Source organism: Zootoca vivipara, chromosome 11 (genome assembly GCF_965207765.1).
Source record: "Zootoca vivipara chromosome 11, rZooViv2.hap1.1, whole genome shotgun sequence".
NCBI lineage: Eukaryota > Metazoa > Chordata > Lepidosauria > Squamata > Lacertidae > Zootoca > Zootoca vivipara.
The window spans coordinates 25,613,778-25,685,866 of NC_142594.1; the positions used below are offsets into that span (position 1 = coordinate 25,613,778).

At 43.3% G+C, this 72,089-nt stretch overlaps 1 protein-coding gene across 1 annotated transcript; it reads left to right on the top strand.

Annotated features, from left to right (window-relative positions):
* The first annotated feature begins 48,109 nt into the window (after positions 1–48,109).
* Positions 48,110–48,646, top strand: FERD3L (Fer3 like bHLH transcription factor). Its single transcript, XM_035129893.3, has one exon. The coding sequence runs from the start codon at positions 48,110–48,112 to the stop codon at positions 48,644–48,646; it is 537 nt and encodes a 178-aa protein (XP_034985784.3).
* The last annotated feature ends 23,443 nt before the right edge of the window (positions 48,647–72,089 follow it).

The window sequence follows — 72,089 nt, forward strand, 5'->3', positions numbered from 1 at the left end:
AGGTAAAAAGTAACAGTATGGGATACAAAATTATTGGCATAAAGGGAATGAAGGATAGGTTTGATACAGTACGTGATGAATGGCCGGCACATGTGGCTTTTGTTAACAATTCATTAACAATGATCTTAATGATACCATAAATGTGCAGGTAATATAATCAAACTGCGGAATAGGGTAAGCGGCAGGCCACCAGGAACTGAGAGAAGCGAACAGATAACACTGGACCTCCCCAGCTCATAACTCTTAACAGTAGGGATGGAGAAACTGTGGTCCTCTATATAATACAGTCATACCTACTGAAGGAATTTTTTTATTTTACTTCGACCCAGACCAACACGGCTACCTACCTGTAACCAGTCATACCTCGGTTTAAGTACGCTTCGGTTTGAGCACTTTCAGTTTAAGTACTCCGTGGACCCATCTGGAATGGATTAATCCACTTCCCATTACTTTCAATGGGAAAGTTCGCTTCAAGTTAAGTACGCTTCAGATTAAGTACTCCGCGGACCCGTCTGAAACGGATTTATCCACTTCCCATTACTTTCAATGGGAAAGTTCGCTTCAAGTTAAGTACGCTTCAGGTTAAGTACAGACTTCCGGAACCAATTGTGTACTTAAACCGAAGTACCACTGTAATTGGACTACAGCACCCATCAGCTTTGACCATTGGGCACACTGGCTGGGACTAGTGGAATCTGGACTCCAGAGGGCAACAGTTTTAATGCCACTTCTCCCATTGCTAACCTTCTAGTTTTCAATACAGGGTCAAAGTAAAATGTCCCAAGCTGGAGACAGACCTAAGCAGAATGGGAAACTTAGCCACAATGGGAGAATGAGATTTCTTTATAGTAAAAACATTTCAGTTCCGCAAACCACAGGTGGGTTGGCTTCAATCTTGCATAGTCAGTTTCCTCCTTTTTCTTTCTTTACCAGAATCACCACAGCCCATTCAATGTGTTTCAAATGTACAAAACAGAAAAGCGCACTACTTGGGGTATCTTAAGGCATAACTAATCTGGGTTACGAGGTTACAGGAATCCCATCAACTAGATGCTCCACCAGAAATTAGCCAGGGACCTCCAGTGGTCCATGACTGAGCTTCTCTTACCACTGCCACACACAATTGTTGGCAAATGCGGCATGCACAACCAACCGTCCATGTTGGACAGGAAGGGATTGCTCTTAGTATTGGCATTCAGGTTGCTGGAACCCCTTTGCCTCTTCAGTCCCAAGGCAAATAAAAAAAAAATCTGCCCCCCCCCCTTTTATTCATAAATAGCTCAAGTTTTGACAGTGAGGAAAGTTGCTTGTGGCACATGGACTTTTTGACACACATATGAACCGTCCTTCATGCAACACTCTCTTTCTCATGCGACTCCTTTGATGTTCAACAATATATTTTATTCGGCGGGTCACATTTCAACTCTAATATATTTCAGTTTTTGTACTCGGTTCAAGTATCACTATTAGGGTTGTTGCTTTTTTCAATATTTTGGTCTTAGAAGCCTAACAAATCTGCAGCCAATAAAAACTCGTTCTTTTTTTTCTTTTTCTTTTTTTTTCCGTGCCCAAAATATATCATCATGTAACTAATAAATATCATATTTTGGTTTCGATATCAGATGGGCAGAACTCGTTACCTCCCAGAAGATTAACCTTTGAGGCTGTACCGATTCATTAACTATGCACATCAGTCACCAGACTGTGGGGAAATTTATTGCAATTAAGAGTTGCTACACTGTAGTGCCTGAATAGGATTCGCCATTATCAGTGCCGTTAATGGCTTTCTGAACAGCTGCCAGCTCATTCATTCACCCCACCCAGTCTTCAATAATACAATAATTTTGACAGAGAGCCCATGTTTCAACGTTTTTAATAAAAACAAAATAAAAAAATAATATCGGTAACAGAGCAGTAAAGTTTCCCCTCTCTCTCCTCCTTGCCAAAACTAACAGAAAGGAAAAATGTCAGCCTGGCCCTGTTCCCAAAAGGGAGGAAATTGAACAGTCTTAGTTCTTACTCTTTGACTGGTAGCATTGTGTACACAGAAGACTTGACTCGTTTTGACGAATCTGAAGCACAGATAAGAATGTCGAGGACTAGATCCTCTAATTTATAGCCAATGATTCTGTTTAAGATCTTTCAGTACCACATAACAAATCAATGTGATTTAGAAAATAACATGGTTTCTGCCATTGACATAAGCCATATGTGAACTGCTGGGCTACTAGGTAAGCCGCAGCTGTAAATTTGAAATTGTTAGGAAGGGATCCTTTTAAAAAAAAAGTGCTCCATACAATTATCATAATTCTGAAAATCAAGTAATGAACTTGAGGTACTCCCTTACACTGTGGGAAGGCACAAGGCTCTCGACAAATTTGTTCCATCCGCAGCTCACTCAAAAGTACAGAGTGCATCTCACCAACATCCGCTCTTCTAGAACAAAACCAGCAATATGGCTTGTTGTCCTGCAGTCATAAAATAGCAATACAATCATGGGATTAAGATGTACATGTTCTGTTAACTGACTTGGGCGTCTTTGTATCACTTCCAGTTTTTATTTTCTAATTAGAGGTTTAAACTCAGCCTGAACTGCTTGCTGAGAAACGCCTTAAATGCTTGTCAAAGCCTGAGAAATGTCAAATTTTGTGTTAGCTTAAAAAACAAAGCCATAACTGAAATACCAAAAAGAAAAAAGAAAAAAGAAAGCATAGGGCTTGAAGCATATGAAGTCAAGACATGACCAATCAGAGCCCGCCATTTGTCTAGTTGTCCATTTATTTGCTAACTCTGGCCACATTCACACTATACATTTAAAGCACCGTGATACCACTTTAAACAGTTATGGCTTGCTCCAAAGAATTCTGGGAGCTGTAGTGTGTTAAGTGCTGAGAGTTGTTAGGAGACCCCTCTTCCCCTCGCAGAGCTACAATTCTCAGAATTCCCTGTGGAGAGGTATTGGTTGTTAAATCACTCTGGGAATTGCACCTCTCTGAGGGGAATAGGGGTCTCCTGACAATTATCAGGACCCTTAACAAACTGCAGCTCCCAGAATTCTTTGGGAGAAGCCATGGCTATTTAAAGTGGTGTCATTGTGCTTTGCTCTCATGGGTCACATAATGTGCCTGCCTGGGCAAAGGTATGGCCATAGCTGCCAAGTTTTCCCTTTTCTCGCGAGGAAGCCTATTCAGCATAAGGGAAAATCCCTTTAAAAAAGGGATAACTTGGCAGCTATGGGTATGGCATGTATAATTTCTGCTACCAGATACTTATGTAACCTGGAATCTAATCCTGGGAGTTTCTGCATGCGGTGCTTGTAGGGATATTTGCAGAATTCGTTTAGTTCCTATTCCAAAGTGAATTTGCCATACCTGATGATTCCACATATCCCAGACAGGTTTTCTTTCGGAGTTCACACTTGAACCCATTTTGCAAAGTGGTTCAAGAGCTCCCTCTTGATGAATTTTTCAAAATCCTTTTTATTTTTGAAACAAAAAAAAATCCTTCCAGTAGCACCTTAGAGACCAACTAAGTTTGTTATTGGTATGAGCTTTTGTGTGCATGCACACTTCTTCAGATACACAGGGTCTTATACAGATTGTTGAAATTGCCCATCCTGTAGCTCAAGTCTTTTTATTTTTATTCTATAGGTAATAGCCAACCAAGTGGCCAAGCAACTGCCACTTCTGCTGCCATGCACATTCAGAATGTGACTGCAAATACCTCTGGGAGCAATGTGATGATGATGATGATGATGATTTATTTATACCCCGCCCTCCCTGGCCAAGACCAGGCTCAGGGTGTCTAACACTGAATATAAATACAGTAAAAACAGTAAAAACATTAAAAACAGAACAGTTAGAATACAGTTTAAAATGCAGCTTAAAATGCAGCCTTGTTTTATTTGCAGTCTATAGATCAAAGCCATAAGGGGGGATGTCAATGTGATGACATGCTGTCCCTTCCCAAGTACATGAGGGGTGGCCTGTGTGGGCCCATTTCCTTACAATGTCCCTTGGATGGTACCATTTACTATTCAGCTACAATGACAGGGATTTCACAACAGAACATCTTCACACTTCACCTGCATCACGTTATCTTGTACACCAGTTAGAAACATGTGCGCCCAACGCCTGTTTTCACACATGCAGAATTCCTGGATAGTTTCCCTGTGCCTATGAAGGTTACAGCGTCCAGACCACAAATACAATATTAATTCCAAGAAAGAACCATGCCTCTTTAATATGGCATGTTTTCATATCAAAGCATACACTGTGCTTTCAATGATCAAGGTAGATTTGCCCGACTGATTTGAATGAGCACCAGACTTCATGTCAATATACAAACAGAACCTGTTTATGTGGAAAACTCACAGTATTTGCACTTTCATAGGAATTTGCGGTTAACGACCCTAACTTTTCTTTCAGAATTTTGTCGATTTGATCTTGATCAACATGTAATTGCCGGTTGAGTGACCAGTGGAGGTGTGTGTTCCTTTTCTCAACCACTCCAGAGGAATAGATGTGGGTTTTTATCCATCTAAGTTCTACTCAAATTCCCCCCTTTCAAACCAATGTATCTATATTAGTCATGCCCATTAATTTCAGTGGGACTACTCTGAATATGACTAATGTTGGATGCAAGGAGAGAGGGAGTAGCAATGGAGCCCAACAGTCATTCCCAATTTAATAAACTATTGTTTGTGATCACCCAGTCAGGCCAGAGAGGAAATGAATGTTCATAGAAGGCAGAGCTGGGCATACGCCACAGTTTGGAGCAAAAGTTAGATCTGATAAGAAGCACAAAGTCAACAAACTCTATGGTTTTAATCAATGGCCATTAACAAGAGCTCTTATCCATCTGTCATCAAAGGTCTAGTGTCCAATTCAAAGCAACTAATGCATTAAAAACAGAAAGCTTTCAACCAGAAGGCAAATCATTTCACTCCAAAATTAATTTTATCCATCTTAATCTATGCCACACTATTTCTAATTCCAGTTCACTTTTGAAATAACATAATGATTTATTGTAATAAGTATTTCCTGGTATACATATGAAGTAAAACCTGTCGAGGGACATTTATTTATCTTTTTATTTATCTTTTTTACAGTATCGTGGACTTTGGTCTCAGACTTTAAAACAACTAAAAAGTGAGCCTTATTTGACTACAGCTGCACCATACAACTGTTTCAGTATTTTTCGTTTTCTCTCCTGTAGTGACATTTTACAATGGTTACTCTGTTTAAGACTTTTTAGGATTGCTGACATTAATGCAATTATTTTTGACAGGTTGAAAATCTTCCTGTAATTGAATTCCTATCCGACTTTCATGTTTACCCCATTTAGGAGTCCTCGTTTAAAGATTTTGAGCAGTGATAATAATATTTCCTTCCTATATTATCAAAAAATCTAATCTGTTTTTCTTTTTTCAATCAGTACTGCTCTGAATGGGTAAAATGCATTTATAAAGGTGAAAATGCTTTTGAAAGTGGCCTGCTGTTTTTTGACAGGTAACTGACTGATATAGGCAATGAAATAATAATAATAATAATAATAATAATAATAATAATAATAATAATAATAATAATATTTTATTTATACCCCGCCCATCTGGCTGGGTTTCCCCAGCCACTCTGGGCGGCTTCCAACAGAAAAATAAAATACAATAATGGATTAAACATTAAAAGCCTCCCTAAACAGGGCTGCCTTCAGATGTCTTCTAAAAGTCTGGTAGTTGTTTTTCTCTTTGACATTTGATGGGAAACCCAGCAGCTATACCAAGGACATCTGAAGGGCTTGGACATTTTAAGTCCTGGTAAAACACACTGTACTCTCTCGCTCAGGCTGCATACGCACCACTATCCCTCAAAGAATTCTGGGCACTGTGGTTTGTAAAGGATTGCTGGGAATTGCAACTCTGTGAGAGGAAAACTACAAGGCCCAGAATTCTGGGGTTTGTGTGTGTGTGCTTCCAATGTGATTTAAAGGTATAGTGTGTACACAGATTCTCTCTGTGCTCTACGGAAGCCTATAATGCAAGATTGGGAAACTTATGAGCCTTCTGATGTTGTTGGACTCCAGCTCGCATGAGCGCCCAGCTAGCATGGCCAACAGGAATGATGGGACTTATAGTACAGCAACATCTGGGGCCAAAGCTGGCCCTTGACATTTTGGCATCTGAGATGAACCATAAAATGGTGCCCCCCTCAGCCAGGAATGCAGTGGTGAATGAAGACCTACATCAGGAACAAGGATGGGAGGAAACCAGCAACGTCTCCTATTCACCAAGAGCCCACTATAACTTGATTTCAACACCTTCTGAAATGGTGTTGGAACATTGAGAGGTTATACTTGAAATGGAGACCTCAGAAGCACATTTCCAGTTCTTTAGATCCCACCTCACTGTGCTTCAAACAAGATCACTTCAAGGACAAATATACAGTAGAGGCATTCTCAAGCATAATTCTAGAGCCACATCAAACACTGTGAATCTTACTTTGAAGTGTGCAATTCAGCAACCCTCCATTCCGCAAAAAGGGGGTGGTATCCTTGCAGGGGTCTGTTAAAGAATGCATTGCTGGTACAGAATCTGATTGGTGCATTTGCCAGGTTCCCAGCCAGGGGCTCAACTAACTCATCCCCTCCAACATCTTGAGTCCCAAAACTGGGACGCATGTCTTCCTGCCCATGCTCCTGTGTGAGTCCCGTTACTGGCGTGAGATCACAAAGCCCCAAAGACATACTTTTTCCAGGGCAATGCTTGCACTTATTTCGGGGTGAGGTTTCAGCACAAAATCGTGGCACCCAAAATGGCTGCCATGCTCTCACACGAGAAAATGGGGTGTCCCATTTTTTCCCAGGACACTTGAGAGATGTGCTAACGTAGGTGGCCCATTAGGGCAAATGGGTCACTGTCCCACCAACCCCGTATCCTATTCTCACAGTGGGCAGTCATAGCCCATGAGGAGCCCTCAAGAAGAACTTGAGCACAACAGCACTCGCCCCACTTGTGATTCCAGCAACTAGCATTCAGGGGCATTCTGGTGATTGTATGTAGCCATCGTGACTAGAAACCATTGACCGCTTTAGGCTCCATGAATTTCTTTAATCCCATTATAAAGCCATAGAAAAGTCAGAATAGAAATATTCTCAGTAGGCATTTAAAGGTTGAATCTCTGTGGGCAGAACATTCCCCAGGGGTAGGTCAATGTCACTAAAGGCTCTGTTTCTTGTTGCTTTCAGATAAAGCTCACCAACTCAGGGGCAACCATTGATGTTCCTGCAGATGATCTCAGGCTGGGATATACTGTAAGGATCTAAGCAGTCCTTATATTTGCTATTAACCTAGTAATTCAGCTAGAGAAATTTGGGATTTAGCTTTTTTTTCCCTTAAGTAAAATACTTTTTTTTTGATCAGATTTTTTTTATTTAAAAAAAAAAACCATCCATTTTTATCTACACAGACAAGTCCAAATCTAGCTGTTGACTGGATCATTCCATAAACAGTACTTTTCCCTCACTTGGTTCACACTATTATATTTCAGTGGGAAATACGTTTAAGACTAGGTTGGCAGTGTGATTTAAATGTTATTGAGGTTACTAGTTGCGGGTTTTTTTAATGTCAATACTTGCCCAAAGTCTGTGGGACATTGTAAATTATGCATTTAACTAAATTAGTAAATAATAATAAAAAGTATTTTCTTCCAAAGGAACTGTGTATAATTTTTTTAAAAGCTTTCTAAATAAGATCAGAAAAGTCCAGAATCCCCCAATTGCTAAAAGAAGGAATACTCCCAACCTGCCATCTTGAATTAAGAGAATTTAATAGGTTTTGGAAAGAAAACAGAAATTCACACCCATTATCTAAAGCACTGGCACTGGGTGGGAAGGATTGAAATATTCTATAATAATAAATCACAGAAGTTCATTGTAGACCCATTCCACTTATATACTGTGTTTTCTGCAGCTGGCTCAGACTTAGACCACCCCCAAGTTGAGCTATGCTGCCCACCAGAGATGTTTGTTCACTATGAAAACCACAGTATTAAGATGGATCTTCTTTTCAAACCTGGTTGATTGCTTTGTAATGATTTTTCAGGGTGCACTGGTGCTGGACTTCAATCAGAAAGATTTACTAGATTATTGTAGATATGTTCTCACTGCAACTAATTTCAAGTGATGCTGCAACAAATGATCGTAGCATTGAGTTCTGCTGTTCAGGATCCCAGCCGCTTCAATCCATTTTATGATGCACCTTTCTCTTCACTATATTGCATTTTTGGAATTATAGTGTACATGATGGTTGCTTTTTAATTGCTGTTAGCCATCCTCTGAGGTGCATAAGTGGCACTAGAAAGCTAGACACTAATTCTTTGTATGATTAAATGAGAAATAAATGTCCTCCCATTTTGTTTATCCCTTTTCTTGGTCAGGACACAATAGCCATTAAGTACTCAGTTGTCATTGGGTATCACAACAGCTCCTATGAGCCCCAGGAAGCATGGCCAGGAGTGAAGGCAATTGTAGTTCAGCAACACATGGAGGGCCCAAAGTTCCTGGGCTACAGCATCCAAAATCTAAACATCAGAAGTGAAATTATTCTCGTTTATTTGAAACAATGTTCTGGGTCACATTTTTTATTCCCCGTAAGTGACCTTTTCTGGTCTTCAAGATGTGCAGATGGGGAAATGCAAGCTATCCAGGTATTTCATCACCACTGAGTGACCAATGTGTTCCTACAAAGCCCATACCCCACAAGCGTCCCAGAAAAACCGGGACATCCCCTTTTCTCGTGCAAGAGCATGGTGGCCATTTTGGGTGCCATGATCTCGTGTGATTTCGAGCCAAGTTCTGCCCTGGGAAAAGTGCTTTTTAAAGGGGTTGTGATCTTGTGCGGTGCTCCCAAACATGCATTTTTGGGCACTGTGCTCTAGTATGAGAGCACAGCCCTCAAAAAGTGTGTCTTTGGGGTGCCATGATTTTGTGCAGGTCACAAGAGCACAGCCTGGAAGATGCGCATCCTGGTTTTGGGACTCAGAATGTTGATATGCAGAGCCTAGAGGTAAACTGAGGCCTTTTCTTCCTCTACCGTCTGCCTGCGTCTTAGTCTCCTCCTCCTGTTTTGAGAACTACCATCCTTAAAGAGCCAGTCATCTGGCCTGCAGCCAGGTACTTTACCTGCACTCTCTGAACTCCCACCTGGTGGACTTTCTGAGCTGGTAGAATGACAAAAGTAAGTTGGGGTACACTTGGCTCCTCCAGCCCAAGGAGGAGACCCATGTGGGCCTCAGCAATATGGGGCCTGGCACTATGGGATCTAGCCCAAGGAGGTACAGCAGTCCAGCCTTGGGATTTAGTACCCCCTCCCCAACATCATTATCAGAGTCAGGAACCCAGTTTGTTTCCATAGCAGGTAACTCTTCAGCCTCTGACTTGGTGCCTTATTCATTGCTCAATTCTGGTGCCACAACAATTCAACGACGAGAATCCACCAACTGTGTGTGTGTGTGTGTGTGTGTGTGTGTGTGTGTGTGTGTGTGTGTGTATGAAGGGACCCAGGTGGTGCTGTGGGTTAAACCACAGAGTCTAGGGCTTGCTGATCAGAAGGTCAGCGGTTCGAATCCCTGCAACGGGGTGAGCTCCCGTTGCTCGGTCCCAGCTCCTGCCCACCTAGCAGTTCAAAAGCACACTAAAGTGCAAGTAGATAAATAGGGACCGCTCCAGCTTTTTGTAATCGGCGTTTCCGTGCACTGCTCTGGTTCGCCAGAAGCAGCTTTGTCATGCTGGCCACCAGGGCCGTCTTAAGTATATTTGGCGCCCTGGCACCGTGGTGCGACAGATCCCTCCGGCGCCCCCGCCCTGCCCCGTTTCCCAGAGCGGCGGGCGGACGGAGCTGCGTGGCCGGAGCTGTGCGGGCGGGCACAGCTCCGTGGCAGGTGGGGGATGCAGCTGTGCAGCACCCCCCCCCGGCGGGCAGGCACCCTGGCGCCCTGTGCCACCCAGCCTGGCCGTAGGGCCGGCCCTGCTGACCACATGACCTGGAAGCTGTCTGTGGACAAACGCCGGCTCCCTCGGCCTAAAGAGCGAGATGAGCGCCGCAAACCCAGAGTCGGACACGACTGGACCTGATGGTCAGGGGCCCCTTTAACACACACACACACACACACACACACATATATATATATATCATGTGCAGCAGCTCGTCTTTTGATAGCAACAAATTGGAAAGGAGAGAAAGTACCAACGATCTATGATTGGGAAGTAAAATTAGTAGAGTTTATGAATTTGGCTAAGATGACAGCAGCGATCAGGAATATCTCAAAACAAAAATGCAAGGCAGAATGGAAATATGTTGAAGATTATCTAATTAAAGAAAATGTAAATACAAATTTGGTGATATGCTTTGAATGAAATGCATACAGAAAATATCTTAGTTATTTAATAAATGGATTATGAAAATTATGGTAGGTAATGTGTGTGTGTGTGTGTGTGTGTGTGTGTGTGTGTATTAGATAATCATGATAGAAAACTATGTTAAAATAAGTAGGATAAGATAAAGCAGGATAAGATTAAAGTGGAAAAAGGAAAGCGATGTTCAAACAATAGGAAGTCAATTTTTAATTTTTTCTTTTTGTATGTAAACTTCTTTTTCTTTTTAATGTAATTTTTTTGTAATTTCTTCTTCTTTTCTTTCTTTATTGTTCGATTCTATATTCTTAATTTTGAAGTGTATTTTGCTTTTTGTATTATCCATGGATTCGCTTTTGTAATTTTTGTAACTTTTAAAATGCGCAAATAAAGTTTAAATTTAAAAAAAAAATTAAAAAGAGAGAGAGAATCCACCAACAGCATACAAATCCATATGGCTAACCTGATCCATAATACACACACACCCCACTCACACATGAAAACAAAATTCACCACAGCCAATCACAAACAAACAACCACACCCTAGGCCAACCCCAACCTTTCTCACCATCAAAGGAACACCAGCGAATAGCAAAGAGAACCTGCACACGCGACGCGCTGACACAAAACCCCACACATACATTAAGCAAAATAGAAACATCGCCACCCTACCTCCACTCGCCTTTCCCCCTCCACCTCTTTCCCCCTTTTCTTCCTAATGTAACACTAATGTCTCAACAACTGAAACTGATCTGTAGAAAATATAACTTGAAAAAATAGACATTGCACATACTTTTGTAAACCAAGAAATCTTTAATAAAAATACATTAAAGACCAAAGAAAGAAAGAAAAAAGAACAGAACAGAACATGTCGCAGTCAAGATTTTAAAAATAAATACCCATTGCTTATGTTTGCTTCAGGCAAAAGCTTATCTATGTGATTTGAAAGTATTAATCAAAGATGCATTCACAGTGCAAGCCTATGCTCTACTGAGCCCAGCGGGACTTGTGGAAGCACAGTTCACCAATTCTCCCAGCAGTCCCCTGTACTCCTTGGAAAGCTGAGGAAATTCTCTGGAACAGTGTGGAGCTGCTGCAGGTGGAAGACAGAAATCACTTCCCCTCCCACTCACCAGGCGGAGCCGCTACCAAATCTCAGTCCCTTCCACAATTTGCAGCAGCCCTTCTGGGCATGTAAATGATACTCTGTATATCCAGCCTATGGTCTTCTATTGTTATTTTAAGGTGGAAAATCATTACAAAAACAGTGGAGGAAGATGGGCACAATGAAAGATTTCAATGAGAGGTTTGCTAATTTTGCCAATATGTAAATATTGTTTACTGCTTTATGCTGGATTGGTTTAATGTTTATAGATAGAGAATAATTCATTATTTTACACCACTTTGTCACTGCATTGTGAATCATAGCCTCAAAGGCTACTTCCCACATATTGGGATATATTTTAATCTCTGTGTTTAGTCATTGCCTAACGTTATGTCTGTGTTGTAAAACCCAATGAATAAGCTGATTTATGACAACTTTGCGGTGGGGCTATATAATCTAAACTCTACCAGCCATTAAAAATGCACACATTAGGTTTGCTTTTTTTAAAAAAAAAAATGTGATCACACACAATAGTTGTTGCAGAAGCCGATTCAGGAAAGTCCTCTGGGTTTTCTGTTTGATTCAACAGGGCTTCCTCAGATGAATTTTCCAGTAGATATTGCTCTCCCAGTTTTGTTTGAAGATCACTACTGGTCAAAAGAATATGAGGTTTGGCTAGATTATGAATATTGATGAATATTTATTGAATGGATTTTTAAACACAAACAGTTGCAGACACACAGTAACAGTGTGGACAAACCCTGAAACTTAGACGCAGGTGTTGGTAAGGGTAAAAATAATCTTGACCATGTTTAAAGGTAAAAGGACCCCTGACCATTAGGTCCAGTTGTGACCGACTCTGGGGTTGCACGATCATCTCGCATTATTGGCCGAGGGAGCCGGCGTATAGCTTCCAGGTCATGTGGCCAGCATGACAAAGCCGCTTCTGGCGAACCAGAGCAGCACACTGAAACGCCGTTTACCTTCCTGCACTTTGACGTGCTTTCGAACTGAGCTCAACAGTCCCACTGAGTTCTGTTCAGTGTTGCAATATGATGAACTTTACATCAGTGCAAGAATTTTTCCTTGCACAATAGAATATTCTCTCCCTCTCCTTCCGAAATTTGTTCGGGGGATACTCCCAACATTCCAGAACAGATTTAGGGGTCGCATGGGGTTGGAAAGAGGAAAATTGTGCTGTGCTCGTACTAATCTTTGTTGAAGTGCAAGAATTCAGTTGAATACTCCCCACTAGTAGAATACTAGTCTCCAGCCTGGTCTAGAATTCAGTCTTTGACATACAAGCTGACCTGATCTACACCTCTCAAACAAACATGAAGATCAGGACACTGCTATCCATCAGACTTGGCACTTCCAAAGATATTTGAAAGCAGTTTTAGTAATGTGTAATCTTATCAATTACATTTAGAAATGCATGTTTTAAGAGAAAACGCGTTCATAAATATGCATAGTAATACATGTGAATTTTTGTCTGATCAACCCCACCCACAAAGCAGATTAATGCAGAAATGTGGCAGAGAAAACTCATGAGCAAACCAGTGCGGAAGTGACACAAACTGGAAACAGACTGATCTGTCCACCCTCATCTCTAGTGCAGGGGCAATGAATATGGTGTCATCTAGATGCTGTGAACTGCAATTCCTATCATCCCTGGCTATGATAGCTGGGGATGATGGGATCTGTAGTCCACAATTTCCCATGTAAATAAAAGTACTGGAATACAGTCATACCTCAAAAGTCGAACAGACAGTCCGTTCGACTTCCAAAACGTTCGAAACGAAGGCGCGGCTTCCAATTGGCTGCAGGAAGCTCCTGCAACCAATCGGAAACCATGGAAGCCACGTTGGATGTTCGGGTTCCAAACAATGTTTGCAAACCAGAACACTCACTTCCGGGTTTGCAGTGTTCAGGAGCCAAAACATTCGACTCGCAAGGCATTCACGAACCAAGGTATGATTGTATTGGAATACAGGTTCTTAAGAGGAGACTCTTGAGAGTCCCATGGACTGCAAGAAGATCAAACCTATCCATTCTTAAGGAAATCAGCCCTGAGTGCTCCCTGGAAGGACAGATCGTGAAGCTGAGGCTCCAATACTTTGGTCACCTCATGAGAAGAGAAGAATCCTTGGAAAAGACCCTGATGTTGGGAAAGATTGAGGGCACTAGGAGAAGGGGACGTCAGAGGACAAGATGGTTGGACAGTGTTCTCGAAGCTACGAACATGAGTTTGACCAAACTGCGGGAGGCAGTGCAAGACAGGAGTGCCTGGCGTGCTATGGTCCATGGGGTCACGAAGAGTCGGACACGACTAAACGACTAAACAACAACAACAGGTTCTTAAATTATTACACTGGGTACCCTTCTTAACTGTGGCTACAGTAGTACTGCAGCCCTAGAATAGAACGGTGTTAGAATACTTGCCACTGGCTAAGTGCTATGGTTGCATAATATAAATATTGTGGGAATTAAAAATTTTTTAAAAAATCAATAAATAAAACAAGAATGTTAAAAGTCGATTGAAATGAATTCAAGTTTGCTGGATTTCTTAATTTCAGTTTTATCATTGTTAGTCTAGGCAGGGCTAAGGAGGACATATCAGTGAGTCATCAAGCAGAGGGGAGCACTTTTTTTTGGCCATGTAGCAGAAAGGAGAACATTGTTCACATCCCTGCGTTCCCACAGACGCCTTATGCAAGTTCAGAAATGTGTACGGATGTCTCATACCCAGTTGCTGAGGTGGTTTTCCTGTAAAACAAAGCATGGCTAAAAAACACTGTGCAGATGCTTCCCAATCAAAGGCCTCTGTCTTTACAAGTTAACTTTACTGCCTGATTTTGAAGTTTTCATTTTCAGTGCCAGACAGGTTCAAAAAGAATGTCTGGTTTTATTTCATCAAGCCTAAATCCATACATAACATCCTTTCCCACTATTTACTAGACTGCAGCTATCAAATAAAGATATGATGTCTGTGTTTGGGTTAGTTGGTTTAAATTCTAATGAGCATGATGTAATCACTATAATCAAGCAAAGCTTGTCTATCTTTAGATTTAGCTCTCTTTGCCATCGGCCCAAGATCCAGTCACTTGCCTTGTCATTAAACTAACCACAGTTCTGCCTAATTTTCAATTAGCAGTAAGCCAGCTGTATAAAGCTGTGTGGCCCTAATTTAAAGCTCGTTTCATGGCATGCTTTGTTCTTTCGTAAGTTTACTAATATTTACATAAGCATCCTCAATTTTCAGTGAATGCCTTTGTGAATTGAACTTTCCCTATTGCAAGCCATTGTCATCGTCCCCAGATTAAACGTTACGCCTAAACCTCTTTCCCTATTTTGAGCAGGCATTTGGACAAGAGTTTCCTGGAAATGCCTAAATTCAGGCCGAGGCAGGTAAAAGACTCATTTGGTCTCATTTTATCCTTTATACCTCTGTGACCACATGTACACACACACGCACACACAAAATTGTGGAAGAAATGAAAGCTGAACATCAGACCTGACAGACAAAATAAACACAATTATTCCTGACTTAATAACTATGAAAACTATGGAAGCATTAAAAATTAAGGTTTGTCAGCTGAAACCCATACAATATACATATTAGATAATGTCCCTAAAAGTGAAATTAGGGCTATCTTTTTTACTCATTACCAATGATCTCCTTTGGAAAGACTTGGAAAGGTAGCCATAGTTAAATATTTATTTATTTATTTATTTATACATACCCCGCCCATCTGCCTGGGTTTCCCCAGCCACTCTGGGCAGCTTCCAACAAAAGATTTAAAATACATTGAAAAATCAGTCATAAAAAACTTAGGGAAGCAAATGGCAATTGTTAAACTGACAATAATGTGAAAAAACAAGGTAAGTGTAAAAACAAGTGTGGATGACTGGAAGCTAGTTGTGCAATATATAAAATGTGGATTAGGGATTGTATTGTATGCTAATGTAATGTTTGTAGCATAAGGAAAGATAAAATAGTTAAAGATAAAATGTGGCATTTAATTATCACATTAGCTATGAATTCTTATTATGAAATATTTGGGCAGGAGCTGTTTTTTCCCAATATTTGGAGGAGCACACAGTTTGGAATGCATATCCATGTTTGATATATGGATAGATATATATCTTTAACAAAAAAAATATTTCATTATTGTGTACATTAATTCATGTGCACATAAAGTCATTAATTAATTTCATTTATGAAATTCATTAAAGCTCTGTTAAGTGGGATACACAGACTTTTTTCCCTCTCATTTAGTTTTTCAGCTCTCTTAGTGCTGTGTCTTAGGAGTAAGATCTCCCTGTTGTGCAGGTCCCATTACTCATGTGGGAGAACATCCTGGTGAATTGTGCCACAGCCCTAGGCTTTTAGACTCCCAAGCATAAATCAACTAATCATGTCTTTAGTCAATTTCCTATTATTCTCCTCAGTGCACCGGCACAGTTCACTATTCACAGAAAGATAAATAAATAATTCCTTACCTAAATTTATTTTTCCCTCAACTAAAGTAGAAAGGGGAGAACTCTGCACACCCCACATTTACTTTCTTTTGCATTTTTAAATATTTTGTCACATTTAAGCTTAGCTGTTGCTTCTCGTTTCCCACCAACTAAGATCAATTCAAGCTAACTATATTAAAATTTCAGAATAAATTTGTTGTTGCTTTGTTGTTTAGTCATGTCCGACTCTTCGTGACCCCATGGATCAGAGCACACCAGGCACTCCTGTCTTCCACTGCCTCCCGCAACTTGGTCAGACTCATGTTGGTGGCTTCAAGAACACTGTCCAACCATCTCGTCCTCTCGTCCCTTCTCCTTGTGCCCTCAATCTTTCCCAACATCGGGGTCTTTTCCAGGGAGTCTTCTCTTCTCATGAGGTGGCCAAAGTATTGGAGCCTCAGCTTCAGGATCTGTCCTTCCAGCCCTCTCTTCTCATGAGGTGGCCAAAGTATTGGAGCCTCAGCTTACGATCTGTCCTTCCAGCCCTCAGGGCTGATTTCCTTAAGAATGGATAGGTTTGATCTTCTTGCAGTCCATGGGACTCTCAAGAGTCTCCTCCAGCACCATAATTCAAAAGCATCAATTCTTCGGCGATCAGCCTTCTTTATGGTCCAGCTCTCACCTCCATACATCACTACTGGGAAAACCATAGCTTTAACCAGGCATCCACAGACTTCGGCCCTCCAGATGTTTTGGACTACAATTCCCATCATCCCTGACCACTGGTCCTGTTAGCTAGGGATCATGGGAGTTGTAGGCCAAAACATCTGGAGGGCCGCAGTTTGGGGATGCCTGGCTTTAACTATACGGACCTTTGTCTATTTGCACTGAAGCGAATACATTTGTCACCCCACTCTATCCCACAAGAACGATATAAACAAATTAGAGGGTGGCCATTAAAAAAAAAGTAAAATGGGTGAAATCAGTGTGAAAAGTTAGTCCTGACCAGGTGGATTTAAAAGGGAACTAGGGAAAACTAGTTTACACAAAAGTCTCATTGGGTATCATTTTATCCTGTGGCTACACACACACACACACACACACACACACACACACACACACACACACACATGGAATTGTGGAAGAGATTAAAACTGAGCATCAAACCTGACAGACATTTGCAGGACAGAATCTCCAACAAATATGGCATCTTCCAAGCCCACATTCCCATCATTTTCACACTTCTGTTTCAGTGACATCTACACTGGCTTGGTCATGCCTACAGAATGGAAGATGGCAGAATCCCCAAGGATGTGCTCCAAAGGGAGGTGGATTCAGGCACCAGGCCTGTTGGCAGACCAACTTGGTGTTATAAAGATGCTTGCAAGCATGACACGAAGGCTGGCAACATTAACCCTGCCATGCGGCAATCCCTTCCAGATTAATTGGAATTAATTAATCCCTCAAAGAGTGCACGTGTTGCGCTGAGACCTGGAGACCGACACCCTGTGTTGTGGATGGGTAAGATTGGAAGGTCCCTCGATGTTGGATTCAATCTGGCCAATGGGGCACAGTCCAAATGGATCGAGGGACCTATTTATACCCCTACACATGACCCAGAGCTTCCTCTTTCGGTGCGTGCATTCGGAACACCCGCCCACCTCTCCCTACTTTTAGGGCTTTGTTGGGCTTGACCTTGCTATGCCGTCGTGGGGGACAGGGGCACAGCAGGAATTTCCCCCACTTGGCTGATTGGCTGGTGCCATTTGGGTTTCGTCTGCCACGTAGCAAATCGTCACAACTTGTAAGGTTGCGGATAGGCTCTGGTTCAGGTGATAGGGATGGGAGAACACTCTCGCCATCCCTATGTGAAGGGTATTCCGTTAAAGGAATCCAGGGACTCAAATGGTTTGGTCAACCTCTGTGAGGGGGTTGTGCCCGTGCCCGAGTCCATCTGGGTGGTGGACATAGCCTGTTCCCGGCTTTCTGCCTATCCAGGTGTTCACCCTTGGGTGACCTATGCTGGTGCTCTGGGTTAGCGCTACCTGCAAGGGTGCAGGGAGCTAGTCGAACCAGAGCCTATGCAACCAATCACTTTCTGTAATCAATAAAGTTGTGGCCTAAATTCTGCCAAAAACTATTTACTGAATTTACTTTTCCCAATTTGAATTATAAAATGGTGAATTTCTCGAGTCTAAATGAGAGCACCCCTAAACATTTTTTTTAGGGGAAAAAACCCACTGATGTTAATCAATAATAACATATTGTGTCTGTCTCGGTTGATGCTTTGTGTAAAAAGCCTTTCACAATTAACTTGCACATGGCTAGCCTGTTGTGAAAAAACAAACAGGTAAGGATCAAACATTTTTTTAAAAAATCTAGAGAACAGAGAGGGGAAAGTCCTCAATATTAATGTCAAAGGGGTTTGTTTTATTTTTAGCTGTACAAAAGCTAAAACAATAACTGTGATGTTTATGAAGAATAGTGATTGTTGAATGAATGTAAAAATAGAAAAGGGCCATGTTTTAAAACCGTTGTTGGTGCTTATTTTAGAAGATGACTACACAAAGCAAACCTAACGAACGGGATTGCATTTCGCATTTTATTGGCATTTGGGGAAACTTTATATGCTGTCTCTGGAAAAATCAGAAAGGGAAGTGGTTGAATGAAATCCACATAATGATGTATGGGAACGCCAAGTGGGATTTACAATGGAGTGGACTATGCTGGCATATCAAAGTGCGGCCAGATCACATGATTCACAATTAATAATAGTGAGGTGCTCTTACTGCAAGCCATAGCTCTGCTTTCCTCTCCTTTATTACCCATTCTGTTCTCACTTAGGCATGAAATCGCTTGTGCTCAGCTACTGATGCAAAATGCATGTTGCTTTTCTGTTGCAAAACCAGGTCTCAAATATTGCTTGTTGCAGCTTTATATGGAAAGGCAAATAAATAGTGTTGCCTGAAGAATCTGATTTGTTTTCTTTAGCTGGGAAATAATACTTCATAGCTGACTGTTATAAGACACCAAGTCATCACTAAAACTTAAGAGTTTCTGTGGCTGAGTTTGGAGGCACATTTTAAGTCTATGGAATGAGCTTACTCGATGTACTTTTGACTGCGTTCCAATTTTCCAGCTGCGACTCCCAGTAAAGGATGTTTATAGACAACCACTGACAGAAAGGATTTTGTTTGAAAGTCTTTTCTGTTGCATTCCAAAATGCCAGATATCACACGTGTCAGCATAGTGTCGGACCACGTGATGGGGCAGCCTCTGGCTGAATAATATTGCTCAGCAAAACACACATCCTTATAAAGAAAAAAAAATGCCAACTTTGTCTAGGAAGTCTGAGCCTCAAAACAAGCATTGGCCAAACCTAACCATTTGGGGTTGTTTTTTTAAAAAAAAATACTCTTCTATATTTAATTGCAGCATGGTGATTTTTTTACAAGAATGACAAAGAACATTTGTATTCATGTGTAGAAAAATAGGAAGGGGAATAAAAGTTGTGTAGAAATAGAAATAGATAGAAATACTTTATTGTCACTGTACCACTTGTTTGCAGTGAGATTAAATGAGCCCCCCCACCCCCCACAATCTCTCATTCCTTGTTACACTCTGGGTGCTGTTGTACGACCACCAACCCCGAACGTCAGCTGCAATGTTGCTGTCTTCCATTCAGCAGCCTCACAGCCCATGGGTAGAAACTGCTCTTTAACATGTTGGTGCGGCTTACCATGCTTCTATATCTCCTGGAGATTAAAAAGGTGCTGGCCAGGGTGTGAGTCATCCCTGAGAATGTTCCTCGCTCTTCTGACTGTCTCCCATGATAACATCTAACGGACTCAGGGGCCAGCCCACAATATGTCGGAACGAGAAAGAGCACTGGGCCGCCATCACAAATATGCGTCTCCCACTATCATTGAAAAGAAACAAAATTCTCTGTTATGAAACTGGAATTTCAAAACAATCCTACTTCCTTCAATAAGCTAATGTTCCTGGAAGTGATGTTCCATTTCATCCTCACAACAAATTTATGAATAGTTTAGGCTGAAATCCTAATCCCAAACCTAATTACCTGGGAGTAAGGCCCACTCAATGCAGAGGGACTTACTCCTGATTAAGCATAGGTAGGATTGCAACCTATGTCTTAATACTTGACCCAAGGTTAAGCAGTCAACTTAAGAACGAAAGAACAGCCTGCTGGATCAGGCCGATGACCCATCGAGTCAAGCATCTTGTTTCACAGTGCCCAAGCAGATGCGCGTGGAGAAGCTGCAAGCGGGACCCAAGCACAACAGCAATCTCCCTTCCTGAGGTTTCCAGCAACTGGTATTCAGAAGCGCTACTGGCTCCAACCATTATGACTAGTAGCCATCATGACTAGTAACCATCAATAGCCTTTTCCTACATGATTTTGTCTAATCCTCTTTCAAAGTCATCTAAGTTGGTGGTCACCACTTTCCCCTGTGGGAGTGAGTTCCATGGGCTATGGGCTGCATAAGCATAATGAATCCTATCCTATCCATTTTTGATAGGGCTTATTCCCAGGTGTGTCCAAGTCTTTCCAGGGCAAATCAAACATTCTATGTACCGCACTGATGCAAATTACCATCCATTTTAAAGGCATGGAAGAGGAGTTTTGGAGACTATTGGATGGTGGGGGGGAAGAGTTTAGATGTTTGAAACTAGCCTGTGCCTTTTTATGAAATTCCATTTTTGCAGGCGGAAACACATTTAGGCTTGGAGAAGGGGAGGTGGTAAATGACTATCGTTTCATAATGTTATAGGCCCTGGCTTTAGGGGACAATTCTCAATCATCAAAACTATGGAGTGTGATGTGAATCAAGAACTCTGTGACATGAAGGCTGCAATCTTATACCCCCTTAGCTGAGAATGCACTCCTTTGAACTCAGTGAGACTTGCGTCTTAGTAAACACGTATAGGATTGCCCAGTCAGTGACTTTTCTGAGAATCCTCCAAGAACAGAAACAAATGTTAAACACATGAAAATTGCAACCCCCAAAAAGGGTGGGGTGGGGTTAGAAATATTCAATTCAGAGTCACCAATATTAAAACCTCCTGCATGAGTCCAAATAGTACAATCCTAATTGTACACACTTATACATAATTATGTGTGAGAGGGAAACCCAAAGTTTGCTACTGTACTCCGAATGTCAGGCTTCTTTGTGAAGAAAATTCAATTGTTTGTGCTAGAAATTCAGAATGCAGTGTCAAAATGAATGTGGAGATCCCAAATATTTTAAAGAAGCCAGGAAGTAACAGAATGTGTCTTGTGTGTTTTTTTTCCAGAGGGCCCAAAATTTAGCACCATGGAAACCTGTGGTCCTCTAGATCAGGCATGTCCAACAGGTAGGTTGTGATCTAACAGTAGATCACTGGATGTCTGTGGTAGATCACTGGTAGATCACTGGCTCCCCTCAAAGAAGCTCAACAACTTAGGCTCCCCTAAAAAATGCTCAACATTTTAGCCCTTCACCCCCCAAAACAGGGCTTTCCCACCTCAGAAAAGCTCAACAACTCTGACCTGAACCCTTAACAAATGGGGCTTCCTCCTTCCTAAAAAATCTCAACCACTTTGACCTGAACCCCTAAAAAACGAGGCTTTCCTCCTCCCTAAAAAAAAGCTTAACAACTTTGACCTGAACACCCCAAAGGGGGGTAGATCACTGCCAGTTTTTAACTCTGTGTGTAGATCGCAGTCTCTTCGGAGTTGGCCACCCCTGCTCTAGATTATGTTGGACACCCATCATCTCTGATCATTGGCCATGGTGGAGCTGGGACTGATGGGACTTGGAGTCCAACAACATCTGCAGAGTCTCAGGTTTCCCATCCTGGGTCTAGAGCAACTTCCAACCAACAACAAAGTATGGCCGCACCATTAGGATCTAAGATGCTGTTAAGACAGGTGACACAGGCAGTTGTCATCCACACTGGCCTGGTTTGCTCACAACACCAAGCCAAATCTTAAATACATGGATGTGCAGGCTCTGGGAGAGAGGCTTGCAACATCTCTGCTCCTTCCTGGTTGCTCTTGGTAGCTCAGTCGGTAGAGCGTGAGACTCTTAATCTCTGGGTTGTGGATTTGAGCCCCATGTTCGGCGAAAGATTCCTGCATTGCAGAGGGATGGACTAGATGACCCCTGTAGTCCCCTACAACTCTGCAATTCTATGGTTCTATGATTCTGCTGCTGTGCTTGGCTCATCTTTGGGCTCCTCTGCACTTCCACTTGTTCTGTGCCTACAAAGCACAGGTCCTAGTGGTGTTCTCCTCACCCCTCTCCTTTCCCAGGGAAAACCCACACTTTAGCTCTAAATTGGAACAAACAGCAATCCGCAGAAAACCCAGAAATTCCCATTTGCACTGACTGAGCACTTAAGAATGGTTTACCCCAGGGGGAAAGCAGCAGGGCAAGAGGAAGTGTGGATAAACCCTAATACATGGTTTGGCTTAATACGTTCTCCAAACCCAGTGTCATAGTTTAGCTCTCCTGTACAAGATATGAGCCATAAACCATAGGAGAAACCTTGGTTATGGCTCCTCGCCAGTATGAATAGAGCTAAACCATGAGTCTAGGTCTGGATGACACACTAAGCTAGACCATGGTTTCGCTTCACTTACCATTGCAATCTTCTCTCGTGGAGCCTGCATGCTTACCTGTTTTATTTAAGTCGTGGTTTGACTTAGCATGGTGTGCCAACCAAACCCTTATCTCCATATGGACAAGGTCTACATCCACAGTGTGTTTCCATTAGCTGGTAACATGATGTTCGCCCTCATTCAACAATCCCATGGTTCCTTGCTGCAATGTCTAAGACACGGCATTTTAATTATTAGCACCCAGTCTTGTAACAGCAAGACACAGCAGCCACTTTGACTTAGTTCACAGAGTTTAGGAGCACAGCAAGCGCAAGCTAGCTGGCATTCTGAAGTCTTTATTTAAGGATATAGGTTTTCGTGGAATCTTATTTGGCAGTGAAAAATGCTTTCGAGCCAGATCTCCATTGCCATGCCTTAAGAGATGTACCATTTGTGGCAACCAATTTACAGCACAGAATCCTAAAATGCATTTTCAGCCTCATAAATAAAGCAAAGTACCTCTCATTTGTACGTCTGCTATTTCAGAAGCTGACCACCCGAATGATGATCCAGCCAGCAGTGGCTTCCTAAATAAGATGGCCAGTCCATTATCGTATAGTACGCATATAATTATGGGCAGCAAATTTGTTTTGACAACACTGACTGCTCTGGCCTGGGTAAGCCTTCTCCAGAATCTCTGTGTGCTATGCTTCTGACAATCTCTAGAATTTACTGTCCGATAGCCTTTCTAGTGCTACACAGTGAGACTGAACAGAAGTTGAATTCCTGGTAGGCTGAAGCAAGGTAACAGCTGAATCAGAGTCAAAGGAATCAATGGAGCACACCAAAGAAAATTATTTTGTTTCCCTTCCTTGGAAAAAGAAAAGAAAAGGCTCTTAAATGCAAATGTGGATCTTAGAGTCCAAAATCCAAAGCCTATCAAAATCTTATTGATAAAATTAAGGCTGCATTCTTATACACACTTACCAGAGATTCTGAATGAAGCTTAAGTAAACTCAGTGGGGCTTCTAAGTAGAGATTCATAGGACTGTGCTGCAAAATGATTTGTTTGTTGCTCTGGACTCTCATGTACTCCTATTAATAAGTTTCCCTGTCACCCAGCCTTCCTCCTTTCATATGTTTCAGACTACACCTTCCATCACTGCCGTCCAGCATCAGCAATGGCAGAGGACAATGGGATTTGTAGTCCAAACCATCTGAAAGGCACCAGGTTGGGGGGGTAGGGTTTGCAGCAACTTACAAAAATATCTGAATCTTCCACTAAAAGCACCTTGACATGGCTTGGCTGGGAGATGGGTGGCAGGGTTGGATCAGAAGAAAGTCCATTGATTTGGCCAGCATTGTCACCAGGCAGGCAAGCACGACTTCTTTGATGAAAATCAAAGAAGAGGCTTTAGAAAAGCAGCTAACCAAAGGGACTAGAGCCAAGGAGCTCCTCCAAATATGATGAGCTGTCGACCAGCCATCGAGAAACCTCTTCCTGCTTCCTTTTATAGAAACTGCTGAGTATCTGGAGCCAAAGAAAACAGAGCAGTTCAAGTGAGCTGAAATGTCTCAGTGCAGAATTTTCCGTGAAATTTTGGGAAATTTTCTAAGTCAAGCTCCTCCTGAAATGTTGGGAGAATTTCCATCTTCTTTTGAAGAATAGTTAGGGGAATGGCCTCTCCAGCTGAAATCAGTATGAGAGCTTAAGAACTAATTGCTGATGGAAGAAGCAAGTTTGGCCTGTTGCTAAGCATTACCTTCTTATGGGAAGATCCGGCCTTTATTGATCCTCACCTGGGAGGAGAGGAAGTCCTGAAAATGAAAGAAACGTATTTGGGGTTGGCAACCGGTTGCTGCAGCAGGGCTCCTGTGCTTTTGATAGTGGCTCGCCCAACTGTGATGTGGCAGGTGCAGTGGTCCTGGTGGCACTCAGCTGGAAAACCTCCACCAGTTCCAGAGCTAACTGCAAAGGAAGCTTGAATGGGTACAGGAAACTGCTGGGAACAGTGAGTTGGTCATACCCCATGGAAGCTCAGTTAGGAGCTGTGAGGGATTCCCCGTTTCCCACCCGTCACTGCTTTAACAACAGAGGCTCTCCCTGTGCTTCTATACAAACGGGAGTAAAACCTCCAGTGTCCAAATTGGACTTGTCTCCAGGGTACCTCAGGGCTCTGCGTTCGAAACCTATTGCCACCAGTGGGATCCCTACTGCTACAATTTGCCTCCCATGGATCCCAACTGCTACAATTTGCCTCTCCCTTAGGCAACTATGTGGCTCCCTTGGCTTCACTAACCAGCCCTTTGTATGACAAGAGAAAAAGCAAACAGTTTCCTCTTCCACAGGAAAGCTTGGTTCTCGCCTCTTAGTCACACCTCTGAAGGTACTGAGACACTGCCCGAGTCCACGAACGTTTAGGCACATTTAACTTTATTATTTAACTTGAAAGCATGGATTTCTCTGGTTCTTAAAAGTGCATATCTTCTTTTCATATAATACAGACTTGTTAATGCATCTCCTGCATCTTGATAATAACGGTTATAACCTTTCTTCCCATCCACCCGAACCTAACCTCCTGCTCCCTCTCTAACCCTCCACTCCCCAACTGCCTTTCAAGGGTTGTTCCCCCTCCATTTAGAATGCCATCTAGCTCCGCCTCCCAGGAAACACCTGCCTATCATGGGAGTGATAGGTTAACCCATGATGAACCAGAATCATCATCAGGCACTATTCCGCCACAGGAGCATCCTAGTTACTGCTCCTTATGGGGTGAGCCTCCTTTGCAGTGTATTTTGGGTCCTGTAGCAGCTGCCTATGGGGAGCAAGTGAAGATACAGAGGGTATAAAGAAACTCCAAAAGTGAAAACAAATATCACTGGACCTGGAAAATAGAAGGTTTTAAGCTTTTGGGTGTTTTTTTGTGTGTGTGTGTGTGTGTGTTTTTAAAGGAAAAATCAATCAATTGAATTAAATGGGATGGAAATTCATTGTAGCAAGTATGGGGCCTATTAATGGATGGGTGGAGGATATGGCATAGGTTTGCTCATCCCCTATGCTTCCCATAGCTGCCAAGTTTTCCCTTTTCTCGCGAGGAAGCCTATTCAGCATAAGGGAATTTCCCTTTAAAAAAAGGGAGAACTTGGCAGCTATGATGCTTCCTGCATCCCTCCCATGGTACCACCCTGTTTTAGCCATTGCGCCATTGGAGAAAGTTCCCATATACACAACTGAGGCACCTAGATTGGCAGCAGATCTTGCATTTCATCATTACAGCACCTCCCCTATCACATGATGCCACACATCAGCCATGGATCAGAAGTCATAGATCAGATTGTGTTATAAATCAACAACAACTTTGTAAAGTTAAGCAGTGAAAGCTATACAAAGAGAGAGATCGTACCAGGCTTCCTTAGCTGGGTCTGTAAAAGTTTTGAAGGTGGAAACCTAGCAGAGCTTTTTGTTGTATATAATTATAAGAACACGATGGGTTGTCTTCTCTACTGTGTATCTCCTAAGTGGCACTTTCAACCAGTCCAGTTCATTCAGGTCAGTGAAGCTCAGCTGCATTTAACTGCAAGGAATTGAAAACTCCTCCGGTCCTGTGCCAAGGGAAAAACCATTAGAAGATGACTGGCATGAGCTGGAACAACCTATGACTCAGCTAGTACAGAGGATCAAGGAAACTGTGCGTAATGCAGCATTGATTGCTTGTTTTCTAGGAGGGTTGAAGGGTATCTTGGGTGAAGTGTAACTGCCAATTTGCTGCTTCTGTGATAAGAGGTCCCTGAGCATCCTCTGCCACATTTAAAACAGGAACTGTTAGGAAGCTGTAACATACTGAGCCAGACCACTGGTCCATGTAGCTTGCTGTTGTGATCCCTGACAGACAGCAACTCTTTCACAAAGGCTTCTTTTCCAGTGGCTACATTCCTCTGCAGGACACATGGAGCTCAAGCAATTGCAGTGTTTGCAATGCATGTGGTATATTTTGCATAAAGAGGTCAGTTTTCTTTTGAGAGACAAAAACGGCCAATTGATCACAGCTAAAAACTGAGTGATGTGGTTTCAGATTGCGTCCCAAACTACAATTTCATCCCAAGCCATCTTCCAAAGAAAATCCCAGCCTTTATTGTGCACTACTAGCTTTTCTCTGGTACTTTTCTCTAATTAAAGAGGTCTTTATGAGCTGCTTTTCCAATAACAGAAAACAGCCACTTGGATATCCAGACAGTGTTCTCGAAGCTACGAGCATGAGTTTGACCAAACTGTGGGAGGCAGTGGTAGACAGGAGTACCTGGCGTGCTATGGTCCATGGGGTCACGAAGAGTCGGACACGACTAAACGACTAAACAACAACGAGAGAGAGAGAGAGAGAGAGAGAGAGAGAGAGAGAGAGAGAGAGAGAGAGAGAGAGAGAGAGAGAGAGAGAGAGAGAGAATAGGAGCATAGGTGTGGAAGGCTGCAAGTCTTAAATTTAGATTTCCTCCCAATATTTTTTTTTATGTCAGAGAACTAATATTAAAAACTGCTATTTTAAAATAAAAAGGAGAGAAGTATATCTTCATTGTCATCGTCATCATCATCACGATTGCTATTATTACTCTATTAGTAATTACCCACCCTTCACCAGGATAGCAGGTTACAACCATTTAAAATTCAGATTTAAAACTGGTTAAAACATATGCCATTCCAAGAATACAATGGGTCCTGAAAACACACATACTTCAGCTGAACTCCCGTCTCCTAGTTCATGTAAAAGTTTTGTCAGAAGAGTGGGGTGGAACCGTCACATTTGTTTCCACCAGGTGGGTCGCTATTGCTTACCAAGAGGAAGAAGGCTGAAGCTCCAACAAAGCTGGCACAGTGCAAATGCACTGGCAGGAACACTGGATTGGCTCTGCTGGTACAGTCGCACCGTGTCAACCTCCCCATCCCCTCCTGTCAGAGGGAATTTTCCTCTGAATACCAATTGCTGGGAATGGCAGAAGGGGAAAGTGCGCTTGTGCTCAAACCCTGCTTGCAGGCTGGGCAAGATGGGCTATTGGCCTGATCCAGAAAGCTCTTCTTGTGTTCTTAAGAACAATGCATGCTTAGTGGCTACAGATGCTGAGTTGATGAGACAGAAGAAGAAGTGTGGGGTGGAATGGAGTCTCTTGGAGGCGGGCATGGCTGGCTGGCTGGAGCCCTGGAAAGGAGAACTCCAGACTCCAGGGTTTTGTTGCAGGATCCACTTTTTAATTTTCTCTATCTTTTTATGACAATGCTTGGCACCTTGGGCTTCCAATATGCTGCCAGACAGAATGCAAGCAAGAGGGAAATTATAAGCAAGATGGGCTTTACAGCTGAGTCCTGAGAAAGGGATTATCATGGCTCTGCTGCTGAGAAGAAGCTTGTCGAGAGGCAAGGTGACATGCACAGCAGTCTGGGGCTTCACCAGGGTAAGAGCTTCTCAAAATGCTCAATATATCAGAGTGGCACATAGCGTGCTGCACTTTGGGGAGCCCGTTGCTAAAAAATCTCCCCCTCCCCTCTCCCTGGACAGGGGTGTTTCATTACAACAGTGTGGAAATTCATTAAGAAAAAGACCTGGTGGTCCAGAACATGCACGGGAGGCTGGCTCAGAAGGAGTTACTTTTATGAGGAGCAAAAAATTTCTGTGTAATACAGTATTTCCCAGCCTTGTTATGAAAGGAGAAGATTGGGGCTGAGTGGAAAATCTAACTGCATGCTGTGTATGTGGTTGAAGTGGGGAGTGTGCCCTTGTGCGTGTGTCTGCACACACACACACACACACACGCACACACGAAGGTGAAAGAAGGGTTACTGTGCGACGGCAGCAGAATTGTAAAATTCTATAACGAGGGCCACACCAATCCTGTGGGGAATTTGAGCATTTTTAAAATAGAGCTTTCTTTTACTATACACAGCCCGTTTCAAACTAACCATTGCAAGTACAACACTCTCTCTGGGTGTGCACTGACATTCAATCTCACTTACATTGAAATAAATGGAGTGGGGAAATGTAATGACAACATAACATATGTAATTTACGTAATTAATTGCATTGATTGTGAATGTTGCTGAATTTCGCCGCAGCAGACAATGAGTTGAGTTATGTAGCTTTTGGTGGAAGGTGAACTGCAGTGGAATGGCAACAGCGCTGCCTGTGATGAATACAGAGCAAAACGGAAAACAGTGGCTTCTTACATCCCTAGGGATACCAGCAGAAACTCACCCCCATACCCAACGATTCCTCTTTAAGGTCCTCAAAAGTTTCTGAGTCAACACCTTCAGTGATAGCAAAGCTTGCTTGTTGCTGGTTTTGATGGCTGCCTTGCATGCCCTTATGCTAGCCTGCTGCCCAGAGGTGTGGTGAATTTCGACTCAACTGCCACTCTGTTTACTGTCTGTACTTGGGATCTGAGCACAGAAGGGCATCACCTTGTCCTTTGCCTCAGGCAGAAAAACGTTTCCGGCGGGCTCTGCATCTCGCACGTTTCTCGGTGTGGTCATGATCTCTGAGCACCAGAAATGCTGTTTGACGTAACCTTTCACTAGCAAGGTAGCAATGGTTCATTCCTATCAGTGACAGCACATTTGGGCCAATAAAAAAGTCTGCGTTTTCTCCTATGGCTTGTTCGCAAATTTCCTTGCTATGCTTTCTTTCTTTCTGGCTTGGTTTTTCTTCTTCTGTTCATTGTATTTAAATCTCCCCCTTTCCCCACCAGTACTCACACATGAAAACGTGATCAACACTCTGCAATACAGCCCCTTTGGGTCTCACCATCACAAAACTCTACCAGCTGGTCCTTTAACGGGCTTGAACAGCATAGCCCTTTAAAAGTCCCCATTCTCCCTGGCAGCCCCAGAACCCAAGATTTACAGACTCTTGCACCTAGTATTCTTAATGTTGGCAACGGTCCTGTCGCACCACCTGTTCTCTGGAACTGTAGACACCATCAACCCATTGTTATGGTGGCTTTTTTCAGGTGGTTCTTACACTTCCCTCCCTTTTTTTCCTAGGATTTGCACTCATCATACATAGTGTGGATGGGGTGGGCGGGCGGGGATTAGATTCTGTTTGCATTTAAAGGTGGATCTATCAAATCCACACTTTCCAAAACAATATGAGAAACAGAGAGGACCAAAATGGGCAGATCCTTCGATCCCAGTCAAGCAATTACACACACACACACACACACACACACACACACACACACACACACACACCTGAAAGCATCCCCCAAAAGAAGGCATGAAAATCAGCATGGCAGTTTGTTGTAGGGCAACCAGTGTATGAGTAGTTGCTTACAACTTCCAAGGAGCCAGTGTGACATAGTGGTTAGAGTGTCAGACTAGGACCTGGGAGACCAGGGTTCAAATACCCACTCAGTCATTTACCTTGCTGGGTGACCTTCAGCCAGTCATACTCTCTGTCTCCCTTTTTTCCTCTACTTTTCTGTATATGGATAAAGGATATGTTACAATTGTGATAGAGGGCTTTTGCATCTTTTCTCTCTCTCGCTCGCTTTTTTATTTCTTGTTTCTTATTCTCTCTTATTTTGGCTTTCCTTTATCTTTTTTTAAGATTAATTTGGCTTTTATTGTATCTTATGTTGAAATTTTTCAATAAAAAGTATTTAATTTTTTTTAAAAAAAAAATCAAATTTATTACCCATTCTTCACCAGCAGATACCAAGGCAGGTTACAACATTTTAGAATTGAAAATTGTCAAAATTGTGATTGCAATCACAAGAACAGAGTGTGCCCTAAAAATACACGTCTTAGGTGTCAAAGGCAGGATAAAGAGGTGCATCTTCATCATTCACTCAAAGCTGTATAGTGAAAAAGCCACGTAAAGAGGAGATTCCACAACTTTGGGACTGCCACAGAAAATGTCCTCTCCCAGGTTACTACCACCCCAAATTCTGGGATTTTTCTTTGTCAACTGATTGCCCATGATGCATTTGGGGTCATGCCTAGTCCAGTCCTGAGCCAGAGCTTCCTCTTGGGTACCATATGAGAACTTATCTGGAACTTCAGAGCACAACTCTGGAGGATGTGAAATGATCGGAGTGACTGAGGGAAGAGAGAATTGGAATCTGCTACTGAGAATGAAATCCTCCCCTTCTCATAGAATCATGGTACCTTGAAGATCATCTAATCCAGGCACGCCCAGATTAGATCGTGATCTACCGGTAGATCACTGGACGTCTGTGGTAGATCACTGGTAGATCACCGGCTCCCCCCAAAGAAGCTCAACAAGTTTGGTTCCTCTAAAAAAAGCTCAACATTTTTTGCCCTGCATCCCCCCAAAAGGGGGTAGATCACTGTCAATCTTTAACTCTGTGAGTAGATCGCAGACTCTTGGGAGCTGGCCACCCCAACCCTTTGTAGATGCAGAAAATGTGCTGCTGCACCAACATGCCTGTTAGGAGATAACCCTACATCTGCTTATATATCTCTAATGAAGGAGAGTACCTGTTACTGGTACCATCAGGTCTCAGGGCAGTTTCCTTCCTATGGAGAATGGCTGGGTTTTGATGATGATGATGACAATGATAATTGTTGTTGCTGTTGGCACCTGCCTGTCTCAAGAGACAATGGAGTGCACTTCCAGGGGTGAAGTCAAACTTCTGTGTTAGCAGCACAAAAGTGGGGCACAAGCCTGTGTGCATGGAGGTCCTGGGCTGCCCAGTTGACAATGGATTACCATATATACTCGAGTATAAGCCTACTTTTTCAGCACATTTTTCGTGCTGAAAAAGCCCCCTCCGTTTATACTCGAGTGAGGCGGGCGGCGGCAGTGGAGGGACAAGTGGCGAGAAAGGAGCCATTTCTGACCGCTGGTCCTGCTGCCGCTGCCCGCCTCTCGCAAGGGCAGGCACAGGAGCTGCTGGCGGCGGAGGAGGAGGAGGAATGAGCAGCCTGAAAGCAGCCCTTTCGGGCTGCTCCTTCCTCCTCCTCCACCTTTGCCGCTGTCATGGAGGAGAAATGAGCAGCCTGAAAACAGCCCTTTTGGGCTGCTCCTTCCTCCTCCACTGGTTTGTGGTGTGGTGAACCGGCTTATTCTCGGGTCAAAAGGTTTTCCCAGTTTTGAGGGGTAAAATTAGGTGCCTCGGCTTATATTTGCATCGGCTTATACTCGCGTATATACGGTATATCTTTGCTGAAGGGTTGCATTTCCACTATTTGAGCATTAGTTTATTCACTAAAAGAGTGAAGGCTTGTCTTCAGTGCCTCCTGACTCAAGCAACAGCAAGAATGCATAGCCTTCCCCATGATCCTCCTTGGAAATAGTTCACATTTGACAAAGGAATCATCCATTCAGTACTAGGAGGTATAATAAAAAAGTGCAAAAGTGCCTGAAAAGAGTGTCCCAGCCATAATTCTTTTGGCTCTGAGGAGAAATCTGAAAGATTGGACTTCCAGCAAAACCAGAGCCGAAGCCAAATATTTGAACACTGGCACATACAAAAAGGCCTGCCATCGTGTCAAATTTTGAAACACCCATAAGAATTACTTAAAAGTCACAGCTAATCTCAAGATAGTATTTTTTTTCCAGCCCTTAAAAAAAGAACCTGACTCATCAATATTAAGGGAGTATATTTTTGGCTGCTCTTCTTAGCTTTCTTCAACATAGTTAATATTTACTGAGTCTCCAGGGCTCAAAATTACCTCAGTTTTTTTGCTTCAGGTCTACAGCTGCACTTTCTTGCTGTCACCATAGCAATGTCTGGAATGTAAGCATTGTGTTTCCCTTTCTGCTAAGAAAATAAGTAAAACTAAAGTAGCCAGCTCCACCAGGAGACGGGCTGCGGGGAATGCCTTTCTGTGCTATTGCAATTAAGAGTCTAGCTTTGCATTAACATGGCTATGTTGTGAGAGAGATAAATCTACAAGTGAGAGGCACGTAAGTCACCTACAGTGCCCAATCTAGCCCAAATGCCATTGAGCTTTGCATACCCAGCTCTGTTTATCAAAGTTATCCTAATTAAGCAATGTTTCGTCAAAACTGTATAGGAAACTGCAGAAGCCAAACCTTTGAAAAATGGCTGGAGGTCTTAGGCATATGAGTACAAATCAATAAACCTCCCAAGGATTCAAATTTCTGAGGGTGTGTGGTCAAACGAGCCAAAAATCTATTTTTATATATATGCCCCTTTTTCCCAAGGAAAAACAAATCTGGGGAGAAAGGGGGGAAGCCCATTTGTAGCTGAGTCCATAGCTGTTGTTGTCACCTGTCTGTCTCAAGAGACAATGGAGTGTGGCTCTGGGGTGAAGTCAAACTGCTAGAGAATCACAGGGCCTGCTGTGGCTGCAGAGGCCAATAACTTGCAACATGGGCGTACCCAGCGCAGGGCAGGGGGGCAGCTGCCCCCCTAGAAGCAGGGCTGGTGCAGCCGTGGGCGAGAGCGGCGCTGCCAGCGGGGCTGGTGGGCAGAGGCAGAGGCGGAGGTGGAGCACAGCCCGGCGGAGCGCGAGTTCGGCGTTCCCGCCCGCATCGCCACGCCCTTCCTCCATCTCCCCGTTGCGCCCACCGGCAAGGCCAAGCGCAGCAGGGAACCAGAGAGCGCGACAGGAAGCTGGAGGGTGCAGCGCAGTGGGCTGGAACACCGAACTCATGCTCCGCTGGGCTGTGCTTCGCCTCCACCTCTGCCCACCAGCCCCGCCGGCAGCGCCACTCTCGCCCACGGCTGTGCGCTCCGCCGGGGTCCTGGCCATAGTGCACCGGGGGCAGCCTGGCGGGCCAGAGCAAGCGCCCTGGCTGCGTGCTGTCAGCGGAGCCCCAGCACCTCCGACTGCAAAAAGCTTCGCGGCGCCTAGGTGAGACCCGAGTCAGTTTCACCTAGGCTCTGTAGCCCCACCCACATTCCCACTTTGTGACCCCTCCCCTCCCGTGCCTTGGCCCCACCCCTTTCCCCCCTAGTTTTGATCCTGGGTATGCCCCTGACTTGCAACTTCGGCCTCCCATGTTGTTTTTGCTGCCTTAGCAGCACCAAAGAGACCTCTCCAAGGTGCAAGCCTAGACAGTATACATGGAGGTCCTGGGCTGGCCAGACAATAAGACCTTCCTCTCGGCCTCGCTAACATGGTCTAAAGGAAAGCAGAGCAATACATTAGGCACCAGCTTGGCTCCAGGAGTTGCCAGAAGGAGGCGTACAAGAGACCATCTAACTGTCTTAGGAACACCACTCCAAATATGTGTAGGGCTTACTCCTTAGCCCTTTCTTCTCCTGAAGATGTTCTGCAAGGTAGCGGGTAAGGAGAGTCTACGGTTAGCTGCCATAGTCAGACCATTGGTCCATCTAGCTCAGCCCTGTCTACTCTGACTGGCAGTGACTTTTCAGAGTTTCAGACTAGGATCTCTTCCAGCCCCACCAGAGATGCCTAGAGTTGAACCTGGAACCTTCTGTGTCTAAAGCAGATGTTCTGCCATTAAGTTACCACTCCCCAAATCCTCACTTACAGTTATGCCAGGAAACATGTAGGCCGGTACATGTTTGGCACTGTAATGATCTTGATTCATTTGGTGGCTTTGTTTCTTGTTTAAAAATATATATTTGTAGCCTGCTGCTTTTATATCCTTTAACTGGGGCACCCAAGGGGGATAACACCAAGATGATAAAGAACAACCACATGTTGTTGATGTTTTAAAAGGGAAAGTAGCAACAGATTAAAAGCATCTTATAGGAACCATGTACAAAAATCCAGAGCAATTTTAAAACATTCACAGTATCCTTTTTCCTGTAGTTTGCAGATCAGAGGATTAACCAGCTTTTTCATTTTTAGTGTCAACATTGCTCAGATGATATTCTCTTCTTTTCTACTGGAAAGTGTTGGGAGAACAGTGAATTGTCTTTTTAAAAAATGTGGTTTTCAGTTCTTCTGGTTGCAGACAGTAACTGGATTATACAAACGCCATTGCAACTACAAATTTCAGAGGGGGTCCCTGTGTTTTGTGGCAGAATCTTCAAAAGTCAGGCAGCTACCCTGTTTGCAGTATCCATCACCACTGCTGGTGATGTTCTACCAATCCTCAGTGCACTGCCAGATGTGAAGGTAAGTTACATATTATTGTTTGCCCGGTACCTTTGTGGTTGCATTTAGTATAGGTGGAGCAAAAATTTCAGTAACTGTAACTGAATGGTATAGCAAAGAAGGTTCTGTAACTACCCTGCCAAAGTGGTTTCTTTCTTATTCATGCCAACAAATAAATCTGGGAAACTCTATCAACTACTAAGTTAGGTGGATAAGAAAACTCTGGGTGAATTCTATAATAAACATATCAAGTGTTAGGCTTAACTACTATGATTCCTACAGCTGTGCCAGAAAGATGCTAATTTGTAACCATGCTCTAAGCATATTTGCTGATCTAGTCTGAGTATCAAAGATGGAGCATTCACAAGGAGAGTGCTTTGCTTTCTGATTTTGCAGCACCATTTCCCACTGCCAAAAAGACAAGCAACTTTTAGAACCAAAGAGTGGCTTGCCTCTTTGTCACAATGAGAACTGCTATAGTTATACCTCTAGTTTGGATCCTGGTGGGATATGCGCTAGTTGTCTGCCAGTCAAAGGCTTAACGCATCCAAACTGTTTCCTTTACCTTTTGATATAACTTTACTGGATATATGTTGGACCAATTTTACAAATCTTCGTCAGCTAGCCTAAAACAGAGAAACCTGCTTCCTACATTAATTTCAGTACATATTTGGACAGCAAATTGTAATCTGAGAAACCCTTAGTCAGATAGCGCAATCTGAACACATGTTCACAATGGATCCAAGATAAGGATCTGGCAAATGAGATATGAAAGCAAACATCACTTATCCAAAAAAAAAACCCACAGGGGATGAGAAGAAGCAAAAGAGGAAAAAATATCAAAGAAAGAGGAAATCTTACCACTGAATTTCCATTCTACTTCCTGATAATATTGTATCTCTCCCGAGAGCTACATTTCTTTATTTGTGTATTTCCAAGTTTGCAAAAAAGTAAGGCATATAGACCTGTTTCACACAAAATGGTACTCTGAACTATGAATTATTGTGACCATGTGAAAATGTGAGGTCCCCAAGAGGAGCTCACAAGCACTTTGATCCTCCCCAGCCCTTTTTTACTGCCACACATTGCTCAGTTCTCTCCTAACAAGTTGTAGGCAAGAAGAAACCTATACAAGTCATGGCTAGTGAGGAGAGGTCTACCCCAAGGGTGATAGTAACCAACATCCCTTTCTCCTCCTGAGGTCTTAGACAATTGGTTGGGCAATCAGTCAAGAAGGAGAGTCCCACAGGGGTGTGCATCACCCCAACTCTGCACAAAGATGAGCAAGATATAGGTAAGTATGCCATGTGGTATCACAGCAGCATTTCCTCTCATGCCCATTGCCTCAGATCTGATGGAGATGCCCTTCTCTGTCAGTTGCCTATGTGCAAGTGCACTTGGTGGTGACCAGAGAGAGGTGGTTCAACTACCCGCCCCTTGCATTATTTTGCTCTGGCTAGCAAAGACCTTCATAATCCAGCAGGCTTTTTGCCTTACCAAGTAGATAATGTCTTGATTTGGGAAGATTGTTTTGGGTTTTTTTATGCCATACCCAACTCTATTGTATTTTATTGGTACAGTGTCCATTACAAGCCTGTAAATTTGATTGATGTCACCTGCTTTGAGTGACACAGGCATCAGAAAGGTGGAGGTTTAAATAGCCATTTAGGAATAAAGTAAAGGAACACAACTGAAAAATTGTGGGTTTCTTCAGAAATTATCCTGATTGCATTTTTCATTCCTTAGCATTATGAAACTTAGTCTTAGATAGGAGATCTCCTGTATTCGAAAGGGTGTTCCCCCACGCTTGCTACCATATTCAGCACATACTGAGGCCCTGTTTGGGTTTCCTAAATACTAACTATGAGCTCATTTCTTCAGATTCATTTGTATTAAGACAGATTTACAGTCTCTTCTAATGACTATATATATCTTTAATGTGTGTGTGCATCTCTCCGTGTTGTTTGTTCCAATTTATGCAAGCCAAAAAGCATGAGAGAGAAATTACCATCCTTGTCTTGTGATATCCTGAAACAGCTCAGATGTTGCTACTGTTATAAATCCACTTTATGAGCCGCGCCATTGAAAATTGCCTCTTTGGCTGAGGGCTATGAATAGCCACACTTTATGTTCTAGTTGGAAGACTGTGTCTCTTTGCTGTGGTCTTCCTCCATTTGTGAGCCAGCATCGTTTTTGCCAGCATCCTTTAAAAAACCATTTTTAGCTTCACATACATAATGACATAATTGTCGTGGCAAACAAACTAGTCTGAAACACCTTTAAGACCCCTGCCGTACAAGGCCTGAGATTTATAGGGCCAGAGTGAGCTCGCATAAACACATTTACCAGATGAACTGTCTGACAGGCTGATGGTGCTGCCTTGGACAATTGTCAAGAGGCTCTTTAAAGTCTTTTTTTTTTAATAAATAAAAAAAATCATGTCCCAAAGTGTATCACGTCTCGCAAATAATGAGACCACAGCAATCCCCACAGAGTCGTCGAGACAAGCAGATAATAGAAGTGGAAAGCATTGGTAAAGCTTCGCTGTGAGTTAGAAGATTTTCAATTTGGCACTAGTTCTATAAGTGATATAATGAAGTCTGTACTTACATGATACATGATCTAAAAGGAAAGTCCAGAAGTTAAGTGTGTGTGTCTTGCAGTGGTTAGGTTTTAATTCCCAGGACTTTCAGGAGATGAAGAGTGAGCAGCCTCCCTCTTGAAATATGAAACTTATCATCATGTATATCCATCATTTTGAGGGTGATAATCTTTTTTTCAAATGACAGAAATTAGGAGGAGGAGTGATGGTCAGCCTCTGGTATTTGCTGTAGTTGCCAAAGTTGTAAAAATAAAATAAAAAATCTTAAAGAGATAGTTCTGTGGGCAGGTTAATTTAATTCAGTGTTCCCCAAACTTAGGTCTCCAGCTGTTTTTGAACTACAATTCCCCTCATCCCTGTCCACTGGTCCTGCTAGCTAGTGATGATGGGAGTTGTAATCCCAAAACAGCTGCAGACCCAAGTTTGGAAAACACTCAATTAAATAATAATTGTTTTTTGTCAGGAATGAGGAAGCTGTGGCTCTCCAGAGGTTTCTAGACTACACCTCCCACCATACCTGACCATTGGCCATGCTGACTGGAGCTGATGGGAGATGGAGCCCACAACATCTGGAGGGCCACAATTTCCCCAACCCTGTTTCAAGTTGTCATCAATGAACTAAATTCAAATTCTGTGTTGTTGTACAAAACGCATGAACTTTTCACCAATGGTTGTTTTTTAAAAAAATTTCTTTGTTTTATCAGGAAGGCATCTGCGACAAACTTCCTCAGTGAAGATGGGAGCAAGGTAATATGACCGAGACTGGGGAGCTTTATCCTTGGTCAACTGTGAATTCAGTGATGAAAATGGTTCAGAAACTTCAGCTGGAGCAGAATTCATTTGCCAGGTTGCTCGCCAGAGCATATTACACCAATCCTGACCTGATAGCATTGGCTGTCAATTACTTACCGGGCCCGATTCAAAGTTCTGGCTTTGACCTATAAAGCCCTAAATGGCTCAGACCACATTACCTCAAGGACTGCCTCTCCCCATATGAACTGACCCAGACTCTGCAATCATCATCTGAGACCCTTATTCATGTGCTCCCTCCATAAGAAATTTAGAGGGTGGCAACACAAGGATGGGCATTTTTGGTGGTGGCTCCCCATTTGTGGAATGCTCTCCCCAGGGAGGCTTACCTGGTGCCTTCACTACATATCTTCAGGTGCCAGGAGAAAACGTTTCTCTATAACCAGGTCTTTGGGTGATTAAACATTCAATGGCCTTTTAAATGTGCTTGTGGGTTTCTTTCGGTTTTTGTTGTATTACGTATGTTGTGTTCTAATTTTGTATCTTTATGCTGTGAGCCATCCTGAGATCTTCAGATGAAAGGCAATACAAGAAGAAGAAGAAGAAGAAGAAGAAGAAGAAGAAGAAGAAGAAGAAGAAGAAGAAGAAGAAGAAGAAGAAGAAGAAGAAATCTGTGTGAGTAGAAGCGTACACCATGAATCCAGGACTCTTAGTGTTAGAGTTCCTTAGGCAACTTATTTCCAGTTCTGGGTAAAAAATTAAGCTGAGGAACTTTGGGAATGAAACTGTACTTTATTTAACAAGCGACCAATGAGGGATAAGGCATAATGGTAACAGCTCAATACTTAGGGTTAGTCATAAATGCTGTTAATAGGCTTAAATGAGAACTTCCACAAAACTATTTCAGTATAGCTGATCCTCGGTTTTAACCAGAATTCAAAAACAAGCTAGGAAACTGCGTAAGAAAATAGTCAGATACATTTCCTTCTCCCCAGCCATTCTTATTGAGTTGCCAGCAAACTCAGGTTCAATTGGATTTTTAGGCCAGATTTAGGAGACCCAGGCTTTGTAAACCACTTTAAGCCCAGCAATAATTAATCTGATCTGCCTGAAATAATTCTGGATCTCCTACCCCTGGACCTTTGAACCCTCTGAATTTGTTGTAGCTCTTCTGGAATGCACTAGCCTTTCTAGATATGCCACACAAAATAAATCAAGGGGTAGGGAGGCTCCAATCTACACCAGAGGAAAGCGCTTGCCCAATGATGTGTTCAGGAGCATGCTTTTGGGATCCATTTTAGTGCCTAAGCATGCATGTTGGAAGGTCCAGGCTCCCTGCACCACCTGAGTTCTCCAGCAACCCTAAATAATCATCCATCAGGCTCATTCACAAATAGGTGAAGCCACTCAGGTGACACAAGCGAAATGAGCATCCCAGTGTTTTGGTCCAAAAAGGTTGACCGAAGTGTTATCCACTGAATTTTATCTCCCGCTTATATGTGAATATTTCCTGTGTTGTACCATATCTGGATTTACCTATATGACAATACCGCTGAATCTTAGATGTGCCTAGAAATTCAATTTGGGACCTGAGTTTTTGCAGCAGTGGATGGGGAGGAGGTCTGGGATGGCTTCCTCTCTGCCAAAAAGTATTCTGCCCCCCCCAAAAAAAAAAGAACCTCATTGCAATAAATAATAAACATACAGTACTCCTTCCTTAACTAGATTCCAAGAATTTTATATGCTGTAACTTAATCCTGAGAGAACTAGAGGATATTAAATGAACTAAACTGTCTTAGCCAGCAATCTCTGATTTGGACTGCCCCTTTGATGTTTGCATCGGAAACTCTTTGATGTCTTAACGTTGTTTCAGAAATTAGGGGGGGGGTCTGGATTTGTAAATCATTTTGGGATTACCTACAATGGGACGACAATATAATGATGAATGGCACAGAATTTTGAAAGAAGTTTATATATATATATATATATATATTTCTGAATATTAGATTAATCACAAACCTAAGATTGTCAAGCATTAGTTTCTGGTGACTTCAGAGATCTTTTGGCATTCCAGATGCTCAATGAGTAAAAAATATTTTGACTTTATTAGGAGCACCTTTCTACATCTGCAACCCTGTTATACAATAAAGTCTTGTTCTTTTGTTGCAAGATTGCAATGGTTCATATATATATATATATATATATATATATATATATATATATATATATATAATTTAAAACATGTGGCCAAAGGGTAATCCAGTAAGCCATAGGCATTTTATATCGGAGCTTTCATCCAATCACATATAACGTCAACCATCTGGATGTATGGCTAGATACGGAATTTTTGTATTGATAGATTGCAAATGATAGCGAGATGAAGAGACAGCGGTCCTCGGTTCTGTATATATTTTATTCTCTTATACCAACTCACCATTATATCATTATCATTCATTTTGAGACAATGACCTCTTTATACAATGAGTGTCCTGTTTTGTACCAAGACTGGAGTGAAGACCCAACCCAAGGATGACAAACACATCTTTGCACTCTCCCTTTTTACATACACAAACACACATATGGATGATTCTTATCTAACTTTTGGTTGCTTTACATCATACTGGCAAGCGAAAGGGATTGAAATAGAGTCTCGTGTTAAATTATTTTTTGTGACATAATGTAAAACAAGAATAGAATTATGCATTCAGAAGAATCACAGATGCATAAATTTTCTCAAAAGGTTATTATAAACCCTTTGAGATAAAGGTACGATAGCACTGTAAAAAATAATAATAAATTTGAAGGTTTCTCTGCCTTAGGCTATGATCCCAAGTACATTTTCACTGAATTGTGTTTGGATTGAAATCCATTATACCTGGTTCCAAGCAAGTCATTCGAAACTTTGGAGGAAGATCAGCATACATAGAAAGAAAGCTAACAGGTGCAATCAGGGATTGTGCAGACTTAACAACTGATGTGGCCTACATAGGTCCCATGGTGGAAAGTCTCCCCAAAATCTACTCCATAGGACTGGACACAATTCTGGTTTCTGAACCAAATCTGCAGCAAGGGGCCACAAATGAAAACAACAATAAAAACAAAGGGAGGAAAAAACCAGGAACATGAAAATGACTTCCAATAAACTCTGTATTGGAGAAGTACAGTCATAAAATCATGCATGCAATTTGTGTGCAAGAAGTGAAGAGCCAAATGCCTCAATCTTAAGTCCTCCTCTTAAAATCAATACTTTCCCAGTATAATAGCATCCACGCACAGGATATAATCTGTCAGCAATCAGGGCCTTGGGCGGCAGAATTCCAGGGGGTGATGCTCCCACAGAGAGTGGCATAGCATGGGGAAGCTGCCAGGGCGGTGGCCCCAGGCCCATTTCTTGGGCACTGCTCAGGGAAGTGATGTTTGACCTGCTATTCATGGAGTCACACTCCTGCTTGAAGCTCATGTTCACAACATGTGTATCTTCCTAGACCCAGCCTTGCTGGTGGATGCCCAGGTAGGCTTACTCCTAAATTAGTATGCATTCAATTGTATCCTTAGCATATTTGGATTGGAACCTGAGTATTATTATTATTATTATTATTATTATTATTATTATTATTATTATTATATACTGCCCTATATTCAGAGGTCTCAGGGAAGTTCACAGAGTAGCTTTCAAAATGCAGTATAGCAGGCACGTCCAACAGGTAGATTGTGATCTACCGGTAGATCACTGGACGTCTGTGGTAGATCACTGGCTCTCCCCAAAGAAGCTAAACAACTTTGGCTCCCCTAAAAAAAGCCCTGCAATCCCCCAAAACAGAGCTTTCCTCCTCCCTAAAAAAGCTCAGCAATTTGACCTGAACCCCCCAAAACAGGGCTTTCCTTTCTAAGAAAAGCTCAACAACTTTGACCTGAACCCCCCAAAAGTGAGTAGATCACTGCCAGTTCTTAACTCTGTGAGTAGATCACAATCTCTTGGGAGTTGGCCACCCCTGCAGTATAGGAACCTTTCGAATAGGTTTAGAACCTTATCATCTTTGAAAACATAGCAGAATTTTGATTTAGTTAGGTGACTATATCTCTGAATGTAGAAAATGAGTTTCAAAACCCTCTGCTGCTACCTAAAAATCTGTAAGAATAAAAAAAATGCTAGTTTTGTTTGCAGTTTAGCTTTGGTGATTACATTTAATTTTAATTCATGTGACATTAGACATGAAAATTAAATGCATTTTGCCCAGAATGTGCATCTATACATACTTAACATTTTTATTTGGTTCCTTGCTTCCAGGTTATTAATTTTACAAAACAAGTGAAACTCATAGTGTTGTATAAAGGGGAGGGAAGCATTTCTCAGCTAAAAGTTCCTAAGATCTAATTGCTAATTGCTGCTAATAAACAGCAACTCAGTACTTAGGCACTGAATGTGTCTGTGTGTTTCATTCTCTCTCTCTCTCTCTCTCTCTCTCTCTCTCTCTCTCTCTCTCTCTCTCTCTCTCTAGATTTATGACAATTAGCACAGCCACCTAAAGATAAGGCCAAGACGGATGTAGCAGAAACTTTGGCAATAGTACACTGTCAGCTTTCCCAAACAGCATAACTCTTGCGCAGCTGAGAAGGGTTAGCTTGTCGGAGTATTTAAATGCATGTATGATTTTCCCTGTGGGACTTCACCTCTGCTTATTGCAGATTGACACTGAGCTTTGTTCCTGGGCTCTCCATCTAGTGCAACCGGCTGGGAGATGAGGCTACAGTAAGATAAAAGAGCAGCCAAAAATGTGTGACAAATGGCAATGACAAGGTCGCATCTGCAGCCTCTGAAGCAGTGAAATGAAGCCCTTTGCTCAAGACTCCAAGGTTGAGTCCGCTGAGAGCTTCAGCCGTGGACAGGCCCGCACCTGCTCACTCAAGTTTGAAAGCACCGGCTAGAGACGCAGCCTACAGCCCCAGTGTTTACAAAGGGCTAATGCAGTTATGATTGTGGCAACATGATAGACCAGAATGGATCCATGTTGCACCTTATTCATGTCGAAAAGGATGATCTATGGTACCCTCTGCAACAGATTTCCCCATCTGTCTGCTCTGCAAGATTAATGCAACCAGAAAGACTTCATCTGCTGGACACACCAGGGAAGAGTGCTGTGCCAAAATCTTGGCCTCCAGTTTCTCAGAAGTTTTCTTCCTCTCTGGAAAAAATCTTCCATTTTTATTTTTATTTTGCCAAATTAGAGTTGCTTTGAAATTTTGGTAAGTGGCAGCTTCTGAGCTTAATCTACCATTGCAAAGTGACCAAGTGGGGATGTGTGTGGTCTATGTGATTTTTTTTCTAGCAGACGTTTTCTTCCAGCACTCTACAGCCTCCCTGGCTGCCTGAGATTTCTGCTTTGAAGAAGTCCCATGGAAGAAGTCCCACGTCACGATTAGGGATGTTGTAGAACTCAGATCGAAACAGAAAGGGAGACAGAAATTGCTGCCGTTCACATATTGACTCGTTGTCAGAACTGGATTAACTTCTTGCAAATGCAAATGGCAATGGTTGACACCAAATTTCCAAGCTCTGAATAGCAATCACTACTCATGATGTCTTCTGCTAGACTTTAATTGAACCATGGACACTATGGTGATGACTTTTTCATTTTTTTCTCAAAAATTATTTCCTGTAGCACAAATGGATGAACGTTTGCCTATTAATGACTAAAATGGGGTATATTCCATTGAAATATTTAAAAAGGTTACGCACAAACCGGTTTTAATTTTTTTGTATGCCGTTTTACCATTTCATAAAATTGTATTAACAATTCTATATATATTTCGTATCACATTTGGACACAACACCACATTCCACAATGGGGAGTGTTCTTAGCAAGATAGGGTATACAAATGTCACACCTGTGCAAGGTAAAAGCCCCTTTTTGGGACCTCAAAACTCAGCCAGCAGACCCTGCTGGGCATGCTGGGAAAAGAACCTACAGGAGAGGTAGCAAAATATCGTCCTCTAGTGGCGTCTATACTGTTTCTGCAGCTAAAAAAAGCTTCCTTTTGTGTTTGATGACCCTATATAATGTTGTATATATGTGACTCTAAAGCTTGGGTTCAATTTTATATCTGCTTACAGTGACTTCAAAAATGGTCAAAAACTGATAAATAATTTTTTTTTAATCATTTTGTGTGTGAGGTTTTTTTATCAACTCTCTTTGAAAGTAAGATTTTATCTAATATTTAATGAAAGCTCATCAAATTATGATACAGGGAAATGAGGTTGTGAAAAAGGCATCGCCCTAATGAACACCCAGGAAGGCTGGATGCCCAGACTACTTAAGTTATTCAACAGGACTGAATAAACAAGAAGATATTCACCTGGTCTTCAAGATGGTGTCAGGTGAACCTGTCTAGGAAGCCTGTTTGATAACCAGGAATCCACTAAACTTCACTTTTTAGCCCCTGCCCAAAATGGCTCCAGTATTCACTTAGCTGAAATTAATTAACCTTCTTGTTGATGGACTGCCCTACTGTTTGTCATTCAGAATAGTTACTTCTTGGTGGTGACATTGTACTTTTACCCAAGAGAGGGGAAAGACCCTTGAATCATCTTGATTCCCCTCATTATTTGGCCCACATACAAAACCAATGCTTGGGATAAAGTGATCACCTTTTAGGGGTAGAGTCACTGCTGGTCAATGCAAACAACACAGATAGAGGGAACCAATGGTCTGTTTTAGTATCAAACAACTTTCTGTGCTTCTAAGGAACAATGTGACTAACCCATAGTGAATGGCAGTTTCTCTGGTCTCCATTTCTTACTTTAGAGGACAAATTATGGTGTAACAGTTGTTTGCTGGATACCAGTTGTGACTAAAAGCTATGTTTTAGCCCTTAATAACTTTTGTAACTGGTGCTATGGTCCTATGCAGACTTTTTTTTAGGATTAAGCCCCATTGAACTCAATGGAACTTACTTCTGAGTATATGTGCATAGCATTGCACTGTTCCTCTTGAAATAAGATGTGAACAACAGCCACTTGAGATCCCATGCAAAGTTTTCTTTTTCTTTTTCTCTTTTAAACACAACTACGGTAGTAAATACAACCATATCACTTGCCACTGCTTCTAATAAAAGCGAGTTTCCAGTGAAAGAGAAGTACTCTATAACCACTCCCTTATCACAACCTGTTGTTTTAGTGTCGCAAAGTAAACACATATTGAGAAATAATTGTGTATGGTCATAAATTCCGTTAGGCCAGTTTACACTTCTATGCTTTCAGGAGTAAAAAAAAAATGAATTTTATTTTTTTATAGAGTTTCAAAGCAAATACATGTGAGATGGTTTTAACAAAATATCACCAGTTGTTCCACTTTTTCTAAAATAAAGCAGTCTAGACCTTTATAATTCTGTATTGGTATTCAACAGTTGTTAACAAGCCTTGGTTTTACTCTGTTGCGTACTTGTCTAATCCCGCCCCATTACATAGTACTCAAAAATGTCAGAATACTGCACTGATCACTAGAAATTAATGATACAGAATGAATGGCATTAACATGTATTTATTTTTGAGGAAACACTTAAAATTCTCACAAACAGAATCAAGCTCGAATGCCACCTAAAACAAACAAACAAAATCCTCTAGTAAACTGATGAAATTATCTGATGAAATTATTCATGTTTATACCTATCTTAACAAGATGTTGCCCAAGGACAAACTAACCGTGTCTGTGTCTATATTATTAAGGAATCGTTGGAAGAAGTGGGGAAGGAGAGCAAGATATCCCGACTGTGCGGTAGGCAAATGTTGTTTACCTGTTGCATCCGCCTTGGAAGACGCTGGGTTCCGGGAGCTGTCCAATGTACTTAACAGGACCTTTGTATCCACAGTCTCCGTCAGAGGGATGTTCTCTCCGAGCTAAACTGTAACATCATTCTCCAGGGATTGCCTGCATCCCAGATGGACCAGATTGTTCATTTTCAATACGTTAGGGAAAGCGAAGAAGGGAAGATCTGTTTGCCTCGCCTTGAAAAGGAGTCAAGGAGGACTTATCTTTCTCCCCTCGTTTCCCCGCTGCAAAGGCTGGTTTAATCGCGGCAGCTGCTGCCCAGCCTGCAACAAACAGGGCCGATTTTTGTGCTCGGTGGGGAATGTTTACTGACGATGGTCTTTGTTTGAGGATAGTTGAAAGAAAACCATCCAAAGTGAAGGGCTGTTATTATTATTCTTATTATTGGTGTTGTCCTTGTTGTCGTCGTCATCATCATTCCTCCTGGGCTCAAGGAGAGCCAAAACATTCTCTTAAATTAAAGTACCTGCAGTAGGAGGAATTAATAATAGCCTTTGGGTGAGTTAGGCAATAACATTCCAGGGGAAGACGGGATTGGGGAGAAAAAAATCAGGAGGCCAGTTTAGAAATCAGCAGCCAGATGGTATTGGAAGGGTGAGCGCGCACCTGACAGAGAGTAAGCTTTCGCTGGTGTCGCATTTAAGATCTAGTGCCCCGTTTCATGGGAACGTAGGAGGGCAACAAACTAGTATTTGCTTGCTAATACGGTAACCACAGCACCCCGCGGCCGCTGCTAAAAGCAATAAAGCCCAGGTTTTCTTCTGGAATAGGAAATGAAAAGCTCACAGCTCATCAGGGGTGCCATTTCAAGTTTCGGAAGAGGCTGGTCGCAGAGGTCACATCCGCCCCATGCATATAAAGCTCTCTTAATAGCACTTTAACCATGATGGTCTCATTCCCCACCCCCCACCCAAGAATCCTGGGAACTGTAGTTTGTTAAAGACGCTGGGAACGTAGCTCTGTGAGGAGTCACCTAACAACTCTCAGCCCCCTTGGCAAATTACTGTTCCCAAGCTTATTTGGGAAAAGCCATGACTATTATAAGTGCTATAAAAATTTAAGGTGTGGAGGGAGAGTCACCTAAGGTACTTACTGCTAGGTATTTGCCAAACGAAATGAGGAAGAAGAAAATACCAAAAATAAAAAAAATCATCAAAACCCCGAAACCCTCCAGTGTCTTTTTAGAGCATTTCCTGCAGCTGAGTCAATATGCTGTAATGGTTAGTTAGACCTGGGAGACCAGAGTTCAGGTCCTCCCTGGGTGTCCTTCAGCCATTCACTGCTTCTCAATCTAACCTTCCTCACAAGGTTGCTGCGCAGGATTAAATAGGGCGGGGCAGAACCTTGTCCACCACCGTGAGCTCCTTGGAGAAAAATATGGGGTGTAAATACAATACAAACAATAAAATGCTTCCTCACAAGATATATGGATGTCCCTGAAGAAGAGTCCCTGCCCTGTGGCCTCCAACAAGCGGAGGGCAGTCCCTATTATGATTCATTATTATGTCTCAATTTCTCAGCCGAGACTGCTGCTAAGAGGCACCGAAAAAGTGTTCGGAGACCCCTGTAGACTCTCTTAGCTGTCTTCCTCCTCCCCTCCCGCCTTTATAAGCCCTGCTGAGCAGAGATCTGTTTGCACACTTATGCCAGGAGAGGGGTGGGATGTTTGAGGAACGAGTCCCAGAGTTACCACTGGGAATGCAATGGAGGGTCTCCTCCCTCCCTCTCTCCCCTCACCAGTCCCCAACTATGCTTACTTAGGCTAATGGAGGCCTTCTCATTCATCTGCCATTGCGCTGGGATACGGGGCAAACATTCCCCCGTGACCCTTGGCAGGCAGGTTCACTCTTCAGGGCATCATTAAAAGCATCCCTGCGCTTGTCTGTGACATCCATTGAAAGGGCTTCTTCTCCCCACCCCACAGGCCAAGTGTCCCTCCCTCCCTCCGCCACCCCTCCCTGGCTCTTTCCAGAGTGAAAATCCTTTGGTCGCGGCTGCAGATGGGGATGAAAAGGGTCTCTCCCCAGGTGGCTGAGAGGGGCTGTTGCCAAGAAGGAACTGGCGGCCTCATCTCTGGGGCAAGGGCTGCTTCGTCCCCGGCGGCAACTAGCCTCTGGCACGGCTCCTGTGTCTCCGACAGCCTCGCCTGTCGCTTCGCATTAGCCTCTCCTCTTTGGCCAGCCTCCTCCAAGCCCTTAATCCGGTGATCCTCCGGGCTTATAAATATTAATGCCCACCACGACCATCATCACCACCAGCAGCGCCTTCCCGTCGGGGCTATAAGCGTCAGAGGACGGCTCAGGTCACTATGACCTCCGCCACCGCTAGTCCCAGCACATCCTCCACATCCAGCGAATGGCCCCCTCACCACCACCACGAAGGAAGGCTGGGCCTGTTGGCCGATCTCAGCACCGAAGGGCTTCCCCGACTGGCGGCGGCCCCTTTGGATCTCTACGCATTCCCCTCTGGCGCTCCCTTTGGCCAAAGGTCTTCTACTGCCTCCGGAGGACTGCTCCGCATGGGTGAGGGAGACCCCGAGGTGGAAGAAGAAGAGGGGGAGGAGGGGGAGGAAGAAAGAGAACGGGGGCCAGATGGAGGGCTGAGGAGGGCCGCTTTCCTGGGCAGACCCAAGCGCAAGCGCCTCATCACGCACACCCAGCGCCAGGCGGCCAACGTGCGGGAGAGGAAGAGGATGTTCAACCTCAACGAAGCCTTCGACCAGCTGCGCAGGAAGGTGCCCACCTTCGCCTACGAGAAGCGCCTCTCCAGGATTGAGACGCTGCGCTTGGCCATCGTCTACATCTCCTTCATGACCGAGCTGCTAGAAGGCCGCGGAGCCAGCTAGGGCGAGGCGGGACCGCTGTCTATCCAAGGATGGAGAGCACTCTGAAGCCCATAGCTGCGTGCTCCCAAGGAAGGCTGGAAGGCGGAAGAGAAGACGCAGGGAGACATTTCCTTCAGGCTGAAGGCAGCTCCTGAGTCGGTCTTCTCTAGAGAAGCTAAGGAGCGGACGCACGTCGAAGCCATATAACTGGCACTCTTCAGTTATCACCGCTGACTTGCAACGAAGGACTCCTCTGCCGCATCTTTTGGACGGGAGAGGAGATCTGATGGGATGATGCGGCAACTGACAAGGGAAAGGGGTCGTTTGGACCCCCAGTGGGCGACTTGACACGCTTACTTCGCGAGAGTTGGAATCCCAGGACCATTTGTTTTAAAAGGAGGGAGCCAGAGGGGGAAAAATTCTAAGGGGCCGGCGCAGAAGGGGCAAGTATATTTCTAGGTGGGTGAGAAAGGAAAATAACAGCTTTTTAATTATAGAAATGCAGAAATGGGGGACAAGTGGGTATTAACTCCTTGTTTGTGGGGCTTCGCCTTCTTCTCTCTGGCTCCGCCCAGTTGGGAGTGCGGTTCCAGGCAAGGAAGGGCGCACTGGACGAAAGTTGGAAAGACACGGAATAAAATCCAGGCGATGTAGAAGAGGAGAGAGAGGGGAAATGCTAAGGGATGTGAAATCAGCAGGTAGCTTGGAACATTAAAGGGAAGCTGGAAAGGATTTTTGATTGAGTTTAGGGGATGTAATGGCTGTCGGAAGAAGAGAGTGGAGAGGAGGGGTAGATTGGGGGGCAAAAGCATTTCCAGTCACGGGCGTAGCGGGGGGGCAGAGGAGGGCAGGTGCCCCCCTAGATCAAGTAAAACAATAAAAATTACTTAACTAACTCACCAAACACGTTGTTTCGGCCCACTTAACAAAAGCCCTGTCTCTCTTAACAAAGTCCTGCCCCACCCCCCAAAAAATCCTTCCGCGCATCTCTTTCGCCCTCTTTCAGAATGCGGGTTGCGATGCACATGTTTCCATTTCCTTGCTTTTCCATCTCGGCAAGGGAAGGATGGCAAGGCAATTCTTGAGGAAAGGCTTCTTGGGGGCAATGTGAGTGTGGCGGAATACAGCGGAACTTGTGGATCCCCAGAGTGCTGTGTGGCCCAGATTTGTTCACAGTTCCGTTTTCCATTTTCTGATTAACGCCCCAATCCTCCTCCCAGCGATGGATTTTTTACTACCACAAAGTGATCAGATGTAATCTTTGTTTTGACAAACTGAACGATGATCTTCCTTCTCTCCTTCATACATAGTCACCTGTTTCATCAAGGAACTGAAATGCTGGTGGGGTGGGGAAGCTGTTTAATTTTCCGGAAGGTGGGGGCTGAAAGAGCAAAGAACACACACACACACACAAACACACAAACACACACCCCGTCTGCTCAACCCACAAGCCATATGGTTTTAAGCACTAAGCAAAGTCAAATACCTTGCAATGTATGAATGAAGACATAGGTGGATGGCTTCTTGCTCCCACCGCCACCACCTTTGGTACATGTGCCAGGGGGCTGTTTGGCATCAAAGCCACACTCATATGCCCCCCCCCCATGAAAAGATGCTTCCATCACGTGTTCCAAGGTGAACACTTTACATGATATCTTACACAGAGATTAATTTCTGGATCATATAAGATATCATGTGAAGTGGTATTTGTGCTTCCAAGTACTTTGACTGAACTGGATTTTCTGTAACTTTTATATAGGTTCAATGTAGTGTTTGTTGCTTTTCTCTTTTCTATTTGACTCCAGTGAAATGTAAGGGCAAACTGTAAGGGCATTCACAATTTGCATTAGGTGCCATTGTTGCCTTTGTAAAAGTCTGGAACTATGCCAGAAAGGTCCTCCTTTGTATTTCTTACAATATATCTATCTCAGTTGAAATTTGCCTCCAAATATTCTTTTTATTGATATTATATTGCCTTAGGTGGCTTCCAGACTCTCATTTTTTTGCAGGTGGGATTCAAGTGCATAGCTGCAAATTCAGGCTATGCAGTTACAGTGGATTGGGCTGTCTTGTGCAACAAAATCTGCTTGAGAAAGAACAGGACTTTTTGTGGCGATGGGGAAACTGCACTGGAAAGTGCGGGGACAACAATTGCTTGATGCAACCTTGTATAACCTCTCCACAAGCATTTCAGAATGCAAGTGTTATAAATAGCTGGTGTCGTATAAGCTCCCTACAAACTAATTAGGATAATGCTCCATAAACTGGAAATGATCTAGTCAAAACCACCAAGAGTGTTATCATTGTTGCTCCCCTTTATACATTATGATATAGTGTTTTGTGTGTTTGTTAAAAAGGCCTCCCTAGTCTTCATCATTTATCTCAGAGTTAATTGGATGTCTTTTCCTACAGAGACTGGCCTGGAGCTCATGGTATAACTGGTGGATTTCACATACCAGGATATTTGTGATCAGATTATATTTCACTCTGTCACTGTGGACAATGTCGGACACAGACAAGTTCATTAAGAGTATTCAGAAGTCCCCTGAGGTTTTGGTTTCATAAAATAAATACTGTGTTCACTACACAACTCTGCTTTCCACCTAGTGTGCTTTGATAAAATTAAAATGCTATCACTATTTTAAGTGGAATTCTTCATAATTAAGAATATCTCTGCCAAGTAATACATATGTTGCTACTTTCCCCTTCTTGGCTTAATGTTAAAACACTGGAACATTACTAAATTGCATTTTTATACAATGAAAAAATTTCTGTTCATGCTTCGCCCCCAAATTCATGGTCCTTATAGTATTCAAACAATTGGTTATTATGACTTTACTATATCAGAACTTTCCAGTGGAGCAAGGGTGTCGTGCCAGGTATCAACCAGTAGCCAGACCCACAGAAAGTATAAATATCTGTTTTAAGCATGTAAATAGGTTAACCATGTAGCAACTGAGCTTCTGATACCCAATATAATCTTTGGAAGACAGAATTTGGTTATCTGGATTCAATAAAGGCATTGGAAATGTGTGTCATCTGTGATCTGTTCTTACACATCCATCAAATGGATGTGATGATTTGCTGAATGTTCCCACAGGGATTCCAAGCCTGGAACAGAACCCATATCCACATTAGATCACCCTCCGTTGGATCCTGCTTCTGATAGGTGAGAACATATAAATAGCTCGTTGGTGAAGAGTGCAAGTAATTTGTGGCTTTTGCCTTCAAAATACTCAGAAGGGGAGACTTGGTTCTTCTCGGGCTGCTGCTGATCACAGGTGTAGCAAAAATGGTGTCTTCCAGATGTTCATAGATTACAGCTCCCATTATCCCTGAACATTGGTTTGCAGGCTGGGACTGATGCACACCAATCTCTAGAGGGCATCACATTGGTTACCCCTGACATACAAATATGATGAAGGAGAAACAGAAAATTAGGTAAACACACTTGATAACTGAAGTGATTGTTTGTTTGTTTGTTTGTTTCATTTAGCTATCAGAACCAGAGTACAAAACATATAATAAGAAACCACCCAGGAAATAATTATGACCTTAGTTTCTGGTTTAGAATTTATCGGGAATATTCAGCAGGTGCATCTTATTCACCTGCCTTTTTCTTTTTTCATCAGGGCAATGTTTCCCAATCAGTGTGGGACATTTTTAATTTAACTTATATACCATTTTGTATTTCAACAGTAACATCTAAGTGGTTTACACATCCAAATAATAATAAAAAAAGAAATCATATTAAAAATGCACTACAAATTCCACATTCCTAGCATAGATTCCTTGAAAGAAACCTGGGAATTGTTGTTTTCTGAGGGCTTTTGAATTTTTTTATTGGAGGCTTTTGATTCTAAAACTATAGTCCCAGAGTTCCTTAGCTGGCAGGCTTGAGTTAAACAGATCTGGAATTGGTTTAGATTTTGAATGGAGATATGCCCAATGAGCAGCCAAAAATAAATGCTCCTAACAGATGGTTACTCAATCACTAATGTTGTGCTTCAGAACATAAGGAGAGCCCTCCTGGATCAGGCCGAGGACCCATTGAGTTCAGCTGTCTGTTCTTACAGTGGCGAACCAGATGCCTATGAGAAGCCCAAAGCAGAATCTAAGTGGGGGAGTCCTCTTCACTCCTGTAATGCCCAGCAAATGGTCTTCAAAGGAATTCTGCCCCCAATAGTTAAATAGTCATCATGGCTAGTATCCATTGAGGGCCTTACACTCCATGAATTTCTCTAGTCCTCTTTTAAAGTCATCCAAGTTGGTGACGCGGGTGGCACTGTGGGTTAAACCACTGAGCCTAGGGCTTGCCGATCAGAAGGTTGGCGGTTCGAATCCCCGCAACGGGGTGAGCTCCCATTGCTCGGTCCCTGCTCCTGCCAACCTAGCAGTTCGAAAGCACGTCAAAGTGCAAGTAAATAAATAGGTACTGCTCCGGCGGGAAGGTAAATGGCATTTCCATGCACTGCTCTGGTTCACCAGAGGTGGCTTAGTCAGGCTGGCCACATGACCCGGAAGCTGTACGCCGGCTCCCTCAGCCAGTAAAGCGAGATGAGTGCCGCAACCCCAGAGTCGTCCACAACTGGACCTAACGGTCAGGGGTCCCTTTACCTAAAGCTTTAAGTTGGTGGCCATCACTACTGATTGTGGGAGCTAATTCCAAAGTTTAACTATGCCCTCTGTAAAGATATACTTTCTTTTGGATTTCCTGAATCTTCCAGCAGTTTTTTGGATGTACTTTGGGTGTATGTGTCACATGGCAAACTTATCTCAAGGTGGAAATTGGGTGACAGATGGGTGTAATTAACCCCCGTAGACTGCGATATAATTTTCTCCTTTCCCATTCCCCACCTACCCTGAGAACATGAGAGTTGTCTTCTGTTTGGTGTTCTAGAAGATATTTTGGCTACAGAACAAGACCCAGTTTCATGATCTATCACAGGGTCCCCAAAATTCGAGTCTCCAGCTGTTTTTTGGACTACAATACCCATCATCCCTGACCACTGGTCTCACTAGTTAGGGATTCTGAGAGTTGTAGTGCAAAAACAGCTGGAGACTCGAGTTGAGGAAACCCTGACCTATCACAACAGCTGATTAAAAACAGAGATGTAAGTGCTAAACTATACTGCTACTTTCAAGTGCAGTAAATGACCCTCTCTCATCACCAGTGTTGAAGATGCAACTGCAAGTCCACTTGGGTTTTGTATGTAGATGTTGGGAAAGATGGAGGGCACTAGGAGAAGGGGACGACAGAGGACGAGATCGTTGGACAGTGTTCTCGAAGCTATGAGCATGAGTTTGACCAAACTGCGGGAGGCAGTGGAAGACAGGAGTGCCTGGCGTGCTCTGGTCCATGGGGTCACGAAGAGTCAGACACGACTAAACAACAACAACAACATCATCATCATAAATGATTTCATTTATTAATTTATTCTAAGGCCACATTCACGCTATACATTTAAAGCACTGTGATATCCCTTTAAACAAGCATGGCTTCCATACCCATATGCTTAATGTACATGAGAAGAGGTCTTGTGTAGATATCAGGCAATGAAATGTCTTGGTCTATTCCTGAATAGCTGTATAGACATGGAGATTTCAGCAGGCACAGTATGCCTTGCAAGCTACACCTGCTGAAAACCCATTTTCTACACAGACTTTTAGAGATGTGTCTCCTTTATACCTCACTGCCACAGTTAAAAGGATTGTTGCTCTTCTTCCATCATGGATCCTTTTATCTCTTGAAACTGAGCAGTAAACCGAGTGTGCTCTCCCTCTCTCTTCCAACTCAGTACTATTTTGGGGGTGGACACTGTGTCTTACATCTTAAAAAGCAGCAGATCTGAGGGGATGGTTTGATTTGTTCACTTCTTAAGTCTTAGAAGGAGAATAATCAGATCTGTAAGAAGCTGAAGATGAAAGTATATGGGTGAGGGGAGAAATAATGGTTTGTTTGTTTTTGGTAAAATTCCTTTTGTATGGAATTAATTTTATTCTGCATTGGAGTTGGTGTTGAATATCCACGAAATCTTATCAGGTCTCTGGAAACTTTGCCAAATGATCATTAAGCTGATATTTTAGCTCCTCTTAAGATGGTATCTTCTCCATACACAAAACACAACTGTTAATCATGGGCGTGTATAGAATTAAATGTTAGCCAAGCAATGTATCCTTAGCTTCATACAATCCTATAGGAGGGGGAGAAACTTGTGGGTGAGGTCCAACAGACAGTTCAACGTCTAACACCCTATAGCGGTACTAAGCTATTAAAACAAAATATACTCTGTGCTTCCCAGGGCTACAGTGTAGCAACAAACAAGCCTGATGTACATCACTGGTATATTTTTACACAGTGATATGTTTGACACCCCATTGACACAATGGGATTGTTCATTCAAATGTCGTGTCTTCAGCACTGTAAGTTAATATGAGAGCAAGCCCAGTTCCCATAGCCTACTGTGTTAATAACCCAAACCTCTCCCTGTGTGTTGATATAGTACTTTGATAGTCTGGTAAATCTGAATCTATGGTGTTTTGCTAGGAGCTCTGGATGACTAAGATATGAACATGGACGAGATCAGAGATCTCTAGCCCTCTAGACATTGTTGGGGCACATTTCCTATTGTCCCTGGCCATTGGTCACACTGACTGGGACTGATGGGAGTTGGAGTCCAATAATATTGGCACGGCCACGGGTTCCTCATCCCTGGTGGTCTAGATGGCAAACAGTACTATTTATTATGACCTTTTCTCATAAGGTGGTAACTGTCCAAAAGGGATGATGAAACTGGCTTTCTCATATACATCTGCTAATGTAGGAATGACATGGTTAGGTTGACACTGGGATGCCATGCCAAAGGTAGGTAATTATAGCACTGGCATACCAGGCTGCTTCTGCATAAGTTAGGGCAGCTTTGGCAAACCAAGCCAAAGGTCAGAGTGGGATTCACAGGTCAGTTTGACGGGTCAGAACGGGACGAAGCAAGGCATAGCAGGATGAAACAGGAAAGATCAGGTTGGAGCTGTGGGGTGAAAACAATGGGATGGTCAAGGAGGGGGTGTTTAGAGAGTGACATGTGACAAGAGCATGGGCAGAGTATGTGAGAAACAGCACATCCATAATGGTGATCATTTGGGGGAGGTTCAGGGTGTGCCAGAAAGTGACATGCCCAGGAACATCAACTTGTATGGAGTCGCGCTATTGTCATTGGCTAAAAGTTGCTCTAGCGGGTTAATCTTTAACAGCTTGTAAAGATCACTAATAAAAGGGAGCGCTCGAAAAGGCTCGAGGTCACCTTCCCATTGAAAAAATTCTGTCTCATTCGTTTAGCTAGTATTAACTAGTATTTCACTGGCTGCAACATGCTACATGTTGTGCATACGCTAAGTGGCTTTCATTGAAGGAATCTGTGAAAGGCAGCAGCACAGTGCTAATGCTTCCCACAAAACGCACAAGACATACCCAGTGTTCAATAGGAACAGAACATCAGTAGGGAAAGGAGTCTGGGTATTGTCAGGACCTCAAGGCATGTCCCAATGGCCAAATAGACATATAGCTATTGAAGCCACGTCTTACCAGAGGAGTTCAACTGTAGGCTAAACCAGCCCACGGCCACTGGTGCACCTGACAGCCACACACACTAACACATTCTGTGTGCAGAGAAGGAGCCCTGTGCATGTGCGAACATACACACATAGAGCATCTCCATGCAAGGAGAGATCCTCATTGGCCCTGGGCCCCTCCCTGCTCCCATGGAGGTGTTCTATGCATTGGTATGTACATAGGGCCTCTTCCCATGTACACCACACATGCAGGTAGTGGGCATGACTAGTGAGGTGGTAGAAGGGGGTGCATCTGTGTACATCCCTGCTATAAAAGCCAATAACTGGAGCTGAAGTAATTCATAGGGATTCAGATCATTGGTTCTTCATGCAATAAAGAAAACAGCAACACTCAGGATATAGGTTTTGAAATTGGCTATTGAATGTTGAGCAAATTTGTCATTCGGGGATTAATTCCAACTTATGAGGAACTTAGGTGTGACAGTAAGAATTGAGTGCTGGCAAAAACTTATAATGAATTTCAAATCTGCACAATCTGAAGCCTAAACCAGGGGTATTCCAGAAAGAGATCTCATCGTCCTCACTTCCCTTTCGATGCATTGTCCCCTTTCATACATGATCACACAGAAGTGATAGAATCATAGAGTTGGAAGGGTCAACCCTCTGCAATGCAGGAATCCTGCCAACAGCTATCCTTGGGTGGGCTCAAACTTCCAAACCTCTGGTTAATAGCCAGAAAGTACATCCTGGCATGACTTCCTGCACTGGCCAGGTCTAGAGAGGAACCATGATAATTGCAGAAGGTATGAAATCAGCCTTCATTTACATGAACTTTAAATTTCCCTAGGTAGTTGCCATTCCCCAATTCATTAGCCCAAACTAATCTGCTTGTGTGGTCCTTAGCTGGATTGGGAGGGAGGAGGAGTTGGAACAGTTCCAGCATTGGCTTCCAATCAGTTAGGCTGGCTGGAAAATCTTTCCATTTACCCATAAGGGCATATACGTGCATATTGGGACAACAAGCTTCTGTTCCTTTTCACTCACACCAGCCTCTGAATACAACTTGCTTCTAGTAAGAAAGATTTACTCTGCCCTTTCCTTCTTCAGGTACCCACACACCTGTTCACTGTCGTAAGGCAGATGATGGCCACTTGGGTCCTCATGGGTATGAATTCCATTCTTTTAGTGAAGAAGCTTTATACAGCCAGTACGTTCCATCACAGAAAGTTGTGATTCATATCTGAGCTCACATGCCCATTTAGACATTAGTTGTCTTGTATAAATCCTGGTCTAAAGGCCTTTCCAAGTCATTTCACACAATAAAGCCACCAGTTCTCACATGAGAACATTGCTAAGCACTCACACTCCAATATCTCATAATGTTGTGCCAAGCCAACCTTTGACTGTGTTAATTTTCTGGAATGTACTTTAGGAACCCAGGGTACTATATGATGTTCTCAAGCCCATTTTTTTGTCCTCACAATTCTGTGAAGTAGATTGAGCTAAGAAATACTAGTTAAACATTTCCAAGTGAACTTTGTGGCTGACCGGGAATACAAACCTGGATTGCCTTGATTCTAACACTTTGCTCATTAAACCACAATGACTATGAAACTCCATTTCACTTAATTTACTCCATACATCTCCAAGACTGATATATAGGAAGTCTTTGAAGACCTCCACCATCATTTGATACTGTCTCCAGAGTCAAACCAGCTTCTTGTATCCAGGGCTTTTTTCCCCAGCCAAAACTCACCGGAACTCAATTCCAGCACCTCTCAGGTGAGTGCCATTGCCCTTATAAGAGAACAAGAGAGGCATTCATAGTGCAGGTGCTTTTGTGGGTGCTTGGGCACCCAGAGCCCCAGCAAGTTGGCACCTAGGTCATGTTGAGCTCCAGCACCTCTTTTTTCTAGGAAAAAAAATAGCACTGCTTATATCAATCTGTACATCTGTCTGCTGAGACTCTTCCTCTTGCTTTCATACGTTGCTCTGTGAGGACCGACATCTAAAAAATGGCTTAAGCTACTTTAAATTGTGGTGGGGAACCTCCACCCCAGGGAGCAGAGATAGTCCTTCAGGCCTCCCTGACCAGTTCTTGAGATTCTCCTCACATCACAACCCTTAGCAGCTATGCTGCACACTTTGCTTGAGTGCTGTTGCCTGGTGGGAATCTTTCCTTTTGCTGGCCTGGAGGGAGACAGAATGTGTTTGTAGATACATTCTGCATGGATAGAATTTTGCCTACAATAGGTGAGGGTCACATTGATTGTTCTGACTCTGCCCACCTCTGCCAGGCCCACCCTGGATGCTTCCCCACCAGGAAAGGTGACCTCAGCCTGGAAAGGGCTCTCCACCCCTGCTTTCAATAAATAATAAAGCTTCTGTGCATTTACTTGAGAGTAAATTCCACTGAATTCAGTAGGATTTCTCTTGGAGCAAACATGCATAGGATGGTGTTGCAAGCTAGAAAAGGCAACGCTGTGATGCTGAGATGGTGCTGGTCCACAGATCCCATCTTCCTTGACCACTGACTATGCTGCCTGAGGCTGATGGGAGTCAGAGTCCAACAACATCTGGAAGGGTTGCTGGTTCCCCTGCCTCTGCTGTAAACAGGATTTCATAACTGGCGCAGGATTTCAACCAGATATTTCACCTTGTTTACATTTTTAAAGCTCATAATAGTCACCCACACCATATAGTATTTACAAATTGGCACATGGCTGAGCTGTAGCAAGTGTGACAGAACTAGTATCCCCCACGGCTACTGCAAGAGCTCCAATACAAAAAAATATTTACTGTTATTCTGTTGCAATACTTCTGTCCTGAAAGCTAATGAAAATATTAATATTAATGTTAAAGTGCATGGAACAACTAATGGAACTGCCAAAACCACCAGGATTAATCCTAAATAATTCCACAGAGGTTTAAAGAGTGGTCCTGGATTTTCTACTGAGAACCATGTATTCAATATACTTGTTTATACCAAAGTATTATGTAGAAAAAGAGAGTTGAACTGATACAGTTTACTTAGCTGATAGGCTTCTGATCCTCTTCCTGGACCACTTTTCTTTAATTAAAATGGGGTTCTCTGGGAAATTGCATCCTCTTGTGGCCATTAGTAATACAACACACTCTCTTTCACACCTCCTGAACAAGGAACCAAAGTGTACAGAAGTTAGAATTAAAGAAGATATGGCTTTCATTTGGTTTACATCAAAATAGTGTTCTCATTTGAGATTAAAATTTTATTCCCATGTTATTATATACTGATATACTTTCAACTTGCTAATCAATATTATGATGGATTTTTAAAAAACGTTCATTTTTAAAAAAATGAATGGGAACAAGTAAAACGATTCTCCACCGTGGGATCTTTTACATTTCTGTTTGTGGTTCCAAGGACCACATATAGTCCTTAGAATTTTGAAGTACCAATTTGTCAAGAGGAAGTTTGATTTTAATGTGTAAATATATACATTACATCGTTATTTGTCTGAATGAACAAAAGGGTAACCAGGGCCGGATTTAGGTTTGATGAAGCCCTAAGCTACTGAAGGTAATGGGGCCCTTTATATGTCCAGCTGTCCTTTGTCAACAACAAATTGTCACTGTTTTTTGTGTTGAATATATACTATATGGCATTTTAGAGACCTAGTAGGTATCTAAAGCCATTTGCACATGCAGAATGTAAGGTAAAGGTAAAGGGAACCCTGACCATTAGGTCCAGTCGTGACCGACTCTGGGGTTGCGCGCTCATCTTGCATTATTGGCCGAGGGAGCCGGCGTATAGCTTCCAGGTCACGTGGCCAGCATGACAAAGCCGCTTCTGGCAAACCAGAGCAGCACATGGAAACACCGTTTACCTTCCCACTGTAGCGGTTCCTATTTATTGACTTGCATTTTGACGTACTTTCGAACTGCTAGGTTGGCAGGAGCTGGGACCGAGCAACGGGAACTCACCCCGTCACAGGGATTTGAACCGCAGACCTTCTGATCAGCAAGCCCTAGGCTCAGTGGTTTAACCCACAGTGCCACCTGGGTCCCTATATATAGAAATGAGCAAACCAGGGATATTTTAGGGAGCAGGCTAGCAGGCGGGGCCCATTACTTACATCATAGGAGCCTACACAACACAAAACACTGTTGCTGAATGTAGGTTTTATTTTATTTGTTTTTTATCTTATATTTTGGAAATGTACATCCAGTTGTTTTTTTCTTTAAATTTGGGGGGGGGGCAAGAGAGTGGGCACTAAGCTTTAGCTTGTTTAGCTTATACATAAATCTGGCACTGAGGGTAACCCAGTCTCTGAGTAATCAGCACTGTATATAGGACTGCATTGGCATGAGACTTTGTGGCATATATATAAGGTTTCTCCAAGCCTGAGCCACATATTTTCTCTGATGTGCATGTGTAGCTACATAACTCTACCATTCATCCTTTTTGTGTGTGTGGATTGGTCTCAGTCTCTGAAGGGAAAAAGGATGAAGGCACTTCTTAATGTGTATACCCAAAGCCTATATTTTTACAGTATTCTTCAACAGAAATGTATTGTCCAGATCAAAGAACGTAATAGTACCGCTCTGTTCTGCCTTGGTCAGGCCACATCTGGAACACTGTGTCCAGTTCTGGCCACTACAATTTAAAAAGGATGTTGACAAGCTGGAACACGTGCAGAAGCAGGCAACTTAGATTATCATGTAGGGTTGCCACACGTCCAGAATTTGCCGGACATACCCAGAATACTGTAGTTGAAAGGCGGAAATCGGGGGGAAAGAAAATGTCCAGGAAAATCCAGACACACGACAAGCCATGTCAGCAGTGTCGGTTTTGCCAATTTTCCTTTAAAAAGTAGCTCCAAATAGCTCAAATACGGCAATTTTTTGTGCCCGGATTTTCATTTTTTTGAAATATGGCAACCCTGTGATCAGGGGTCTGGAAACCAATCATTAGGAGTAGTTGAGGGAGCTGGGAATGTTTAGCCTGGAAAAGAGGAAACTGAGAGGAGATGTGATAGCCATCTTCAAATATCTGAAGGGCTGTCACATGGAAGATGGAAAAAGCTTGTTTTCTCCTGCTCTGGAGGGTAGGACTCAAACCTGTGGATTCAAGTTACAAGAAATGAGATTCTGACTAAACATCAGGAAGAACTTTCTGACAGTATGAGCTGCTCAACAGTGGAATGGACTCCCATGAGAGGTGATGGGCTCTCCTTCATTGGCAGTTTTTAAGCAGAGGTTGGATGGTCATCTGTCATGGCAGCTTTGGTTGAGATTCCTGCATTGCAGGGGGTTGGACTAGATGACTCTTGTGGGTACCTTCCAACTCTATGATTCTGTGCTTCTATGAGTCTATGATTCTAAGGGATCAGAGCAAGTGAATGCCCATAATCAAAGGCTCAAATACAATTTTTAAAATATAATCAAGCTATCCTATTGTGAATTAGAATCCTTAATATCCAACTTTTACTTATCACACCAACGTCTTGTGGGAATGTTAGGGATGTGGATTAGGATATATTATTAGATAGATCGTATCCAAGCTTGTGTTAGCAAGCTTCCAATATCAGCAGAGTGACATTCCCCTTTTGTTCACAGCAAAGCATGTGCGCTCAAGTTTGCTAAAACCTGTACAATATTATACTTCCCGGCAAAGTCCCCTTTGTCCCTCTTAAAAGAAATACACAACACAGTGTTTACAAAATAAGATAGAGTTTACTTACAGCTTTATCCTGAGTTAACAGCATAATCTCAGAAAGGCAGGCTTGCTTAGAAAAGTTACAGTTATATACATGTGGAGACTACTTGGTAAAGTGAGGCTCCATTTGGTCCCTGTCTTGGCTGCAGGCCAAGATGGAGAACCATCCTAACTGGAGATTCTCTGGAGATGTGTTCCCATCGAAGGAGGGAAGGCAAAGAGAGAGAGTGGCTGCTGGCCAGGGGCTTTTGTCCCAGCTAGTCCATCTCATTTGCATGTCTTTAGGAACAGGAACTTAATCAGGTGTCCCTCCAGGTAACTTCCTATTAGTGGACACTCTAGGAACTGTTGTGACTTGTCTGCCCCAGTGTTCCATCCCACACGTCTTTACAGAACTCTCTCATACCAGCTCTCTTCAGAGTCTGAAGTTGCAATCCTATACTTGTCTACTCAGACATGTTCATTGGGACTTACTCCCAGGTAAGCGTGTGTCCGATTTCAGCTCAAAACTGCAATTCTAGGCACTTACAAGAAACCCAGTTGATCTCAGACTCTTATTTCTTAGTAAAGATGCATAGGATTTGACCATACATATGTGAGGGATGGACAACTCCAGATGTTGTTGGACTCCAACTCACATCAGCCCAAACCAGCAAGGTCAACTGTCACAGGTGATGGGACTTTTAGTCTAGGGATATCTAGAGCAGCGTTTCTCAACCGCTGTTCCGCGGCACACTAGTGTGCCGCGAGACGCTGGCTGGTGTGCCGCGACGTGCGGCGGCGAGAAGGGCGATTTGCATTGTCACGTGCCTGGCGGCCGCCAATACACAACACTAACCCACCGGAAAGCAATATTTCTCCTCCTCTTTCCCAAAGCTCAGTGCAAACGAGCCTGGCGGCCGCCAATACACATCACTAACCCGCCGGAAAGCAATATTTGGCAAGTGTTTCCTACAGTCATAATTATAATATAGGGCGGCACAGAGTTAAATTTTTTAACCTTTTTAATGGTGGTGTGCCTCGTGATTTTTTTCACGGAACAAGTGTGCCATGGCCCAAAAAAGGTTGAGAAACACTGATCTAGAGAGCTATGGGTTCCCCCCACCCTGAGACTTTATCTGTATATCTAGGAACACTGCTTTCTTTTTTTAAAAAAAAAGTTTGGAATCAGTTGTCTTGACATTACAAATACTTTTGAAATCCCAGTGATAGTTAACGAAGTCATTCTAACCTACCCTCCCAAGAGCAGAGCAAAAAGTAAGAGGCACCATTTTGCCATCTGGCAAGGTTCCAGTTCCGTTGCCATATATGTGAGGCTGGACCTTGACAGATCCTTTCATTTTCAAGGGCCTCCGTCCAAGTCTTGGCTGAGCCTGGCCTTGGGAGTCAGCAAAGAGAAATTCAACCCAGGTCAAGCTGACCAAGGTCAAAGCTTGCCTCTGCTCATTAGAGACAGCTGGTTATTGCCTCTTTTTATTGTCATGGCTGACCAAGCCCCTTCCTACCCACCCCCAAAACAGCTCATTTTGATTTTTTAAAAAGCATTTGATGTCATGGATGTTTAACTTGCTGATCTTCATTTTTATGACTTTGTTAACAAAGATCCAGATAACTATCTACGGAAAGGGTCAGTGATGATGGGATTCTATGCTGTGCAGGTTTATCTCTCACGCTGGACAAGGTCCAGGGCTCTAAAGGCCTGCCAGAATGACTTCAGTCTCCCCCTCTCCACTGTAAAAATGGGCCCTTTGTAGGATCAATAGTCTCCACGTGATTCCAGCATGGCTGTTGGAGGATGGAATTGCCACATCTCTAAACTGAAACAACAGAATTAAAAACAATATTCTGTGCGAATATTGGAGCAATCTCTATACTTTACTGAAAGAAACAATGTGGTCCACTGATCCCTGATCATACATGGAAATACTTGTGGTTTGTGATTCTCTCAGTCTGGGTTTCCATGTTTTGTAGCCCAGGGAGATCTAAGGATTGATGCCCCGGGCGTGCTTCTGTTGGTTTGATAGATTTCCATTGATTGGTTCCTACTTGAATTTGATTTCAATGGGACTTCTGTGTTAAGTGTGTCCTACAGTGTGCCTAGGGAATGAACCCTTATACTCCTTTTATTGTGCTGCTGATTTCAGGATGTGATAATCCAACCCATGTTTCAAGTTATTTAATAAATATTGATTTGTTTGTTCTTCACTACAATGTATTACACATGGGTCTGCCTTTGAAGATAATTCAGAAACAGCAGCTGATGCAGAATTCAGTGGCCATATTGTTGACTGAGACCAAGAGGTTTGAACACGTAACACTGAGCCTGGCCCAACGAAATGAGCTGCTGGTTAGTTTCCAGGCTCAATTTGGTTTGGGATTCAGCCTTATCAGTTGCAGAATCCTAATAATTTGGGGAAAACTGCAGTCTTCACTATGTTCATCATATTAAAAGTGCACTTTAAAAGTTTTTGACATCTGTGGACTTGTTTGAACTGTATATGGTTGTCTCACTATTTGAAGTCATGAGCTTGTATGATTTCACAAACACACACCATGAATTAACTGTACACTAGAACTGTCTCCACTTGTTGTCCCCAGCAACTGGTATTCAGAGGCACAGCCAATGTGGCCATTGATAGCCATATCCTCCATGAAGTTCTCTATTCCTCTTTGAAAGCCATCCAAGCTGGTGGAGATCGCTACATCTCATGGGAATGAATTCCATAGTTAATATGCTGCAATATTCAGCTTTAGAGGATATCTCTTCCTAGTGTTATACCTGAAGGAGCGTCTCCATCGCTCAGCCCAGACACTGAGGTCCTCCTCTGAGGGTCTTCTGCTGGTTCCCTAACTGTGAAAATCAAAGTTATCGGGCCTTCTCAGCAGTGGCAACTGCCCTGTGGAAAACCTCCCTTCAGATGTCAAGGAGATAAAGAACTATAAAACTTTTAGAAGACATCTGTACCAGGAAGTTTTGAATGTTTTATGTTTTGGGTGTTTATGTTTATGTAGTGATGGGTGTGTGTGTGTGTGTGTGTGTGTGTGTGTGTGTGTGGCTGTAATTGTGTTTTTGTTTTGTTTTTTATGGGATGGCATTTTTATGGGATGCACTATGTACAATGACAATAAAGTATCTATCTATCTATATATCTATCTATCTATCTATCTATCTATCATCTATTTAGTGGGGGGTTGTATATGCTGTAAGCCCCAGCCAGACCGGTGGGGTATAAATAAATCTATTATTATTATTATTATTATTATTATTATTTAAAAAACTTTTCTCTGTCCCATTTCTCCATGCTGTGCATAACTTCTATCATTCTATCATTTCACCTCTTACTCGCCTTTTCTCTAAATGAAGAATCTCCAAATATTGTAACCTTTTTTCATATGGAAGTTGCTCCAGCCTCTCAATCATTTTGGTTGCTCTTTTCTCAGCATTTTCTGGGTGGGTGTTTGTTTACTTACTTGTCTCCTTCATATTCAAGAGGATATTTTATTTCACTCTTAACTGTGTCTTTACTGCAGTTTGTATTTCATTTTCATTTGCAATGCTCTATTCTGACATTTCCCAGTATTGTAGCCGGTGTCTCAAGATATGCTCCAAATCACATGGAGGTGGGGGTAGTCAAGGGACAGTTTGGTGGTGCAGGGTGGAAATAAAAAGCAATATAGAAATAATCTAAATAAGGAAATAAAGCCCTAAATGGCCTTGGTCCAGTATACCTAAAGGAGCGTCTCCATCCCCATCATTCTGCCCGGACACTGAGGTCCAGTGCCGAGGGCCTTCTGGCGGTTCCCTCATTGCGAGAAGCCAAGTTGCAGGGAACCAGGCAGAGGGCCTTCTCGATAGTGGCGCCCGCCCTGTGGAACGCCCTCCCATCAGATGTCAAATAGAAAAACAGCTACCAGATTTTTAGAAGACATCTGAAGGCATCCCTGTTTAGGGAGGCTTTTAATCTTTAATCGATTATTTTGTTCTTCTGTTGGAAGCTGCCCAGAGTGGCTGGGGAAACCCAGCCAGATGGGTGGGGTATAAATATATTATTATTATTATTATTATTATTATTATTATTATTATTATTATTATTTATAATAATAATATACTGGATATTGGGGCGGTAAAGAAGAGAGAGATGACTGATGCGCTGCTTCAGAAAGGCATCTTGGCAGCTTCTGGCAGGGGGTTGCTGAACTAGTTGGAGACTAATGGGGGCTAATGGGGCAGTGCCCCAACAAACAATCAGCTGCCACCTGCCTGCCAACCGGTCCACTGGCTGCCAGCGTCCTCCTTAGTGTTGCAACTAACTCAGCAGGGAGGAAGATGTGAGCAAACCCAGAATTAGTTGTCTCTACCTGCCATTGGCTCTGCCCTCCCCTACTACTGGTCTCCCTCCCATCCACCCTATTAGTCCCAATGGACACCAGCCACCGCTGCTTTTGTCTTCTCCAGAAGAGTTTTCCATGACACTGTCTAGCCCTATGCTTTTGCACTCAGAAGTAAGTTCCTCTGTGTTCCGTCAGTCTTATTTCCATGTAAGAGTGCACATAGGATCTCGGCCTAATGCTGCAACCGTAACGTCAGTTTCCTAGAGGTAAGCACCACTGAATTCCTTCTGGATAGACACAGTTAGGATTGCACTGGTAGAGCAATTTACATGTCCTCCTTTTTCTCACTGCAGCAAAAACAGCAACATCAAATTCATTATGGCTCAAGCTTCCCCGGGTCACAGCAATGAAGTGGGCTCTCTGGTCCATGAAAGCTTATAAATGTGATTGTCTTTAAGGTGCTCTAACCATAGCTGTCAAGTTCTCCCTTTTTTAAGGGAAATTCCCTTATGCTGAATAGGCTTCCTAGCGAGAAAAGGGAAAACTTGACAGCTATGCCTAAAACATGAGCCTCTTTCAACTGCAGCAGCGTAATACAGATCTTGCTTATCTGTTACTAATGTTTTTGTTTCAGGTTTGAAAGAACAGAACCCTCTGCAAATGCAGCGTGCTGTCTAGTAAACTGGGCACCATCTAGTAAGCCTAGATATTAAACTCTTATTGCTGACGGATTTAAGAAAAGCAAAACACACACAGCCTCCGGTGTGGAAACACCTTTCCTGTCACGTGTGAAAACGCCCCAAGGCCCGTGTAAAGTGGCCCTTCGCTTTCCGTTAATTGCCTGAGAGGCTAAACCCTCACTCTTTTTAGTAATTATCCACCAAATTTAAGCTCAAAAGCAGCTGGGGGGGGTTTAAGGCAGGCCTCGCTTTTTTAAGGTTTTAACTAGAGCCTCTCTTCCAGGACGCTGGCAATTGTATTCACGTGCAGGAAGAAGGGGGAGAAGGGGGGATCTGTTAAGTTTCCAAGATTTCTCTCTCTCTTTTTCGTTGGCAGCACTTGAAGGGGTTCCGTTTATTCCTTTTTTCCAGCAACTGACTTGTGGCTTATTAAAAAATAAAAAAAGCTCCATCTCGTGCGTTTTTGTTGGGTGGTTATATTAGATTGGAGTGGTAAGTTCCAGATAACGCAATCGCCTTGGGCTGCAAAATAATAATAATAAAACATTATATCTGGTGCTGTTAAGCAAACGGGGCATTTCGACTCGAGATGCTAGAGGGAAATAAATAAACTTGGCACACTCGGGCAACCCTCCTGCTTCGGAAGAATGGTGGGTTTCCTTGAACACTTTTTTTGTTTTCGCTGCCAAAGCTGCTTCGGCCGGCCGAAGGTTGCCCCGTGTGGGTTGCTCCAGCGGAGAAGATAGAGATTAGCCTTGGTTTGAGTTAGGACGCTCTTAGGTCGATTTCATGGACCGCTGGGGAAGAAAGGGAAAGTTCGCTTCGAACAACTCTCAGTTTCCGCTCGATAGCAAAGCGGCCTTTCGATACTGCCTGGCCAACATTCCTCTGGTGGGTGGGGGACGCGTGGCCTTCCAAATTTTGGTGGCCTTCAGCTCCCATTAGCCGCAGCCATTCAGGATGATGGGGGCTGCAGTCCAGCAATTTATGGTGCCGAAGGGTCGCAGGTTCCACATCCCAGCATGCTGTAGTGGGAAGAACTCGGAATTTCGACTCTTACATTTCATTTCACTTTTAATCTGTATACCGCCTTTCTATATTAGCCTACTATACACAAGGCGGTTCACGACATTCACAGTTCGGCACAGGCAGGAAACTCACTGGCTGTTTCTCGCCAGCTTAACCTACCTCGCAGGGTTGTTGGGAGGATAAAAAAGGAAATGGGGGTGAAATATACGTCGCTTTGTATTCCTGGAAGAGCGACCGGGTAGAAATGCATGTGATTATTGCTTTCTGTTTCAGTGGTTTTTTTGCAAAATTATAAGAGACATAACATCAGCCCTGAGACAACTGAAACAACAATCTACATCGTAGACAGCCTTTCCGAGCAAAGCACGCGGATTCTCTTTCCAGGGCCTGCTAGTTCACACATACGTGCTGCTAATCATATGTGCACGTGTGAAGGCTCCTGTGAAAAGGACACCGCTTGCCTCTTTCCTAAGACACAGCGCTGGCCTACATTCAGTCTCTAGTAGACATTAAATATTAACTAACCAAGTCGAGCGAAATCAGCGATGTGCCTGAACGTGTGGACCGGCTATCGCGAAAGACTTTTGTAAACCCTAAACCGGAAGCGCGCTTAGAATCAGGATACCGAACCCTTATTTTCAAACTTCTTCCTCGGGTGTGCTTGCATTAGACTTCCGAAGGAATGGAGCAACTCGCCTCAAAAGGGACCTGCGTCCCAAATGGTGCGTGCTTCGGATGTCAGGTCACCACTCCGACCCTAACCTCCTTTGCTTTGAAGCGAGCCTGGTTGAGTTCAGTGGAACGAGGTCAAATAAGTGCTCCGTGGCCTTCAGCTGCAATGGAATGTATTCCCGAACTAAACGTCAAAACCGAAGGAAACAGGCGCTCGCGGCAGCGCGATGGGGAATTGGGAGAGATCTAGGGGGGAGGAACGGTGGGCGGGGTGAGGTTGAGAGACATCCTTTCATCTCCGCCCATCCTTCCCCTTCCCCTAGGAAAAGCAACGCTTGGGATTTTGCTACGTGTGGCCTGCAGTAAGGCGCTAGTCCGTGGCTTTGCAGAATAACACTGAATACCCAAACCTGCTCAGTTGCAGACTACCAATTATATAGCCGTACATAGAATAGACTATACGCAAAATAGGCAAACGTTTTATTTTTCTCCCTTCCCCCTCCCACCCTTTTCACCTCACTGTAAAGACCGTAGCTACATGTTACTTTCCCCTCCATACTCTGAAAAGTATGGAGAACCACGGAGGTATGGAGGACCACGGAAACTCTGATCCGCCGACCTTCAAATGCTGCCCAGGAAACCTCCCAGGCCAAAAGAAACGGTTTCCAATGCAGCTGTTCCTCTTTCTATACCGCTCGCTTGAGCAGCCTGCATACCCCACAAAGTGCTTGGCTTTTGGATCCTTCAGCTTTGGAAGTGGCTCCATTGAGAAGATCTTTGGCCCAGGGATGTTCTCTGCAGGTGTTGCTGAACAACAACTACTAGCCCTGATCATTGGCTCGACTTGGGGTGAGAGCTGAATCCAGCAACATCTGGAGAACCACAGGTTACCCATTCTTGGATCAAAAATCTCCCCTGAATTGCCCTCAAGAAAGCCCCTTTCAATGTGGCCTTCTTCTTAAGAGCTGAAGGTTCCCAAAAGCAAGCACTTTGAGGGGTCTGGATACTGCTCACCGAGCTTTAAACAAAGAGAACCAGCTACATTGCAAACCATACACTTTGACTTGTGAGGTCCAAGGAACTGGGCATGCAGAAGGGAAGCCTGGAAGAGCAACGCTAGCACCCTTCCAATGTCCCAATGAGACATTAATCCGGGCTGACCCTGAGGAAAGAACCAGTTACTAGATCAGGATTTCCCAGAACTAGGGTATCCAGCTGTTGTTCGGCTACAACTCCCCTCATCCCTGACCACACTGGGTCCTGCTAGTTAGGGGTGATGGGAGTTATAGTCCAAGAAGAGCAGGAGACCCAAGTTTGGGAAACTCTGTAGTACCTAGATGGAATGAGCATAAGTGACAGGAGGTTTGGGTTGAACATTGGGATCCACTTCTCAGGACTGACAGTGGAAGCAGTTCCCTAGAGAAGTGATGGGCTCTTCCTCGCTTGAGGACTTCACCTAGCTCTGGCTTCCTTACATGGAACAGCGGGGTTGGATCTTTTCCAGGTCTTAAGAGTCTCTTCATAAGTTTGGGTTCAGGGTGACAGAAGATCGAAAAGATAGCAAATGAAGGAAACGGACGTGTTCTTCTTTCTTTGGCGAGCACTCATGGCCGAGTAAGAAGATTGTCTTCCTCATATGAACACGGTTTTAACAGTGAGTCCGTAAGTGACTGTGAAGGCCAATTCTGGATCCACACGTCCTTCCCCAGTGGGGACAAATGTTTCCGGGCGGGAGTTGATTGCGATGAGGGTTTGCCAAACATGCCTTCCTCTTAATAGCACATTTCTCCCTTTTGTCCTATGTTCGATCGTCTTCAAAGTCTTCTACACCTTTGATAAAGGCTGTTCTCCAATTGCAGCGCTCGCATGCCAGTTTCTCCCAATTGTCGAGATGTTACTATGTGTGGAAAAGGGAAGTTGTTTACGACGGTGAGGATGATGTCTTCCTTTTGCAAGGTGCAGGTGAAGCCCCTCCTCGCCTCTTCTGGGGCTCCCATCCTCGCATCCTGAGATGTCCCCCAGTAATTCGTTCATTATCCTAATTCAAGAAAGTGGTCCACATAAATAGAGTCGCCTGACACCTGCCCTCCACGCGCACCATTGGCAGCAATGCGCTTGGCCCCTTTCAATAGTTTAGGAGTGGCGTAGGCGTGGCTTGTACGTCCGACGCGCCCAACTGTCTCCCCGTCTGGTGCGTCGGCTGGAGTCCCGAGACAGCATTCCTCCCCCTTTCCGCCCTTTGGGAATGACTTCGATCGATCAGCAGCAGAGAAATCAATCCTGCGGGTAACCACACGAGTTTAGGCTACTGCAGAACATGCGAGGCCTCTGCGGGTTTCCTTACGTCTAGGGTGGGGCTAGGCGGGTGCCTTTGAAAGGCCCACCTGTACGCTTTTTATGTTACTGTATTTGCAAAAAGGAATGCGGTGGGCGGCACATGCTTTGCATTCAGTTCTACACGCTTAACGGTGAGATTCCACACATCCGTCCTGGTAGATTAGAACAACAGGGTCCCTGTCTTGGAAAAACAAGCAGGATTTTCTCAGGCAACTCGATTCAGGTTTCTCTGCAATAGAGACACATTTTCTTCGCACATCCAAATATCGTGGGCCTTACCAGTTGTGCCTCCGTTTACAAAACATCCCGAATTTTAAGGAAATGAAATAAGATGAAAATCAGGCTGGATAAAACAATTTTTTAAGGGACAAGGACTGGGAGCACTTAATTTATTGGAATATCTTTTTCAGATAGAGAGCAAACTATTTTTTCTTTGTTTGTTTAAAATTAGGGGAATAGAATGCAAAGAAAAAAAATGTAGATTTTGATTCTGATTTTTACTTTTATTTTTTGACATAGACGGAGAATCAACAAACCTTTTAAAAATACTGTATGCAAACTCTTTTCCAATTGCAGTGACCTGATTTTTTTTAATTAAAAAGAAAACCGCATTTATTGCCACTCGCTTTATAGAGGTACATTCTCCCCCCCCCCCTCCATGGGCTGCTGCTCAGTTTCGGCCTACTCTTACTTACTTACTTACTTACTTACTTACTTACTTACTTACTTTTTCGGGGAAGGGGAAACAACCAAGCAAGAAAACCACCTGTTCTGAAATGGGGGGAGCGAAGGGGAATGCTAGAATCAGGTAGGAAGATAGCCAAATGACAATATAAAATCGAATATGCTCCAGAACAACAAGACACCTCCCTTCAAATAAAATAAAATAAACAGAAACAGAAAGTTCGATATAAGAAAACTCGTGGTTTTCAGAACGACTCCTTTCTGTGTATGGCTTCACTTCTACACACGCTGTTTTGGGAATATGTGCCTAGGAAATTTCACTTTGGAGAAAAGCAGGGTATGTTTGGTGTGGTGTGGTTATGACAGCCAAGCAAGTAGATACATCTGAACCGCTTTTACTTTCAGAAAATAACAGGTCCTCAAAGTGGGCCCAACAGGGTCATCTTCCATTTCCCTCAAACAC

Excerpts from the sequence above, each read along its gene's own strand:
- FERD3L (XM_035129893.3), top strand. The coding sequence starts at position 48,110 with ATGACCTCCGCCACCGCTAGTCCCAGCACATCCTCCACATCCAGCGAA.